General features: G+C 45.0%; 1 protein-coding gene across 1 annotated transcript; it reads left to right on the top strand.

Moving 5' to 3' along the window:
• The first annotated feature begins 8,042 nt into the window (after positions 1–8,042).
• LOC141153536 (methionine aminopeptidase 1) lies at positions 8,043–45,344 on the top strand. Its single transcript, XM_073638442.1, has 11 exons — positions 8,043–8,308; positions 19,913–19,964; positions 20,596–20,705; positions 27,457–27,517; positions 27,639–27,730; positions 30,976–31,059; positions 35,699–35,837; positions 36,014–36,145; positions 37,437–37,580; positions 40,089–40,154; positions 43,384–45,344. The coding sequence occupies exons 1-11, from the start codon at positions 8,192–8,194 to the stop codon at positions 43,542–43,544; spliced, it is 1,158 nt and encodes a 385-aa protein (XP_073494543.1). The 5' UTR covers positions 8,043–8,191; the 3' UTR covers positions 43,545–45,344.
• The last annotated feature ends 15,604 nt before the right edge of the window (positions 45,345–60,948 follow it).

Consider the following 60,948-nt stretch of genomic DNA (forward strand, 5'->3'; position numbering starts at 1 on the left):
GGGATTCCTTCCCCACATCTATAGGTCTCCGTACAGACTAGCTTAGGACTTTAGCAGGTCTGATCGCAGGATCAGGTCCCCTGTTACATCGTAGGGATAAAGCTGAGTTCTATCGTAGGGACAGATCTCCTCTCTTTCCTTAGCTCTGGTAGCAGAACATAACAGTAAGTCCAGCCTGCAAATTCTCTAAGGAAAGATTTTTCTGTTCCATCATGGTGTCGGTTCAGGATTTGGCTCATCGCCTGCAGGGACTCTCTCTGGAGGTGGCCGAGCTCCGTCAGCACGTGAGTAACTGTCCTGGAGCACATTTCTTGGAGCCTAAGGTATGTTTGCCGGATTTATTTTTTGGTGAACACCGAGAATTTTTTTCATTTAAAAATGCTTGCTTATTGTATTTTCGTTTGAGACCCAAGTCCTCTGGGGATGAATCCCAGCGCATAGGGTTCATAATGTCACTTTTGCGCAAAGAGCCTCAGGAGTGGGCCTTTTCTTTGCAACCTAGTGATACATGCTTCAGATCAGTGGATAGTTTTTTTTCTGCTTTGGGACTATTATATGATGATCCTGACCGTGTCGCATCAGCTGAGACTGAGTTGAGACGTTTGAAACAGGGATCAGGTAATGTGGAAAAATATTGTACTCATTTCCGTCGTTGGTTTACTCAAACAGGGTGGAACGATTCTGCTCTGAAAAGTCTATTTCTTGCTGGGCTCAATGAAAGGGTTAAAGACCTGCTAATTGCTTATCCTACACCTGAAGATTTGCAACAGGCTATGCAATTAGCTATACGGGTGGATAGGAGACTGCGTGCAAGGGTTAATGAGAGCAAATCCTCTGCTATGTCAGTTTCTGGTTATGAGAATGTGTGTACTAACAGTGGTGAACCGATGGAGATTGGATCGGTGGCACCTCGCTCTCAAGAAAAAGACCGTAGATTTTTTGAAGGCTTGTGTTTCTATTGCGGAAAATCTGGTCATTTGATTAAAGGCTGTGAGCTTCGTATGAAGAAAGAAAAAAAAAAATGGTCAGTCATGCCCGTATTGCCTGTTTAAATTCCAAGGGTGTATTTTTAGCTGCTTCCACGATTGCTCAGGAAAAATTAATGGAATTTCGGCTGTTTGTTGATTGTGGGTCTACTCTGAATGTAATTGATGGGGGATTCTTGGAAAGACTCAATTTAAAACCCGAACCTTTATCATCCCCCATTGCTGTGGTTTCTGTGGATGGTTCCCCTTTGAAGAATATTACTCTCAAGGTCTGTGAATTTCCTCTCACTATTAATGGTGTTCACCATGAGAAATTGGATTTGGTAGTTTTGAATAACTTGCCTTCTCCAGTAATATTGGGATTGCCCTGGTTAAAATTTCACAATCCTGTACTGGATTGGTCTACCAGTGAAATTAAATCCTGGAGCCATAAATGTTATGACAAGTGTTGTAACGGGCGTATTGCAGCTTTGGATAGGGGAGAATTGCCTGTTCCTATTCAGGATTTTTGGAGAGTTTTTTCTGAGAAGGAATCGCAGGTTTTGCCTCCCCATAGAGACTATGATTGTTCTATTGAATTTGTCCCTGGAGCGACTCTTCCTAAAAGTCGTTTATTTAACCTTACTATTCCTGAGAGGAAGGCTTTGGAGGAATACATACAGACAAGTTTGGCCGCCGGTCACATTAGGCCCTCTAAGTCTCCTGTGGCGGTTGGATTTTTTTTTGTAAAAAAAAAGGACGGCGGTTTACGTCCTTGTCTGGATTTTCGTGAGATTAACAAAATTACTGTACGCAAACCCTTACCCACTGCCATTGATTCCTGATCTGTTTAACCAGTTAATGGGGGCCAAGTGGTTCTCTAAAATTGACCTTAAGGGGGCATACAATCTGTTGCGCATGAAGGAGGGTGACGAATGGAAGACTGCTTTTAACACTCCTGTGGGTCATTTTGAGAATCTGGTTATGCCTTTTGGTCTTACTAATGCTCCTGCATTTTTTCAGAATCTTATTAATGACATCCTTAGACCTTTGATCGGCAAAAATGTGGTTGTGTATTTGGATGACATTTTGATTTATTCGCCGGATCTGGAGTCTCATTGGCGGAGCGTACGTGAGGTATTACAGTTGTTAATGGACAATTCGCTTTTTGCTAAGCTGGAGAAATGTGAGTTCGCTGTACAGAGAATTAGTTTTTTGGGTTACATTATCTCCAGCGAAGGTTTTGAGATGGACCCGGTTAAAGTTCAAGCTGTACAGGAATGGCCTAGGCCTATTGGTTTGAAATCGATACAGAGGTTTTTAGGTTTCGCCAATTATTACAGAAAATTCATAAAAAATTTTTCTAGTATTGTCAAACCTCTGACCGATCTCACCAGGAAAGGTGCTGATGCGGTTCAGTGGTCTTCTGAGGCTATTGAAGCTTTTGTGTATCTCAAGGAGAGGTTCACCTCTGCTCCCATCCTTATGCAGCCTGATGTGACTAAGCCGTTTTTGGTTGAGGTTGATGCTTCCTCTGTGGGGGTTGGCGCAGTATTGTCTCAGGATAACGGGGATGGATTACATCCCTGTGCCTTTTTTTCAAAAAAAATTTCGGAGACTGAACTGAATTACGATATTGGTAATCGGGAATTATTGGCTATTAAACTCGCATTTGAACACTGGCGCCACTTCTTGGAAGGTGCGGAATTTCTCGTTCAGGTTCTTACGGATCATAAAAATCTGATATATCTTGATGCTGCCAAGCGCCTGAATGCCCGTCAGGCTAGGTGGGCACTGTTTTTCTCGCGGTTTAATTTCTCCGTTACTTACATCCCTGGTACTAAGAATGTTAAGGCGGATGCCTTGTCTCGCAGTTTTTCTCCCATAGTCGGTGCTGAGAAAGAGGAGAACATTTTACAAGAATGTGTTGTGATAGCTGCTTTGGACTCCGTTTTGGAAGATGAGATTCTTAAAGCACTGGAGAATGCCCCATCTAACACTCCTCATGGGAGGTTGTTTGTGCCTGGGACCTTTAGGAGAGATTTGTTTGTTGAGTGTCACGAATCTCGGTTGGCAGGTCATCCCGGAATCTCTGAGACCAAGAGACTGGTGGGTCGCAGTTTTTGGTGGCCTGGATGGCAGAAGGAAGTCATTAACTGGGTGCGTCAATGTACTATATGTGCTAGATCTAAGTCCTCACATACTCCTGCTGCGGGGTTGCTTTGTCCTTTGGAGGTTCCCAGTGCTCCTTGGACACATTTGGCTATGGACTTTATAACTGACCTTCCCCCCTCTGAGGGTTTTACTGTCATCTGGGTGGTCGTGGACCGTTTTAGCAAGATGTGTCACTTGGTTCCCTTCGTCAAACTGCCCTGCGCTAAAACTCTCGCTAAGGCCTTTGTCAAGGAAATTGTCAGACTTCATGGCGTTCCTACTGACATTGTTTCTGATAGGGGTCCTCAGTTCGTGGCTCGTTTTTGGCGTGCCTTTTGTGACAGGTTGGGAGTTCATTTGTCGTTCTCGTCCGGATATCATCCTGAATCTAATGGCCAGACAGAAAGGAAAAACCAGGATGTTGAGCAGTTCTTGCGTTGTTTTGTGGCAGACAATCAAGAGGGGTGGTCTGAGTTTCTGCCACTTGCTGAATTTGCTCTGAACAATCATACATCTTCTTCTGCTAGTTGTTCGCCTTTTTTTTGTTGTTCTGGGAGACATCCGTCGTTTGGGTCGTTCTCCAAGTTGGGATCTGCCGTGCCTGAGGAGGAGAATTTTTCCGGTGATTTGGAGAGAGTTTGGACGGATGTGCGTGGTAATCTTCAGGAGGCCAACAGAAAATCTAAAGACTACTTTGATAGGAAACGACAGGAGGTTTTGTTCGCTGTTGGTGACATGGTTTGGTTGTCCTCTAGGAATCTGCGGTTGAGGATTCCTTCTAAGAAATTGGGTCCCAAGTTTGTAGGGCCCTTTAAGGTGCTTCAGGTTGTCAACCAATCTGCTGTTAGGTTGGAGGTTCCTACCTCCTGGAGAATTAATCCGGTATTTCATGTCTCTCTGTTAAAAAAAGCTGTTGTGTCGGATGGTGACGCCTCTGCCTCTGTTCCTCCGGTGGTGGAGGACGGGGAATATGAAATTTCTCGCATCCTTAACTCTAGACGGTATAGAGGTAGTTTGCAGTATCTTGTGGCCTGGAAAGGTTTCGGACCCGAGGATAACTCTTGGGTGAGGTCAGATGATGTTTCCGCGTCCAGACTTATCAGAGCGTTTCACAGGAGATTTCCTGATAAGCCTGGTCCTAGGGGATCCGGAGGATCCTCTTAGAAGGGGGGGTACTGTTAGAACCTTGCTCTTAGGTTTTTTCCTTTGCTGGTCACATGACCTTGTTGGCCTTTTTAATCCTGCTCCGCCCTTCTGGCTTTGCTGGACTTCATTGTATAACTACTTTCTAGCTAGCCTGTGCTCTGTATCTAACTCTGTTAGTTTGCTTGGTCTACGGACCTCAGTGTTCTATATATTTTGTTTGTTTGTCTGTCTGCTACTATTTCTGTTACGAGGTGTCCCATTTTCCTCCCAGTCCTTAGTACTTGTAGGGATTCCTTCCCCACATCTATAGGTCTCCGTACAGACTAGCTTAGGACTTTAGCAGGTCTGATCGCAGGATCAGGTCCCCTGTTACATCGTAGGGATAAAGCTGAGTTCTATCGTAGGGACAGATCTCCTCTCTTTCCTTAGCTCTGGTAGCAGAACATAACAATAAGATGCTTGAAACGCTAGGTCAAAGCGAATATATGGCCCAGGCCAGAGGATCGGGAGAGATTGTCCCCGGAAGGTGAAAAACTGCTGCGTCAATAGGATAAGCTGAAGATGGTGCAAGGTCTCTTATGTCGTTAGATTTACCTACCCTCAGAGTTGCAGCACCATCAACAGGTGGTGATTCCCATGGCGTTGGGTTTTGTTGCCGCTCGAGAAGCCCATGAGAGAGGGGCTCATTTCGGGAGCAAGAAGATGTACAAGTGGCTACAGAAAATGGTATATTGCCCAGACCTAGAGAAGATGGTAGTTGAGGCGTGTTGAAAATGCCGAATGTGTGGGCTGAGCAAAAGTCTGGAAGAACGAGCTCCCGTTCAGACCATCTGTACGGAGTTACTCATGATAGACTATGTACAAATAGGGTACTCCAGTTCCAGACACTCGTATTGTTTAGTGATGACGGATCATTTCACTAAATACGCAGTGGCGGTACCTACCAGAGACCAGACCGCAGAATTAGCCGCCAAGGCAGTATGTCGCCACTTCATCCAGGTGTTCGGGTGTCCCCGGCGGATTCATTCCAATCAGGGAGCGTGCTTCTAGGGCGCCTTAATGAAAGGACTTTATCGCCTTTATGGTATTGAACAATCAAGGACGACTCCCTATCATCCACAAGGCAACGGAGCATGTGAACCTTTTAACCGCACCCTCCTGCAAATGCTGCGGACCCTGAAGAATGATCAAAAAGCGTGCTGGCCTGAGTACTTAGCAGAACTGATGTGGGTCTATAACAATAGGGTCCACAACATGACAGGGTACTCGCCCCACATGCTGATGTTCGGGAGGGCAGGCACGAAGATTTAAGATCTACACATGCCTGATCCCATGGCGGAACCTCCTCGGTGTACTACCATCAGGCCCAGGAGCATCGGTGGTGCCTGAGAACGGTACACAGGGTGGTGGGTGAGTGGTTGATACAGGTGACCCATCATGACCAGAGACTGGTACAGCAGGAAGTGTTTGCCTCAGGGAAAAGAGTGCTGGTTCGAGTAAAACAACGGTCTGGAAAGTTAGATGATCGGTGGGAGGCGGTGCCATATGTGGTAAAAAGGAGAGTAGGCGTTGATATCCCTGTGTATGAGGTGGAACCGGTGGGAACTGGGGGGTCTACGAGAAATCTCCATCGCAACATGTTGCGACGGTGTCAGTTTGGGGAACCGACTACTGCGGCTGCGACTCCTGAACCTGAGCTGAGGGATGTGGGCCCGCTCATGGATGCTGATGGGTGGGTCGCATCCGCTCCCTTGCAAATGGGGGGGGCCTGCAGTTGTAATAATGCCCTCCAGAGAGATTGTTTCTCAACCTGTGGTTCACCCCAGAGACAACATGCAAAAAGATATGACTGCCCCCACTATTAGTGCACCAGGCGAGTCGGCAGCCCCAGTCATGCGAAGGACCACTCGGACTACCGCAGGTATTCCCCCACAACGCTATGTGCAAGACGACTTCATCTGGGAAGGTGTGTCGAGGACGCCAACCTCTAGTGGGGTGGCATGTAAGAGTGAGCTGTGTGGACATTGCTGCTTTATCAGCCTCCGGCCACCAGAGGTCCCTATTGCCTCTAAAAGACAGGAACTTTTTTGGTGGACTTGTTGGTGTGAGTCAGCAAAAAGAGGAGCTAGAGAAGAGAGAGGAGAGAGATGGTGGAGCGGCACTCCAAGAGCTTGGTGTGTGCAGCATGCAGAGATCGTGATAGAGCTTTGTCTGAAGGAGAAGCTTTTCCTGTGGCTCTGGCCAGAGAGAAGGAGATACCTTGAAGGGACAACTGTTATTGGATGCAGAGCTGGATTCTTCCCCCGGGCATCTGAGAGACGTGAAGGACCCTCTGCTAGCCTTACAGACTGAAACCGCGCTCCTGTGACAAGTGCAAGACCCTCTCCTCAGACTCCAGCTTCATCAGAGAGCAGTTACCAGCCGGTAAGATCTGAGCTCAGATATCACCAAAGGATCCTGTTAGTACATTCAAATAGCAGGAATAGTTTGGCGCCAAACACCAGTTCTCAAAGACATTGGTTGTGGGCAGGTCTTGGGCGAACCTTAGTTAGAGACTCCCCCCTGTGGTGAGATGGTGTATAGTTAGTATAACTGTATTGTAAACATAGAGATTGGTTACGTTTGTTAACTCTTGCGCTACACCACTGTACGGGCCGCCTTGTGCACCCATCCGTTTACATCATTCCTCTGGGTAACGCTCGGTTACTGCGGAACCACTGGGTGGGCAAATGATAGTTCTGTTGTCAGTACATCCTGGGTCTGCCGGTTGTGTAGCGCAGGGGTCCTAGCTATATTCAGCTAGGTGTGTGAGAGATTTATTGCTGTTCCTTATTTGCATTGCCGGGGCAACCCAGTTCCAGTCTTTAGTAAAAAGGTGTTACCCCCAACAAATTGACTCTAGTATCCTTTGTCCTCGTGCCGCTGTGCTCTGTGAGAGACCCCCTCGGTCTACAGTCTCTCTGTCACTAGACTTTGATGTCATGTGACCGCTGCTGCCAATCACGGAGCTCAGCAATCATTCTTATATAGAGGGCACACAGGTCAGGGGCAGCACTGGAGCGACTGAGGCGGATGTTCTTAAATTTCGATTAAGCAGGCCTGTCCAGTAAAAAAAAAAAAACTATCCTGGATAATCCCGTTAAGTTTTGGTTTCAAGCAGTTACAGAAGAAATGTAGCATGTGTTAGGTGAACTAATGCCTCGGCCCTCCGCGCCCTGTCACTGCTCCTCTGGTCATTCCTGTCACTGCTCCTCTGGTCATTCCTGTCACTGCTCCTCTGGACCTTCCTGTCACTGGTCATTCCTGTCACTGCTCCTCTGGTCCTTCCTGTCACTGGTCATTCCTGTCACTGCTCCTCTGGTCCTTCCTGTCACTGGTCATTCCTGTCACTGCTCCTCTGGTCCTTCCTGTCACTGCTCCTCTGGTCATTCCTGTCACTGGTCATTCCTGTCACTGCTCCTCTGGTCATTCCTGTCACTTGTGCCTCATGCACTCATCACCGTCCGTTTTCTAATCTTCCGCCGGTAACTCCTCCCATGTAAACCACGCCCATATAGAAGCCCCGCCCACCGCGTGCGGTCGCTGTCCGAACCTTCCAGTCTCGCTGCAGTGTACCATGCGTGCAAGAAATGTGTCGCCGCTTAGCCACGCCTACCAGCACAGCACACGCCCGGCTACCTGCTGCCTGCGGCTCCGCCCATAAGAGCTGCCACCTATAGGACGAGACGTCCTTGGCCTGTGCAAGGCAGCCGGCGTGCAGACATTGGAAGGTGCACGAGTGCTTCCCTTTCCTGTTGTCAGTGCTCGCCCCTCCCTGTTATCTCCCCAGACAGGCCGGTTACAGCGCCGCCCAGCAGTCTGTATCGACGGCACACGCCTTCCTCACGTCTCCTCCCCGCCGGCCTGTGGGTGCTGCCGGGTGAAGCATGGCGGCGGTGACGGCGAGAAGAGTCTGTGAGACAGAGCATTGCACCAGCGAGGCCAAGCTGCAGTGCCCGACATGTCTGAAGCTGGGCATCCACGGCTCGTACTTCTGCTCACAGGTACTGGTCATACACTGCGGCCTGTGCCAAGTGTGTCCTGCGTTACTGTGTACAGCCCGTGTAGTGAGAGCTGTGCCCTGCGTGTCTGTGTATAGCCAGTGCCCGTGTAGTGAGAGCTGTGCCCTGCGTGTCTGTGTATAGCCAGTGCCCGTGTAGTGAGAGCTGTGCCCTGCGTGTCTATGTATAGCCAGTGCCCGTGTAGTGAGAGCTGTGCCCTGCGTGTCTGTGTATAGCCAGTGCCCGTGTAGTGAGAGCTGTGCCCTGCGTGTCTGTGTATAGCCAGTGCCCGTGTAGTGAGAGCTGTGCCCTGCGTGTCTGTATAGCCCGTGTAGTGAGAGCTGTGCCCGTGTAGTGAGAGCTGTGCCCTGTGTCTGTATATCCAGTGCCCGTGTAGTGAGAGCTGTGCCCTGCATGTCTGTGTATAGCCAGTGCCCGTGTAGTGAGAGCTGTGCCCTGCGTGTCTGTGTATAGCCAGTGCCTGTGTAGTGAGAGCTGTGCCCTGTCTGTATAGCCAGTGCCTGTGTAGTGAGAGCTGTGCCCGGTGTCTGTATAGCCAGTGCCCGTGTAGTGAGAGCTGTGCCCTGTGTCTGTATAGCCAGTGCCCGTGTAGTGAGAGCTGTGCTCTGTGTATAGCCAGTGCCCGTGTAGTGAGAGCTGTGCCCTGCGTGTCTGTGTATAGCCAGTGCCCGTGTAGTGAGAGCTGTGCCCTGCGTGTCTGTATAGCTAGTGCCCGTGTAGTGAGAGCTGTGCCCTGCGTGTCTGTGTATAGCCAGTGCCCGTGTAGTGAGAGCTGTGCCCTGCGTGTCTGTGTATAGCCAGTGCCCGTGTAGTGAGAGCTGTGCCCTGCGTGTCTGTGTATAGCCAGTGCCCGTGTAGTGAGAGCTGTGCCCTGCGTGTCTGTGTATAGCCAGTGCCCGTGTAGTGAGAGCTGTGCCCTGCGTGTCTGTGTATAGCCAGTGCCCGTGTAGTGAGAGCTGTGCCCTGCGTGTCTGTGTATAGCCAGTGCCCGTGTAGTGAGAGCTGTGCCCTGCGTGTCTGTGTATAGCCAGTGCCCGTGTAGTGAGAGCTGTGCCCTGCGTGTCTGTGTATAGCCAGTGCCCGTGTAGTGAGAGCTGTGCCCTGCGTGTCTGTGTATAGCCAGTGCCCGTGTAGTGAGAGCTGTGCCCTGCGTGTCTGTGTATAGCCAGTGCCCGTGTAGTGAGAGCTGTGCCCTGCGTGTCTGTGTATAGCCAGTGCCCGTGTAGTGAGCTGTGCCCTGCGTGTCTGTGTATAGCCAGTGCCCGTGTAGTGAGAGCTGTGCCCTGCGTGTCTGTGTATAGCCAGTGCCCGTGTAGTGAGAGCTGTGCCCTGCGTGTCTGTGTATAGCCAGTGCCCGTGTAGTGAGAGCTGTGCCCTGCGTGTCTGTGTATAGCCAGTGCCCGTGTAGTGAGAGCTGTGCCCTGCGTGTCTGTGTATAGCCAGTGCCCGTGTAGCGAGAGCTGTGGCCTGCGTGTCTGTGTATAGCCAGTGCCCGTGTAGCGAGAGCTGTGCCCTGCGTGTCTGTGTATAGCCAGTGCCCGTGTAGCGAGAGCTGTGCCCTGCGTGTCTGTGTATAGCCAGTGCCCGTGTAGTGAGAGCTGTGCCCTGCGTGTCCGTGTATAGCCAGTGCCCGTGTAGTGAGAGCTGTGCCCTGCGTGTCTGTGTATAGCCAGTGCCCGTGTAGTGAGAGCTGTGCTCTGTGTATAGCCAGTGCCCGTGTAGTGAGAGCTGTGCTCTGTGTATAGCCAGTGCCCGTGTAGTGAGAGCTGTGCTCTGTGTATAGCCAGTGCCCGTGTAGTGAGAGCTGTGCTCTGTGTATAGCCAGTGCCCGTGTAGTGAGAGCTGTGCTCTGTGTATAGCCAGTGCCCGTGTAGTGAGAGCTGTGCTCTGTGTATAGCCAGTGCCCGTGTAGTGAGAGCTGTGCTCTGTGTATAGCCAGTGCCCGTGTAGTGAGAGCTGTGCTCTGTGTATAGCCAGTGCCCGTGTAGTGAGAGCTGTGCTCTGTGTATAGCCAGTGCCCGTGTAGTGAGAGCTGTGCTCTGTGTATAGCCAGTGCCCGTGTAGTGAGAGCTGTGCTCTGTGTATAGCCAGTGCCCGTGTAGTGAGAGCTGTGCTCTGTGTATAGCCAGTGCCCGTGTAGTGAGAGCTGTGCTCTGTGTATAGCCAGTGCCCGTGTAGTGAGAGCTGTGCTCTGTGTATAGCCAGTGCCCGTGTAGTGAGAGCTGTGCTCTGTGTATAGCCAGTGCCCGTGTAGTGAGAGCTGTGCTCTGTGTATAGCCAGTGCCCGTGTAGTGAGAGCTGTGCTCTGTGTATAGCCAGTGCCCGTGTAGTGAGAGCTGTGCTCTGTGTATAGCCAGTGCCCGTGTAGTGAGAGCTGTGCCCGTGTCTGTATAGCCAGTGCCCGTGTCTGTATAGCCAGTGCCCGTGTCGTGAGAGCTGTGCCCTGTGTCTGTATAGCCAGTGCCCGTGTCGTGAGAGCTGTGCCCTGTGTCTGTATAGCCAGTGCCCGTGTCGTGAGAGCTGTGCCCTGTGTCTGTATAGCCAGTGCCCGTGTCGTGAGAGCTGTGCCCGTGTAGTGAGAGCTGTGCCCTGTGTCTGTATAGCCAGTGCCCGTGTAGTGAGAGCTGTGCCCTGTGTCTGTATAGCCAGTGCCCGTGTCGTGAGAGCTGTGCCCTGTGTCTGTATAGCCAGTGCCCGTGTCGTGAGAGCTGTGCCCTGTGTCTGTATAGCCAGTGCCCGTGTAGTGAGAGCTGTGCCCGTGTAGTGAGAGCTGTGCCCGTGTAGTGAGAGCTGTGCCCTGTGTCTGTATAGCCAGTGCCCGTGTAGTGAGAGCTGTGCCCTGTGTCTGTATAGCCAGTGCCCGTGTAGTGAGAGCTGTGCCCTGCGTATCTGTATAGCCAGTGCCCGTGTAGTGAGAGCTGTGCCCTGCGTGTCTGTATAGCCAGTGCCCGTGTAGTGAGAGCTGTGCCCTGCGTGTCTGTATAGCCAGTGCCCGTGTAGTGAGAGCTGTGCCCTGCGTGTCTGTGTATAGCCAGTGCCCGTGTAGTGAGAGCTGTGCATAGCCAGTGCCCGTGTAGTGAGAGCTGTGCCCTGCGTGTCTGTGTATAGCCAGTGCCCGTGTAGTGAGAGCTGTGCCCTGTGTCCACATGGGGTCATGTGCCCAGGCTTGTAGGGTTTATGTACAGTACAGACCAAAAGTTTGGACACACCTTCTCATTTAAAGATTTTTCTGTATTTTCATGACTATGAAAATTGTACATTCACACTGAAGGCATCAAAACTATGAATTAACACATGTGGAATTATATACTTAACAAAAAAGTGTGAAACCACTGAAAATATGTCTTATATTCTAGGTTCTTCAAAGTAGCCACCTTTTGCTTTGATGACTGCTTTGCACACTCTTGGCATTATCTTGATGAGCTTCAAGAGGTAGTCACCGGAAGTGGTCTTCCAACAATCTTGAAGGAGTTCCCAGAGATGCTTAGCACTTGTTGGCCCTTTTGCCTTCACTCTGCGGTCCAGCTCACCCCAAACCATCTCGATTTGGGTTCAGGTCTGGTGACTGTGGAGGCCAGGTCATCTGGCGTAGCACCCCATCACACTCCTTCTTGGTCAAATGGCCCTTACACAGCCTGGAAGTGTGTTTGGGGTCATTGTCCTGTTGAAAAATAAATGATGGTCCAACTAAACGAAAACCGGATGTAATAGCATGCCACTGCAAGATGCTGTGTTAGCCATGCTGGTTCAGTATGCCTTCAATTTTGAATAAATCCCCAACAGTGTCACCAGCAAAGCACCCCCACACCATCACACCTCTTCCTCCATGCTTCACGGTGGGAACCAGGCATGTAGAGTCCATCCGTTCACCTTTTCTGCGTCGCACAAAGACACGGTGGTTGGAACCAAAGATCTCAAATTTGGACTCATCAGACCAAGATTCCACTGGTCCATTCCTTGTGTTCTTTAGCCCAAACAAGTCTCTTCTGCTTGTTGCCTGTCCTTAGCAGGGGTTTCCTAGCAGCTATTTTACCATGAAGGCCTGCTGCTAGAAGAGATGTCTGCTGCTAGAACTCTGTGTGGCATTGACCTGGTCTCTAATCTGAGCTGCTGTTAACCTACGAATTCTGAGGTTTGTGACTCGGATAAACTTATCCTCAGCAGCAGAGGTGACTCTTGGTCTTCCTTTCCTGGGGCGGTCCTCATGTGAGCCAGTTTCTTTGTAGCGCTTGATGTTTTTTTACAACTGCACTTGTGGACACTTTCAAAGTTTGCCCAATTTTTCGGACTGACTGACCTTCATTTCTTAAAGTAATGATGGCCACTCGTTTTTCTTTACTTGGCTGCTTTTTTCTTGCCATAATACAAATTCTAACAGTCTATTCAGTACGACTATCAGCTGTGTATCCACCTGACTTCTGCACAACACAACGATGGTCCCAACCCACTTTATAAGGCAAGAAATCCCACTTATTAAACCTGGCAGGGCACACCTGTGAAGTGAAAACCATTTCCGGTGACTACCTCTTGAAGCTCATCAAGAGAATGCCAAGAGGGTGCAAAGCAGTCATCAAAGCAAAAGGTGGCTACTTTGAAGAACCTAGAATATAAGACATATTTTCAGTTGTTTCACACTTTTGTGAAGTATATAATTCCACATGTGTTAATTCATAGTTTTGATGCCTTCAGTGTGAATGTACAATTTTCATAGTCATGAAAATACAGAAATTTCTTTAAATGAGGTGTGTCAAAACTTTTGGTCTGTACTGTATGAACCGTAGAAATATCAGTAGCCGCGATTTAAGATAATCTCCTGTCCTTTGGGGTTTAATAGCAGTAACTGAGGCAGGACTAGTCGGGGCTAGTAGACCCCTGGCTGGCATAAGACTAGCACTACTGTATAAGGCCCCATACACATTAGACTTACATTGGTCCTTACATCGGTCATACCTGCTGATGTTGACAAGTTTGGGTACGAGGACCTCTGACATATGAAGTTGGGGGAGATAAAGGTTCGGCATGTCTGATTTTTGCACTGCCGGTCACTTTGTTCTGTAGCGATAAGCCGCCGTCATACATATCTGGTAGCAGCGCTCTTGTAGAGAACATGGCAGCACTCGGCAGAGTGGGCGCTCCGGTGTGTGCGCGAGTTGGGCAAGATACCGGCTGAACCATGGCTCAGTGGCAGCTATCTAATATGCATGGGAAGGGGGCTTAACTTGTTTTTTTGACAGGATAATTGCATAGGACATCAATAACATGATGGTAATGGGGAAATACGGCCTTGCAGTGTTTTGGTGACACTTTAAATGCTTTGGGGAAACTAACAGGTTCCCTTCATTTGGTGCCGCTGATACATCGCAGTGCAATACAAGCGAATGGGAATGCATTGTGACCCCAGGGGTGCTGTGTCAAATTTGCAAAAAAATTGACGTTTTGTGACTTGTTTGCCCTTGGGGTTGCAATGTGTCCATATTCACCTATATTGCACTGCAGTATAGCAGTGGCACTGAGCGAACCATGTTTGTGTGACAAGTGTTGTCAAAGTTGCTGTGTAGCCCTAGTCTTAAGGGGTATTCCCAAAACTTTAAACGATAACCCCTATCCTGTAGAGAAGTGAACTTACAGATTGCTGGGGGTCTCTGACCACAGGGACCCCAGCAATCCTGAGGACAGGGCTCCTCTGATTACCGGACTGTCAGAAATAGATGAGCACTTAGGTGATCAGTGAGGTCCAGGACCCGACTTGGTTCTGGCCGCGAGCCGACGTCAGTAGTGTACAGAGTAGAACACTACATACCGGTTAGTGGCTGCTCCTAGTTTCCACAGATCATTTCCATAGGTTCCTCTCTGATCTAATCAATGACTTTTATCTACAGATGAATGTATAATCCCTGCGGGTTCAATCACTAGAACAATCACTACCACTAGACCACGGGTTCCAAAGACCACTTTGTGAAAGGAGTGGTAGTGAGCACTTTACTTGTCTCTGTTACTTATGGCGATGACAGCTGTCAGTCTCATGGAAGGGTGATGTATTTAGAATGACCCTTGGCGGGCTAGATCACCTTGTCTGCTACACTCTTACCCTGTGGGGAAGAAAAAACTCATTTGCAGCATCCGCTACCATCTGTTCTCTATTGTCTAATCAAATGTTAGAGGGAACAGGACCCAGGCTGACATGACATCCACTTTCTAGGACCCATCCTAAACTGCATAGACAGAGAGCTAGACAAACTCCTTTATCTTAGGTGATCTTTGGAAGAAAAAAAGGAAAGTTTAGCTGCGGATGATACTACACCCAGTGAACTGCTACAACTCTTATTGGGTGCTGCTAAAAAGCACATTCTGTACAGTGGTGACTGAGCGCCCATGTGCATTTGGCTGCACCCCTAGGTCTGTGTGAGGGTTTACACTGAAATCTATTAATCAATACGTGGACTTTGCATAAGTTGTCCATTCGCTCTGCACATGATCATTTGTTATGGATGGATTTTCTCTACAGTATTTCCCATAAAAATGTTCATTCCTATTTGTGAGAATTTAATTGTTGATGTCAGTTGTCCAAAAGATTGTAGACAGCTAAGCTCTAAGTGTGTGGGCATGATAGAGGGGTAAACCAAGCAGAATAATGTCTCATCTGTTCACTGAATAGGAGATGAATGCTAACTTATTGGGGGTCTGGCCTATTGAACACCTCTAAACAAAGTCTATGGCATTGATGGGAACAGCTGATTTTTTAAATGACTCTTTACTGGACCGTGGCTGTTTGTGTCATAGACTTTAGTTGCAAGGCTTATCTCGTCGGGGCGGTATTCCCTGTTGTGCCAATCGGTGTAGGTCCAATAACTTGATCCTCACTGTTTTACTATTTATCACTTTTTCCATTAGATAGGTGATATGTGATTCTTATTGAAATGCCCCTTTTAAGGAAGGAATTGCAATAAATAACTTTCTTCTGCATATTTGCCAGACACAATAAAGTGATGCCCCGGCCTCGCCATCAGTAGCGGAGGGTACAATGCCTAAATTTAGAAACACTGCTCATTTGTTTTATGGACCCTGTATAACATTAAATATCGCCAAAATGAATCAATTATTTTGCTAAGCCAGAGATTGCTGCAGCCATAGAAGAGTGAGCTCAGACTCTGTGGCTAGCTGTGCTGTCTCATCTCACTTTAGAATACTTTGTACCTTTTATAATTACTTTTGTGAACACTGCCGGCCCAGCCGTGCCTCGCCAACAACTATGGGGTGCCTCGCTAATTAGGCCAGCCTTTGAGAAGCAATTATGTAACGTATGAGGAGAAATTGAGACCTCTTTGCTGCCAATATTTTACCTACAGGGGTTATCTCAGCTGGAAAAACGCACCACTTCCCTGCCTTCTGGCTTCCTGCTTGCCCGGGAGCAGTGCGCTCCTGCTCAAATACCAATTCAGACAGATATCGTTGTTGCCCCACAGGCCCGAACTTTGCGCTCTCCTGTATTGCATGCGGGTGCAGCTTAGCCTCTGTACAATCAGGAGTGTAGTCGCACTGACGCTGGCTTTATTGGGAGTTTACATGTGCTTCATCGATCCGGACAGCTTTATAGCAGTGTTCAACTGGACTTTATTAACTGAACTTAAGTGCTCAACACTTTTCCTTTATACCCATTAAAGAACACGAAAGAAAGCCTTTAAGTTCCTTTTGCCTCTAGGGCTCAACATTATGTGTTATGCACTCACAAAAAACAAGCGAATCTTGAATTTAAAAATCTACCCATTGACTAATATACTTCACATAAGGGTTATGTAGTTCTGAGAACAGCTGTGTAGTGTGGTGACAACCATGTGTAGAGCTGATACTGTGACAGTGCTGAAGGGAATGGCCACTGCGCTTAGTCTCTGACGCAGACTATACAGAAGGGAACTGTGTTTTCATGGCTCTCTTAAAACACAATCAGAGTACGTTATGGCGCATGCGCAGTGTGATTGATTCCCTGCAAAACGTGATCTTGGAGGCTAGTCTAGTATCTGTTGGTGGGTAGTTAAATGAGTGAATGCGGAAGTGGAACATGGCAGGATTTGTAGTCTTTTAGCGTGAGCTGAAAGACCTAAGTGCCTCCTGATTACAGGAAGTGGAGGAGCTGGTCAGCAGGATTTTAAAAGGAGTCTGTCGGTGCAGAATGTTTGTTCAGACTAGGTGCCCTTCCCCCCCCCTCCCCTCTCAATTGTCAATTTCCAACCGCCCCATCTTCTTTTATAGACTGCTTTGGCTTGCTAGAGAAGGGTGGTAATAGAAGGAAAACAAGCAGTTGAGAGGGTGAATTTAAATGATTGGCAAAGCCATTAAGCACTGAATGCCTGTACTTGGTTAGAACAGTCATTCTGTGCGGAGTCCCTTTTTAAAGTGAACCTGTCATGACAATTTAGTATGTAAAAAAAAAAAAAAAAAAAAAAAAAAAAATATGGCCATATCAACGCTAATATACTGATTTTAATAAATACCTGTAGTGAAGACATCTGCATACTGGTTCTTATTTAATTCACATGAGAAGTTTTGGTGCAATATCCTATTTGTGCATTGGAGCAGCACAGCAGGCAGGTTTTTTGTCTCTCCCGCAGCCCCTCTGCATTTGTACGAGCCTCCTCTTTTAAAGTTTGCGCTAGCACCATCCCTGCTACGGGCGACGCTTATGCGCATTCATTTCCCCGCGATCTTCAGCACATGCGCAGATGGAGGTCTTTGGTCGTCATTGAGCCAAGGTTTGAATTGGCGCATTTGCTGCCATTGGTGCCATTTTGCTGAAGACCATCGGATGTCAGTCTGCGCATGTTCTACCATTTCCATGAAGACCCTGCCCACAGTCTCACCCCAGTGCACGAAAAAGATGACAGGTTGCCTTTCCCGAGTTTTAAATGTGATTTTGGAGTTATTTCCTCAAGTCTAATTATGTATATTTCTTATTATCAAAATAAAAAAGAACATGTTAAACAGAGCATTTATTTTAGACACTGTACACGAGCCTTTTGCCAGAAGTGACCATAGGCTGCATAGACTTTTCTGCTGCATCATACTGGGTTTGGGAGACTATTGAGCAATGTTTGTTATTTTGGCAGGAAGTCTGATCACTGATGTTATCAGATCCTGACAGCTGATGGCCTTGTAGAAGAAGGTAGAGACACCATGCACTAGAGATTCAGCCAATTGCAGCTGGATTACATTATCCTGTGAAATTCATTATGACTATTCCAATCAGTCTGAAACATCTCCTGAAAACTAGTATGTAAAACTAGGATGTTAAAATGCTAACCAGTGAGAAGATGTGCTCCTAACACAGAATTTACGACTTGACAATGGCCAGCATTTGTTGCCCTATAAGGTGACCACTCGCAAACATAGCAGCTGTCTCAAGTCTTCCAACCCTTATTGGTGTCTCCGGATGCTCAGCGCTTGTGAGTTTCTCCATTTCAGCATACTCTTCACATCAGACATTGCTAGAATGGAGGGGGACATGTCAGTCTGGGATAGCTTCTCAGTACTAGCCCTTCATCATTTGATTGCTGAGCTGCTTAGTCAGGTGAAAATCAGTGAATTAGCTTAAAGTTCTGGTATGGTGAAAGCACAAAAGTGAAAATGTGGAAAGTGTGAGCCAGGCAAATCTAGCTACAAGATTTTTTTTTGTAAATTTATTTCTTTTTTAAAGATCAAATTTTTAAAAAATGTCTACAATCCAAATTTTTCCTTATCAAATAGAACAATGAACCTTTTCATATGGAAACAAACTTAAAGGGGTTGTCTAACGAACAAAGTACATTTTAGTTAATAGATCTTAGAATAAAATATTGGAATAATGTTATGTAAGAGCAGTAAAAAGCATATGTCCCAATAGCCTAATTTAAATATGTAATAAAGGATACAAAACCTTTGAATAATGCAGCTAATAAAGTATGATGCTAACAAAAGTTCCCCCCAAACACAGTAATATACCCCCACAGTGAATTTCTCCACACGCACAGAATGATGACCCTTCTGTACCCCCAATCCCCTGCAAAGTATGGTGAGCCAATCACAGTATGATTCCCCAACTGTAATCCTCACAGTATAATGGGCCCCACATAGTCCTTCCAACGGTATAAATGGGCCCAACATAGCCCTCCAGAAGGTATAAATTGGCTCCACATAGTCCTCCATACGGTATAATGGGGCCCACATTAAAAAAATTAAATACCTCTCCCAGTTCACCTGCTGCTCTGGGCTCTTCATGGTGTCTTCTGATCCTATGGACAGCGGGCGCGTTGTAATGACGTCATCGTGCCCTCTACCCTGAGATGTTGGATACAGAGGGGGAATGATGGGAGAGAGAGCGTCAGCTGAATCTCCTTCCTCCATCTTTGCTTTCAACTATATTGGCATCCAGGATGCCAATGCAGTTGAAAGTGTGATGTTGGGTGGGAGACCGTCTCCACGTCATGGGCCAGAAGCTACCCGCTGGCCAGAGTTTGACAGATGTATAATAGAGGCTGCAATTCTCACTTTGTGTCCTTGATGCAGCTTTCACTGTTTTTTTTTTTTAAAAATTGTTAAACTTGCAGCAATAAAAAAGAAAAAGTCTTTGCCTCATTTCATTTAAATTGTGGCCAAAACTATGCAATTTTATGTCAATATTGAATATCGACTTCAGAGAAAACCGCCATATTACAGAGGTATGGTCTATGGCGTTGTAGATTTCCAGCTTTTCAACATAAGATGAAACCTCTTGATCTGAATTTGATATTCTCTTGCTTCTTACAGACACTGATTACATCCAAGAAAAGCACATTAAATAGCATGGCACACACAGATTAAAAATAGCTTCCAGAATATTAAGTATAATAACAGCACAAGTGCTGTACGTCATTCATCTTATGTGTTCTCCGGTCATCCATGTGTCCTGTTATCTAAGGTCACGGCCCAATGTGAACTTTATATTGGATCAGAAACTGAACTGTCATGTAGCGGCAATGCACGTGATCGACCTCCGCTCCTGATTGATAGGCCCAGGCTGAAGGGAAGTTATTCCTTGTCACATGGATAGGGAAATGACTTTCAAACTTTAGATTACATCTTTAAAGGGAATCTGTCAACAGGTTTTTGCCTCCTAATCTGAGAGCAGCACTGATTGCAGTGATGTGTCACTTACTGGACGGCTTGATGTAGTTTTGATCTCCTGCTCATAAAACAGTGATTTTTATCACTAGATTACTAATAAACCTGCTGCCAGGTAGTGGAGCATTTTCATGAGCTTTTTGTATAACCTGCACCAAGATCTTTCTCAAATGTCAGATCAATGCAGGTAAAGAATATCGCTTTGTCATTCGTTCACTTTCTGCCATGTGATTTTTCATTTGTACAGCCAATATAGTCTCCATGCACTAGGATGGAAAAAATATCAAAATATGTGCGGATCTTCGGAAACACAAAGCAGATGCCTCTAAAATCTTTGTTGCTGGTTCTTATATTTTTGTAAACAGTGCTGATATTATAAGTTACAGTGCCAGGCTTGTAGATAAAGAATAAAAAGTAGCCAAATTCCCTTTCTAAGCAGTTCTCTTTTTATCCTAGGAGTGTTTCAGGGGAAGCTGGCCATCTCACAAACTACTGCACAAAAGAGCAAGTAAGTGTTTATTTTCATGCAAATTTCCATGTACAAGCGGATGGAGGTTTCAACATGTAAATACATTCTAGCTTGACCTCTCAAAGTTCAGTGCAAAAATTTGTTTCAGAAGCAAGGTCTGTAACACAAGATCTGTGCTGCGTCAGCTGAAATAAGATGCATGCTAAGAGATTCTGAAGGGTTTTGGCAAGTGCAGAAGATAATTCAGAATGGCACCACCCGGCAACCACTGCCTTATATTCAGCACTAATGTCATCTTTGTCACAATGCCATGCAAGTCTCTGTTCATATCACCTTTCAGCTGTCTGAGGTATATGTTAGGATTTCATTGGAAGGCCCTGACAAATGCCACGGTATAAATATAATGTGGCATTTAACTCCCATAGACTCCAGTGTTTAAAAATTATCTATTCTAATTATTCCTACCTGATGGATGCCACTTTTGGTATCTACCAGGTGAATGGGGGCTTAAGATAGGTTTGCCAGGTATGCCAAGAAATTGCAGTGTGAGCATAGTCTAACTTGTGCAGTGTACTTAGAATTATGGAGGGTAGAGTGAAATAACTGTTAAATGTTATAAAATATTTTTGCAGTGTTTACTGTAATCAACACCTATTTTGTTTTCTGGAAGATGAAAAAATCAAAGCAGAGGTTTCCCCATGGACGATGGAAGGAGAAATCAACACAGATCCTTGGCTCGGCTATACTTATACTGGAAAACTCAGACCACACTATCCATTGGTAAGGGTGTCTTAAGTCCCTTAAAGGGAACCTCTCCCCTCCAGAAATGCTATTTACCTGCAGATATTGGGATAATCTTCAGGTAAATGGCTTTTAAAGGGAATCTGTCACATTTGACCTATCTACCGTATTTTTCGGACCATAAGACGCACTTTTTTCCCCCAAATTTGGGAGGAAAATGGGGGGTGCATCTTATGGTCCGAACCTTACCGGATACTTGCGGTGGTGGTGTAGCGGGATCGCAGGGCTGGTGCAGCTGTGAGGCAGAGCGGTGGTGGATGCACAGTGATCTACAAGAAAATGGCCGCCCGAGCTCCCAAACGGCCCTGCAGCATGTCACCTTGTCTGCTGCAGCCACCAGGATCCTGAGGGAGGGAATTGAGGGCCCTGCGATCCTGCTCCACCACAACTCCCTGCTGCTGGAGCACTGGCTTCTCGCATCCAGGGTCTGCAGCATTCATCGACTTCTGCCAGCTTCCTGAAGGACCCTGCCTCCTGTGACCCTCGCTCCACCAGCCCCCCAGGTAAGATACCTATTCAGACTATAAGACGGACCACCATCTTATAAAAAAATATTTTTTTTCCTATTTTCCACCCCAAAATTTGGGGTGCGTCTTGTGGTCCTTTGCATCTTATAGTCCAAAAAATACGGTAATCTATTAATATGGGCATACAGGTTATAGACCGCTGAAAAAAAAGTAAGACGGGCCATACATACGTGCTATTCTGCCTGCTGGTAGCAAAGATTGTTGTCGCATTGCCATGGTGATGACTACGTCCTCCGTCCCATCATTCTCGGGCCGACCTGCGTCATCACTGAGGTGGAGCATCATGATGGGGAGCGCTCTGACTCACTGTGGAATGCATTCCAACCATTTAATTAGTGCCCATCTTTTACCTTTAACCATGCCTCCTGACAAAGCCCAATGTGTGCCCTCTTCTGTTCTCTTCCTATCTCTAGCCATACATCATGTCTATCTTCATTTGACCTTCATTCCCAGTATTACTGCTGAGATCACTTTTACAGTGTGTATGGTGTTTAGCATGAGCTCTAATGGGTTGTCTACATGCTAGATGTGTGTTTTGATGTTTCTCTTGCATGCTCTGCTGCACTGATTTTAATCCAGCATACTATTTAATTATATTACAGAGAATCATGAATATACAGTACAGACCAAAAGTTTGGACACACCTTCTCATTTAAAGATTTTTCTGTATTTTCATGACTTTGAAAATTGTACATTCACACTGAAGGCATCAAAACTATGAATTAACACATGTGGAATTATATACTTCACAAAAGTGTGAAACAACTGAAAATATGTCTTATATTCTAGGTTCTTCAAAGTAGCCACCTTTTTGCTTTGATTGCTTTGCACACTCTTGGCATTCTCTTGATGAGCTTCAAGAGGTAGTCACTGGAAATGGTCTTCCAACAATCTTGAAGGAGTTCCCAGAGATGCTTAGCACTTGTTGGCCCTTTTGCCTTCACTCTGCGGTCCAGCTCACCCCAAACCATCTCGATTGGGTTCAGGTCTGGTGGCTGTGGAGGCCAGGTCATCTGGCATAGCACCCCATCACTCTCCTTCTTGGTCAAATAGCCCTTACACAGCCTGGAGGTGTGTTTGGGGTCATTGTCCTGTTGAAAAATAAATGATGGTTCAACTAAACGCAAACCGGATGGAATATCATACCGCTCTAAGATGCTGTGGTAGCCATGCTGGTTCAGTATGCCTTCAATTTTGAATAAATCCCCAACAGTGTCACCAGCAAAGCACCCCCACACCATCACACCTCTTCCTCCATGCTTCACGGTGGGAAACAGGCATGTAGAGTCCATCCGTTCACCTTTTCTGCGTCGCACAAAGACACGGTGGCTGGAACCAAAGATCTCAAATTTGGACTCATCAGACCAAAGCACAGATTTCCACTGGTCTAATGTCCATTCCTTGTGTTCTTTATCACAAACAAGTCTCTTCTGCTTGTTGCCTGTCCTTAGCAGTGGTTTCCTAGCAGCTATTTTACAATGAAGGCCTGCTGCACAAAGTCTCCTCTTAACAGTTGTTGTAGAGATGTGTCTGCTGCTAGAACTCTGTGTGGCACTGACCTGGTCTCTAATCTGAGCTGCTGTTAACCTTCGATTTCTGAGGCTGGTGACTCTGATAAACTTAGCCTCAGAAGCAGAGGTGACTCTTGGTCTTCCTTTCCTGGGGCGGTCCTCATGTGAGCCAGTTTCTTTGTAGCGCTTGATGGCTTTTGCAACTTTCAAAGTTTGCCCAATTTTTCGCACTGACTGATCTTCATTTCTTAAAGTAATGATGGCCACTCGTTTTTTTTTTTACTTGGCTGCTTTTTTTCTTGCCATAATACAAATTCTAACAGTCTATTCAGCAGGACTATCAGCTGTGTATCCACCTGACTTCTGCACAACACAACTGATGGTCCCAACCCCATTTATAAGGCATGAAATCCCACTTATTAAACCTGACAGGGCACACCTGTGAAGTGAAAACCATTTCCGGTGACTACTTCTTGAAGCTCATCAAGAGAATACCAAGAGTGTGCAAAGCAAAAGGTGGCTACTTTTAAGAACCTAGAATATAAGGCTGTGTGCCCACGATGCTTTTTTTAAGGCCACACACAATACTGAGCCTCATTTTGACTTGATTTAAGGACATTATATAAAAGTTGGATCAGTCTGTAGTATGTTTTTCCACTTTAATTTTGGGGGTGACTCAAAATCCAGGCCTCCATTGGTTAATAAATTTGATTTCCATTGATTTTTGTGTGATTTTGTTGTCAGTACATTCAACTTTGTACAGAAGAAAGTATTCAATGAGAATATTTCATTCATTCAGATCTAGGATGAATTTGAGTGTTCCCTTTATTTTTTTGAGCAGTGTACATGAAACCAATGTCCAGCCCAAGGAAAAGGAGGTCACACCGTTATTTGCAAAACATGCAAAAAGCCTGAAACAAAAACCTAAAGGGATGAACTGGAATATAAGTTGGTATTCATGCAGCGTGTAGGCACATGTTCACTGGCCACTAAACAGACAAAAACTCAAGATGAAAACAAAATAAGCAAATATCCTGCATTAAATAAATAAATGGCATTAATGCATGAAAAGGGTACTTGGTTAACATAATTTTGATGAACGTAAAAGCCATCCCACCACCTCAAATGACCATATGTCAAGTGACGTAATGTGAATAAGGGCTGAGCAGGATTGAGACTTGGCTAATGGACACCCAGCCATGGGGAACTACACTGTGTGCCGAATTATTAGGCAAATGAGTATTTTGCTCACATCATACTTTTTATACATATTGTCCTACTCCAAGCTGCATAGGCTTGAGAGCCAACTACCAATTAAGTAAATCTGGTGATGTGCATCTCTGTAATGAGGAGGGGTGTTGACTAATGACCTCAACACCCTATATAAGGTGTGCTTAATTATTAGGCAACTTCCTTTCCTTTGGCAAAATGGGTCAGAAGAGAGATTTGACTGGCTCTGAGAAGTCCAAAATTGTGAGATGTCTTGCAGAGGGATGCAGCAGTCTTGAAATTTCCAAACTTTTGAAGCGTGATCACCGAGCAATCAAGCGTTTCATGGCAGATAGCCAACAGGGTCGCAAGAAGCGTGTTGGCCAAAAAAAGGCACAAAATAACTGCCCATGAATTGAGGAAAATCAAGCGTGAAGCTGCCAAGATGCTATTCTCCACCAGTTTTGCCATATTTCAGAGCTGCAACATTACTGGAGCATCAAAAAGCACAATGTGTTCGATACTCAGGGACATGGCCAAGGTAAGGAAGGCTGAAAAACGACCACTTTTGAACAAGAAACATAAGATAAAACGTCAAGAATGGGCCAAGAAATATCTTAAGACTGATTTTTCAAAGGTTTTATGGACTGATGAAATGAGAGTGACTCTTGATGGGCCAGATGGATGGGCTAGAGGCTGGATCAATAAAGGGCAGCGAGCTCCACTCCGACTCAGACGCCAGCAAGGTGGAGGTGGGGTACTGGTATGAGATGGTATCATCAAAGATGAACTTGTGGGACCTTTTCGGGTTGAGGATGGAGTGAAGCTCAACTCCCAGACCTACTGCCAGTTTCTAGAAGACAACTTCTTCAAGCAGTGGTACAGGAAGAAGTCTGTATCGTTCAAGAAAAACATGATTTTCATGCAGGACAATGCTCCATCACATGCATTCAACTACTCCACAGCGTGGCTGGCCAGTAAAGGTCTAAAAGAAGAAAAAATAATGACATGGCCCCCTTGTTCACCTGATCTGAACCCCATAGAGAACCTGTGGTCCATCATAAAATGTGAGATCTACAGGGAGGGAAAACAGTACACCTCTCGGAACAGTGTCTGGGAGGCTGTGGTGGCTGCTGCACACAATGTTGATGGAAAACAGATCAAGCAACTGACAGAATCTATGGATGGAAGACTGAGTGTCATCATAAAGAAAGGTGGCTATATTGATCACAAATTTTTTTGTTTTTGTATGTCAGAAATGTTTATTTCTAAACTTTGTGCACTGATATTGGTTTACCTGGTGAAAATAAACAAGCGAGATGGGATTATTTGTTTTTTATTAAGTTGCCTAATAATTCTGCACAGTAATAGTTACCTGCACAAACGGATATCCTCCTAAGAGAGCCAAATCTAAAAAAAAAAAAAAAAAAAAAAAAACACTCCAACTTCCAAAAATATTAAGCTTGGATATTTGAGTCTTTTGGGTTGATTGAGAACATAGTTGTTGATCAATAATAAAAATAATCCTCTAAAATACAACTTGCCTAATAATTCTGCACACAGTGTATATGAATGTAATGTCCAGCCCAAAGAAAAGGAAGGTCATGCCCTTATTTGCAGAAAGCGCAAAAAAACTTAAAAACCTAAAGAAATAAGCGACCCCAGTTCAGGTGGTCTCCACTTTACAATATGGGTAAGCAGCAACAGTATTTGACATGTCTTTCCCTTTTCATTATGAGCAACTTTGCTGGATAGGTGCTTGGTGACGAGATATACCGTATTTTCCGGATTATAAGACTCGCTTTTTTGCCCCAAAATTTGGGGGGTGGGGGAGAATAGGGGTGCGTCTTATAATCCAAATTATAGCTTACCGGCTGCAGTGGAGCAGGGTCTCAAGGTCGCTGCTGCTGGAAGCTTCTGGCGGTGGCAGGAGTGGGGCGATGCTGCGGGTCCAAGGCTGGTAGATGGGGCTGTTCGGCGGTGCGGGGGATCTGCCAACATTTTGCAAAAGGCCGGAGACCCCACACTTTCAATGCTTTTCAATGTGGTGGACTCTGTGGAAAATGGCCACCGGAGGCAGTGCATGTGCAGATGCAGATCTCTGCTCCCGAGATCTCAATTGTGCATGCGCTGCTTCCGGCGGCCATTTTCCTGGAGTCTACCGTATTGAGAAGTGCGGGGACTCCAGGCTTTCACGAAAATGTCGTCGGAGCCCCCGCACCGCTGGACACCACCTCCTACCTGACTCAGCATTGCGCCACTTCTACCTCCACCGAGCTGCATCTCCTTCCAGCCTGGGGCCCGCGGCATCTCCTGCTTCCGCCAGCTTCCTGCAGCAGCGATCCTGCCGCCTGGGACCCCGCTGTGGCGCGCCCTGGCTAAGCAACCGTAAAAGATTATAAGACGCACCACCATTTTATTAAAAAAAATAATAATTTTCCTCACCAAAATTTGTGGTGCGTCTTACCGCAAAATATGGTAATTGTAACATATGTAAACTGCTAGTCTTGCCCTTTAATGGATGTACCTCTTGCATTACTTGATGGTTCTTCTTTTTGTAGAAACCTTTTTTAAATGTATTCCTGTGATCCTGTATATATTATTTTTTAAAATTGTGTAAAAATAAAAAACTTGTGTATGTGGGAGTGGTTTGTGTATAACTTTTGGTATTTTGATATGTAAGTATTTAAATTCAATAGCCTGGTCCATATATTGAAGCGGACTAGCTCATGATGAATTTTTTTTTTTTTATTTACACACAGAACTATGTGAAAAATGACCCATATTCACAAACATATAGGATAACACTGACAAATGTGCATGTGTGAACCTAGCCTTAGGTGAAAACTGGACCAAACTGCTGTTTTTGACAGGCTAATATGTCTAGGGATGACCCATTTTTCTCCAGTTGCAAATGTTGGTTGAAAGACAGACTGATTATGTTGGATTTTGGTTCTCATGGTGGATAAGCAGCAGAGCGATTCTGGATTCTGCTGATTTCTCATCTTGCTATTGAGAGCAGATGCTGGAAAAGCTAAGAGTACATGTGTATGGGAGGGTCAGGAGGAATAATCCTGTATGGCATACCTAAAGTGTTTGCGGTTTACTGGTCCAAGGGATACTGTTGGGGGCATACCCCCATGAATTCCATGAGCGGTCTCAGAAATGTCCCATCACTCTATTCATTCTCTGTGGGATGGCTGGAGATGACCCTTTAAAGTTGGTTACAGAAATTAGATATTTGCGTGCAGATAATTAGCAGACCAGCCACCTTTATGGTTTGACCACTACAGGCATCAATTGTCATTGGATCTCAAAAAAATTTAACTAGATCCTGCAGTGGTCTGCAGATAAATCTAATGTCTGTGGCCAGGATACAAGTACTCCACAGAAAAACTCGCTGCCAACACATGGAAGCTATACGACGAGGAGCTTTGACATGTAACCAGCTATTTGTATATTGTATGTGCATTTATCTTGCAGATGCCAATGAGACCGGTGCCAAGCTACATACAAAGGCCAGATTATGCAGATCACCCATTAGGTAATGTGAAGCATGTTAAATGGCCACCAAGTGCATCATCTTATGTCAAGGTGTATGTACATTTTTGATTTGTGAGATAAGTAAGCATCATTTTATCTCAAAATGGGCATCTGTCTTTTAGGAATGTCACAATCTGAACAAGCCTTGAAGGGAACCTCCCAAATTAAAGTGCTTTCTCCAGAAGAAATTGAGGGCATGCGCATTGTATGTAAGGTAAGATTTCATTCAGATGCTGCATTTATATGGTCTTTACTAGAGAGAAATCTTTGCACAAGCTATTCACAAAGTGCAGGTTGGCCTGCCCCCTGGCTGCCATCTTGGTTCTCCTGTGACTGACAACCACAGGTTGACATGTGTGGGCGAAGTTTCAGCCTTGTTGCAATCCTTGCGTTTGGTTTCACCCCAAGTGTTCAGTTGCCCTGCAGCACCAATGCAGGGAAAATGTAAGTAGTTACATTACTCATTCAAGTCAATGAGTTGTCTGTGTATTACAGGACAGGTCACCCAGAGCAAGAGTTGCTCTTTGTTTCCCTTCTCTTCAGGTTCCTCATTTCACCAGTGACTCCTTCTGTTTTCTGAAACTTGTACAACAGGGTTCAAGAAAATGGGTTTTCCAAACTAGACATCTCTTTTAAAGCACCACATTTTTTTTTTTTTTTTTTTTTTTTTTTTTCAGCGCTGAAGTGGTGCTTTAAACATAAGACCTCTGCCCCGGTCATATACTCGCCTTCCGGCATCTTCACCGGTTTTTGGCACTGCTGCAGTTCCGCGGCGCCATTTTGAGAGCTCTGCTTCTGACTGGCCGGAAGTCAGAAGCTACGTCCCAAACTCTCAATGCAAGTCTGAGAGCCAGAACCAGGCTTTCACAGAGCTGTGCTGAAAAGTGACCTCTGCGCTGCTCCATGAAACACACGAGCTGTAGGAAGGTCACTTATCGCTGGAGACCGACTGGAGGGACTCTGGAAAACGATGAAGGTGACACGCCCCCTAGGACCGTGGGGTACTTGCCACGAGTCGGTCAGTTCCTTGGGATAGTCACGGGGGCGTGACCCGGTCCGGGGCCCTAAGCGGTCAATAAACAGGACAGTTTATTTAGGGGAAAAGTTTAGTGACTCCACCAGTGGTATGCGGCTATAGGTGGCCGCCGCTGATAGAACGCTGGGGCCATTGGTGACGCAGCTGGGATGGATTTACTCCCCACTGGTAGAGCGGGGCCCCAGGGCTACCGGTACGGTTAATGTAGGGGATTGTGGATGTTGGGGTGCAGGACTGAGGGTGCAGATAATGACCAGATGACACAGGAATGGCGGTTTCCTCTACCTTCACTTGATGTTTGACGGTGCAGACTGGGGCACTGGTAACAGAAGATAATGGAGATCCGAGCAGCCTAGAAGCAATTTGGGATCCAGCTCGCCAGGTGGGGTTGTATGCCTTCCTTCTGCACTGTCCTCTTTGGCCCTACTGCCTAAAGCTATGCTGCGGCCCTCTTTCCTGAGTGATCGTTAAATCCTCGCCCTTATGGCAGGCTGCTTGAGCCTTTTACAGGTGTCGCTCCTTTGTGGCGGCTCTGGGCTCTAGTATGCTGCTGAGCCGCCGGGTGTTTGGTGGGGCCAGGAGACCTGCAGTCTCCTGCCCTCTGGATTTAGCTGCCAGGACTTCAGTACCCGAGCAACCATGGACTCCGGTGTCTGGTTTCTGGCGCTTTTCTCTGGGGCGAGCTTGGTCACAGCTCCCCTTCCCAGGTTCTCTCTCGTCTCTGTCTCCAACTGACGTTTCTAACCCCGCCTCCAGGCTCCAATTTAAAGGGGAAGCTCCCCTTAAACTGGGTTAGAACTCCCCCTTCTGGTCTTGAGCCAGGAAATGTGTTGGATGCTGGTGTTACCTGATAAGGGGACCCCCTGTGAGGGAGGCAATGCCAGACTCCTGGGGTGCCAAAAAGGCAGTGGAATTGCATTTAAAGCCCCACTCCAGTGGTGCAATAGAAGGGAAAAAAAAATGATGGAAGTGGTGTTGTAACCACTTCATGACCGATCTTCTAGTTTTTTTGTTTTGTTTTTTTTTTTTTCTCTTTTCTTTCATCCACTTCTTTTAAGAGTCATAACTTTTTTATTTTTTTTTATTTTTCTGTAAGTATAGCTGTATGAGGGCTTGTTTTTTGCGGAACGAGTTGTACTTTTGAATGACAGCAATAATTTTGCCACATAATGTGTACTGGAAAACGGGGAAAAAATCCAAGCGAGGTGAAATTGCCCCAAAAAAAGTGCAATTCCACAATTGATTTTTGGCCATCTTATTTACCATGTTTACTATATGGTAAAACTGATCTGGCAACATGATTCCCCAGGTCAGTATGAGTACGCAGATACCAGACATATATAGGTTTTTTTTTTTTTTTTTTTTTTTTTGAGTGGTGAAAAAAAAATCAGAAATTTTGTAAGAAGAAAGTTTGTTGCCATTTTTCAGGATCTGGAGATGGGTCAAGGCTTTTTTTTTTTTTTTTTTTTTTTTTTTTCCTGAGCTGACATTTTTAAAGATACCATTTTGGGGTAGATACAATGTTTTGATCATCTTTAATTGCAATGTTGCAGTGACCCCAAAAAACTTAATCCTGGCATTTTGATTAAACTTTCTCATTACGGTGTTTACCAGTCATATTAATAGTTTTTATATTTTGAAAGATCAGACATTTCTGAACGCAGCGACACCAAATGTGGTTTTTTTTTTTTTTTTTGTTGTTTTTTTTCCCGTATTTTAAACTTTTTCTTTCACTTTTTATTGTCTTCCATAGTCTCCTTAGGAGACTTGAAGCTGCGCTCAACCAATTGCCTGGGCTATACAAAGCAGGACATTAGCCCTGCTATGTATAGCAGAAATCACAATCTCCTATGAACGCCGCCCATGAGCCAGCGTTCACAGGAGATCCACAATGACAGGCATGGGGGGGGTCTTTCTTCTGTGGTCTCCCTGCCATCCCCTGACGGGCGCCAATTGAAGGGATAAATTACTTGCTTCCTTCCTGTGCATGTTATATCCTGCTGTCAGTGATTTTTTTTAACAGTGGGATTTAACAGGTTAACAGCCGGGGGAGGGGCGGGGGCCGAGCACTACTCCACCCATTACTATTAAAGGGACTTGAGGGGAGAAGGGGGGGGAATGTGTGAGGGGAGAAGGGGGGGGGAATGTGGGCTTGGCTTGCAAGCCCACATCAAAGGTAGGGATATGACCTTTAACGTAAATATACGTCAAAGGTTGTGAAGGGGTTAAAGGGGTATGCAGATGACTGCTCTTAACACGCGTCCTTATGAATGAAGCCTAAAAATATTTAAAAAGAGGAAATCTTCTACGAAGTACTAGGTTTAAAATGCTAATGTTTTCCAGTCTATGTGGCTAATGGCCTTTCATGTGTAATGTCTGATTTCTGCACACTAAATAATGCTCTTACCTTTTTCACTTTATAGCTGGCTAGAGAAGTCCTGGATGTAGCTGCAATGATGGTGAGGGCTGGAGTCACTACTGAAGAGATAGACCATGCAGTACATTTGGTAAGCACCTTATATGTAATCTAGTTTCTTTTGCCCTTTGTTTCTCCTCTACAAACCACTTGTTATCACTTGCCCCTTCTTATTTGTGCTTGTCATTCTACTTCCTATTTTCTATATAAAGTAGTATAACCTTAATATGTAGATATGATATTCCCCCTCCCAATGACTAACCCTAGGTCCAGTCAACTCATGTCTCTAACACAAACCTTATTATTTCCTAACGACTTCCTAACATACAATGTAGTGTGTTTTATCCCGCTTGGGTGCGAATGACTGCAGCATCTAAGGATTGAAATTGATGATGTTCCAACATGTATAATTTCACCAGGGCGAGAGAGAAGGGTGTGCTACCCTGTAAAGTGTTACATATGCACATAGAATATGGATAACGGTGTGCAACTGCCCCATCTTTGTAACTAGTATGCAGAAAAGTAGAGGAATCTTTGGAGCCTAATGAAGATCTCGGGATTGAAAATATGTTTGGTACATAACATAGAAGTTTTATTGTTTTTAAGTAAATGAATATAACATTTTTATAGATTTTTTTTATGAAGCATTCAGACTTTTTATAGTCTCAGGTAAAGAAACGCCAAAGACCCCTCCACATTTTCTGTAAACTTGTTGTAACAGGTGACAAACCTACACATGACTTGTCGGGGAAAGTGTTAAAGATGACCTGTGACCGCACCTGACAGTTCTTATTAAATTCGCCATGCGTGTTTTTTTTTATAAATATATAAAGAGCTGCCAATTCACATTTCATTGAAGTGTCCCAATCTGACACTGTTGAATCAGGAAATTGGCAACACCCAGGTGTCAGTTTATTGAGAAATTTGTAGGCAGACTGTTGGGAACAGCATAATCAGAGGCTTAATGGAGTTCTATGGGGAATAAAAAAAAATGTATTTTTTAATATATTTAGTAACAAATTAATAACTTTTTGTTATTTTACGTACGCTTGTCTTCTCTACAAGGCAATTGTAAGGTTTTTCAAAATGGCTGCCCAGATATTACTTAACACAAAACTTGTCCTAAACAAGACTGGATGTGCGAGTAGAGAACGCTCTCCTGCCTTCTCTGGCCATTAGCTATGAAGAGAGATTGGAGGGAATGTGTCTATATCAAAGCAGAGACAGCATCTCAACTGAAGCACAGTCAGCAAGGTTGTGATGAGGAGAGGAGATGCAGGCTGACCTTTTCTAACAGTATGAGTGCTGCTTCTCCTATACACTGTTAGGCCGGTTTCACACGTCCGGATATATCCGTATTGCAGCCATGTGTCACATCAGGATCACACGGACAGGTGCCTGGGAGTCAGTGTACAGTTAGTGCAGCTCAGGAGCAGTGTCCTGTCACTCACTGAGCACCGCTTTGGAGCGGCTCATTCTCCCCTGCTCCTCGGCTTCAGCTAGGAGAGGTGAGTATAAGGATTTTATTTTATTCTTACAGGTGGGTACACTGCGGGAGCAGACACTACTACCCTCATCAATTGTCCCTGCTGGTGCTGATGGTAGCGCCGGCAGTGAACCATGATGAGGGCAGTGTTTAGCACCTGGCGCTTGGGAACAGTACTACCTGTAGCGCTGATTCCCAGGCGCGTACGTGTTACACTGATGACACATGGATGTCATCCGTGTGTGTTCAGCGTGAGGCTGACCGTGTATCTCCAAAAAAACAGGCATGTCAGTGTGTGGAGCACATGGTCCGTGGAAACAGTGACATGTGCGCAGACCTGTAGATTTGAATGGGTCTGCATGTGTCAGTGTCTCCAGTACATGTGGAAACTGTCACCACTCTTACCGGAGATACTGATTTGTGAAAGAGCCCTTTTAGAAGACAATGTCTTCCACAGCTTTCATCCAGTTTTGTCCCCATGCCTCATATTTTCCGAGCGAGTTACCTGTGCTTTAGCGGAGTTCTTTCTGCTGTGATATGCAGACATCCCCTCTCTCCTCTCCTCATAGGAACCGTATTTTTCGGACTATAAGTCGCACCTAGATTTTAGAGTAGGAAAAAAAAATTAAGGAAAAAATGTGGTCACAATGCACTGTTAAGGGGGAGGGGGGTTTGCTGCTGACACTGGTATAAGGGTAATGTCCCCCATCCTGGTATATATGCCCCCCCCCATCTCTCCATCTCCGGGTATGCGTTGCCCCCCATCTCTCCATCATGCTGCACATAAAAAAAAAAAAAAAAACACTTCTACTCACCTTTCTTCTCTCTCCTCCAGCTCTGCGTCCTGTCTGCCCGCACTGATCTCGCCATGTGAGCCACGCATGACGTCACTGCCATGTGCAGCTCACAAGGAGAGATCAGCTGCCGAAAGTCACTGCTCCCCACGCCGGGATTGTGTGCGCGGGGAGCAGTGACTTCATGCTCCTTAATAGCCGGCACACAGCGTAGTGCATCCCCTCCCATGGGCATGGAGAGGGGATGAATATTCATGCTCTTTAACAGCGGGCACATGCGATCCCCCGGCAGCAGCAGAAGCCGCGCTGCGGATACACTGTGTGCCGCTGTTAAGGAGCATGAATGTTCAGTGCTCCCCACGCCCATTGGTGAATATTCCCGCTGCTAAAGAAAATGGACAGTGTAGGCTGCAGCAGGCGGCTGCTGCCTCCTGTGCCCCGCTCTTCCACTGCTCCCCCCCCCACATAGTGTGTGCATGTATGTATTATATACACCCCCCAACACTCGGACTATAAGACGCACCCCCCATTTTCCTCCAAAATTTTGGAAGAATAAGTGCGTCTTATAGTTCGAAAAATATGGTAAGCGCCGGGGAAAGGCTCCTCTGCTCAAATACATCCCCCTCCGTGTTCATTAATGTTATGGCAGCTATTATGAAAAATCTTTGGATTGCCCCTTGCACAAGATAATTTAAATATTTTAGAAATGTAGTTTTTATGAAGAATACAAAAACGTAATAAAACGGCCAGTCCTCTTCCATAATAAACATACACAGCCAAAAACATAATGACGGGCAGAATTTAGAATTAGTGGCACATAATACTTATAATCGTATATTTACAGAAGTGCACAATAACTACCTAAAGAGGCTATGCAGTTCAGTGCGCTGCATTCCCTTTCACTACATACAATGCTTGGTATACTTCTCTAGGTTAGAAGAGCCCTCTAGACATGTGGGATATGTCCATGTATGCTCTCTCCTTACAATCCTTTCAAGTATTCATGTAACATCGCCCATCTTCATGTAGCCCTGCTGCCCTTTTTTTCTTCTTACTTCTCCTATTCCTGATCTTCACCAAAGTACCTGAGCCGCTGCATATTCCACTAATGGAGAAAACCAGTAAAAGCATTACCTTTCCTTACATTACTTTTAGATGTGAGCAACTTCTCTGATTTTGAGTTGCCACAATGAAAAATAAATGTTTTTTTCACTGGGCTTCATGATTTGTTGGTGTGGTGACTATCTGTGGACTACTGACTCGGGTGAAATAATTTGCTCATATCCGTTATGTTCTGGACCATGATTTTTTTTCCTGGGCTTATTCTGATGTGCAATGACATTTTCTCTAAAGCATAGGTTAGAGAACCTGTTACCGTGTTTTTGCCTGCTAATTTGAAACCAACATTCAATTGCAGCAAATATCCCTTAAGTGATATATCCCTGGAATCAGGGTCTCTTCTCCTATATCATGCTGCTCTCAGATGGGGTAGCAAAAGCCTGGTGACGCATTCCTTTCTGGCAGTTTGGCACTTAAAATGGAACTGTGCTTTCAAAATACTTTGCATAAAACAGAAGTACAGGCAAATATACACAACTTTAACTTTTTATCAGAGAAATCTGCTTCCTTCGCCTCTTATCAGACACTTCTTCTCTCCTCTTTGCCTCCTGAATTTGTCATCCACTCCTGCTCAGATTTGTCTAAAGAAAGACAGCAGGTGTCTTGTGACACTGCACATTATACTCTATGGAGAGGGGAGGAATGGAGGGCAAAGGGAGACAAACATCATGCATGCTTTCTAATAAGTGTTTGACCTCACATTAGAGCTTAATTCAGATTTGGATCAAGACACCTCAGCTCTGCTATATAATGTCCTTTGTGCTGCTGCACCTCATCCATGAACGTTAAAGGGAGTGAAGAGCAGGAATCCCTCTCCATGTGCTGTGTATGGCAGAGACCACTGCAGCTCTTCTGCTCCCACCAGCTGCCAGTAGGTTGCAAATTAGAGCTAATGTCTGTAGGTGAAACCTGGTGAAAAAGCGCCAACGTTGTCAGACCTGGGGTGAGAATGGTGTGGACACACTGAAAGTTACTTTTATTTTTTGTAAACTTATGGTAACACAAAGAAATGCAAATTTTCAAAGCTTTTTTTTTTTTGCCAGTTATCCGTCAAAAGCTTTCATTCACTGAGGCTGCTATAAAAAGCACACTCCTTTCAGTACTTGCTATATAGACCACATGGGAAAAAATGTCTCCAATATGGCCAATCCCCCTCCTAGAGAAACTTCTAAGAATCTAAATAAAAACCTACCACATTAGAAGAAATTTTTTTTTTTTTTTTTTTAAAGACTTGTATCTAATGAATGAAACTAAAAATGGCAGCACTTTCTTTGTAGCCTTTTACAATTCTACCTGTCTTATAAAGCTCCTTACAGAAGTGTGTGTTACAGGCCTGTATTTCAAGAAATTGCTACCCTTCTCCACTGAACTACTACAACTTCCCAAAGTCGTGTTGTACATCAGTGAATGAAGTGATCTGCCATGGGATTCCAGACCGGAGACCACTGCAAGATGGTGATATTGTGAATGGTGGGCAACATCGTTATACTTTCATTTTACTGTTAATGGATTAAGAGTTGCTCAAGTGGATATTTGACTTCCCTGTGATCCTAATTTCATTGCTTACCATGTCTAGCTTACTCTACAGTATAAGTATGTAAAACTACAGAAAAAGTGTATTCATTTTTTTTTTTTTTACATTTTAGTGGACATTACCGTTTATCACAACGGATGTCACGGGGATCTCAATGAAACCTTTTATGTTGGAGAAGTTGAAGAGGGAGCAAAGCGACTTGTTCAGACAACTTTTGAGTGCCTAATGCAAGCAATTGATGAAGGTGATAAACTAAATGCATGAGAATTTCTACACGTCATTGGGATACGTCTTGCTTGAGGTTTGGGAGAGTCGTACATTTCTTATACTGGTGTTACCACAGGTCTGACTCCTGGGGACCATGAAACATGTGGGAAGTCTTATAGCATGGAAATTGCAAAGAGTCAGTCTGGCTCACTGGAGGAATAGCATGAGCGGCTGTACACCAGTTTACAAAAAAACGATGGTGACTACTTCTCGGGTTCTGATAAAGCTGCGTCACACTCCTTGATGACTGATCTGGTGTACTGTTCCGCTTTCTTTTTGATACGCACAAGATTTAATCCGGGAAAGTGATGTCTGACAAGTGGTCTGTAAATGTTGGGCGCATATGTGTGATTTAGTGGGAGTCTTTTATAGATATTTTATCTTAACCTTTGTAGGTGACTTATTCTTTTTTATTTTTTTTTTTATATATACTGTACCTCAAAACTAGATTAAAACACTTTTTTAAGTGATTTATTTTTAGAGCACCATTGATTCCATGGTGCTGTACATGAGGAGGGGTTACATACAAAATACAAATGTAAAGTGCAGCCTGGTATCTAATCCCAGCCTGTGCGATACTCCGCAGCCCCATATGGTATGTAGATATGTGTAGTCTATCATGTGCTGTGAATAATCCCAGTGTGTAGCACTCCGCGTACTTGGCCCCAGTTTATGATACAGCGAGCAGCACCATCTAACATAATTGGTGCCTCCGGCCATCCTCGGTGTCATTGTACTAGTCAGTATCACTGGTAGTCACCAACAAAATGTCTCCGCACTGTGATCCTAAACATCATCTTTTATCCTGTTACATACACTCAGAAGGGGAGGAGAGGAGCACAGCACACATGTGAGCAGATCCAGCCCACATTTACTGCAGTCGTAATGTGAGCTAGTTGTACACTAGGTTTTCATGGCAAATTTCAGCAGCTGCTCCCCCTAGTGTTTTAAAAGTGGAAATATCAAACATTTTTAAATAATTGTTCATATTTTACTTTATTAAAAACAAATTATATTTAAAAAAAAAAAAATCAAAACATTAATACTTTACATTTTTTCAATTGTTGCAAAAAAACATTTTTTTTGATGGCACCTTCCCTTTAACAATGACAGACAGGTACATAGGGGAGAGGGCCCTGCCCTTGCTGGCTTACAGTCTATACAATAATGGGGATATGCTATCCTCACCATAGTGGGACTGTACAATACATAGGTAACAAACTTTGCATTGTCTATAGACTTACCTCTTTTTCTACTCCTCTCTTCAGTGAAGCCTGGTGTGCGGTATAGAGAGCTGGGAAACGTTATTCAGAAACATGCTCAAGCCAATGGATTCTCAGTTGTACGAAGCTACTGTGGACATGGCATTCACAGATTATTTCATACTGCTCCCAATGTGCCACACTATGCCAGTAAGTTTTAGTGGATTAGAATCTTTGTCAAACCGTCTTTATAGATTTTCAACCACATGTCCTAAACATATTATGAATATTATAATACAATATATGTATTATAAGTCAGGAATTAACTTAATGCTCCCTAGGCTGTGACTTGTATTTCCGGCCTGCAATACTCAGATATCCAATACTTCTATTGACCTGTGCTTCAATTTCCATAGAAATCTATGGCTTTCAAAGTCCGGTTCAGTAGAACAGTGGGGGTTCAAGTGTTTGATATTTACACTAAAATATGTCAGTGTGAAATCCACCTTTTAAAAAGGACCTTTCAGCAAATTTTTCATGTTGAACAGGACAAAGGATATTATCATGGCTGCCAAGCGGGAAAAAATGTGTTTTTTTTTTTTTTTTTTTTTTTTAAGTTTTGTTTTATTTCGCCATGTAGGTTTGTCTCTGAAATGCTGCGGCGTTTCAGAGAAATCATACGTTTAATAGCTGCCAGGGAAGAAGCCCTAGCTGTCAGCAGCTCTTCTTCCCGCCTGCTGACAGTGACTGGCAAGCTTCTGCTTATACGCACAAGGAGGCAGAGGTTTGCCAGTCATTGTCAGCGGGCGGGGATGAGCCACCAGGGACCCGCCTGTACGACTAGTCAATAGTGTGGCCAGTCCTTGGCTGCTATTAAACGTCTGTTTTCTCTGAAACGCCGCAGCATTTCAGAGAAATCATACATGGCTGTGATCATACAGCCAGGGGCTGATACTTGCTGACCGCGGTTTGGGCAGCATGTATCAGCGAACATGTTCCCTTTTAAGTACGAAAAAAAATAGTGACGTTGTGTTTTCCAACTAAAAGCTAGAAACCTGTCGCATTGTTTAAGGCGTATGCTAAACACCATAAAATTAATTAATAAAAAGGCAAAAAATTTACCTTTTTCAACCTACACAAAAAATGAAATCCGTGTCACTCAAATGTCACTTTGTCACTCACAAGACAAAACGTCACACGACTGTCAGTGGGAAAAATAAGTTATAGCTCTCAGAATATGGCAATGCAATCAAATGTTTTCTAAAATACATTTTAGTTATCACCTTTACTATACTGGCATGGGAAAATAAATGGAAGCAATTTATTAATTAATGATTTTTATTCACTCACCCCACCCAAAAGTATGAAAAAACGGTTCCAATTACAACTTTATTCTACGAAAACAAGCCCTCATACTTCTTTCCACTGAAAAATAAAGGTTCCATATAGAAAAACTATATATCCCTGGCGTCTGTACAATCGTATTGAGCCAAATGGTAGTCTTGTCTATTTTTTGCACTAAAAGTGATAGTTTCTGAGTTTTGTTTCCCAAAAATCGAAATAAAGCGACCAAAAAATGTTGTGCTAAAAGACTCCGAAATAAACTTCAACTCCTACTGCAAAAACAACAAAACCTTACTCGTCTCTTGATCTGTCAACAGAAAAAATGGAGGTTTTCCAGGTAATTTAGTAGATGAAAGATGTTTTAAAAGCAACATAGCTCCCAAAAACCAATTCAGTAAAATTCACACTCCCATAGCCAAATAGGCTCCTGTTCGGAGGCTCTCAGTATGCCAAAACCACCGTTAACATTGACACATATGGCACTGCTGCAGAAGGGAGAACCAATTCAAACCCACTTTTCCCTTACTTAATGATTTATGTGAGATTTTAAAGTAAATGTTGTTTTTTTTTTTGTTTTTTTTTTTATAAATTTCACATCAAAATGGTTAAATTCTTTTGGGTTTGAAATGCTCACAATAAGATGCTTCTTTACACAGTTCCTTCTTTCTTGCCCAAGGAGGTTTCCTTCTTCCACTTAAAGGGGTTTTCCCACGAACAAAAGTTCTAGCTGCGTTTTTTTATGCAAATTTTAAGTTGCGTCTTCCAGTTACAGCAAAAGCTGAGATTTCAGATTTCTCATAGTTTTTTTTTTTTTTTCCCTGACTGAATTGGAAAACTTCTGCGCTTTTACAAACTGCAGCATGTCACTTTTCTTTCAGCAATTTTGTAGTGTTTTTTCACCCCTAGAAAGCGATGAGTAAGTGCAAAAACGCAGGTATCAGGTTTTGCTGCCTTTTTGGTGCAATAACCTAAGGAAGTTTTATCATTTTTTGGGGGGGCACTAAACTTTATCAGCATGCACAAGAGACAAGAAAAACGCAGCAAAACCTGCTTTTTGTGAACAACTTCTTTACTGCCAAGAGAGCAGGTTTTGCCTGTAGAAAAAAAGCAGCAAAAATGCAACGTGTGAACATAGCCTAAGTCTGCATCCCCCCCCCAATACATACCAATTTCAAGATTTCAACTCCTTTCCTGCAGGAAGGGTATAGTCTGATAGGCTGCTGCCACTAACCTCTAAAGTGTGTTCCTCCTATCACTAAGGTACCAGTGTCCCCCATTGAACAATGAGAAAAGTGCTTCAATATTTAACTGTCTTATGTAATTTTAATAATGCTCAAAAGCGCTGAGAAATGTGTTTTTTCTTTTGTTTTCAAGAAAACAAGGCTGTCGGTGTGATGAAACCAGGGCATGTGTTCACAATCGAACCAATGATCTGTGAAGGTAAGTATGACAGCCTGTCCGCCTGCCATGTAAGGTTTATGCCCTCATCTGTATGTGAGAGTTGTTTTCCTCCATGACATTTCAAGAAGAGTCAAATGCACAGAATATGCAAAAGGAATACCAAGTAGACACGGCTGTTCCCATTTTAATAGAAGGTTGAAAAGGTGGTTGTGTGCATTTCGTATATTATATAAATGGGTCCATTTTGTAATTTTAATAATTTTCTACCTCCTTTCTCACCATTTCACCATGGCCCATAAGGTGCTTGCTCCTAAAATGACTTCTGTGTTTTTCATTCCTTTGACCCACATTCGTGCTTTCTAATTTTCCATCTACTTCTGTTTGTAGTGTACTGCTGCTTCACCTCACTACGCCATCCTACGAGTTTTTGTTGTATCAGATGTAACAATAGCTTTTTTTTCTCTTATTTTGTATCTGTTGAACAGGCCAAAACTGTAGGAACATTTCATTAGATTTGTTCTATGTGAACCATGGGCCGCGAGGTTGCTGCCAAGTATGTTTACTCTGAAACACTCAGAGAAATTCTAGTTTGAAAAGCCAGTTGGTGATTATAGAATATAGTGAGAGACGTGACTAGTCGTGCTTCTCCCAGCCCCTCTGCAGTGGATTGGTGGTTCTCTCCCATAAGTGTGTCTATAGGAAGAGACTTGTCAGCTGGGGCGAAGAGGAGCCACCTGGGGAACTTCATTGACTAGTCAGGATTTTCAAGCTAATTTTTTTGCAAGGTCGCAGCAATCATGCAGGCCCTGATTCATGTTGCCTGTCATTCAGGCACCATGACTCTAATGACCGGTGGTCCCTTTAACTATCAAAATATGCTTTATTTCCTCTTTTTTTTTTTTTCTTGTTTTATAATGCTTTAAAATTCATAAATTAATGATTGATTTATAGGGTTGGTGAGAGTTGATTCCCGGGACCCTGTCCATCGGCCATGCCATTGGTCTGGCTACTGGATGGGAAGCCCTGAGAACAACCTCTTATCTGACTGCATCCTTGATATCACATGTTTCTCGTCAAATGTGTGTGACGCTGCCAGTGCTGTGGAGTCTGTAAGCCAAACCTCCAACTCCCGACTCCTCAATTTCCATGACTCCAACTCCCTCATACATGGCTCATGTTTAAGTGATAAATTTACTGTAGCACAGATTCATCTCCGCTAAAAGTCTGGACCCTTAGAGCAGGAAAAGGACAGACATTTATAGGAAATTTCATAACTTTCACAAATTCTTATGAAAAATATTCCCCACAAACTGCATTGAACTACTGTACCCAATTTATTGTATATTTTAGGAGTTGGAGTTGGTCCATTTTATTCGGACTCCACAGCCCTGGACGCCACAATGACTGTCACACCAAGGTAGCTATGTACAGTGGGTACGGAAAGTATTCAGACCCCTTTAAATTTTTCACTTTGTTTCATTGCAGACATTTGGTAAATTTCTAAAAATTTCATTTTTTTCTCATTAAGTACACTCTGCACTCCATCTTGACTGAAAAAAAACCCAGAAATGTAGAAATTTTTGCAAATTTATTAAAAAAGAAATACTGAAATATCACATGGTCATTTAGACCCTTTGCTCAATATTGAGTAGAAGCACCCTTTTGAGCTAGTACAGCCAAGAGTCGTCTTGGGAATGATGCCACAAGTTTTTCACACCTGGATTTGGGGATCCTCTGCCATTCTTCCTTGCAGATCCTCTCCAGTTCCGTCAGGTTGGATGGTGAATGTTGGTGGACAGCCATTTTCAGGTCTCTCCAGAGATGCTCAATTGGGTTTAGGTCTGGGCTATAGCTGGGCCAGTCAAGAATGGTCACAGAGTTGTTCTCAAGCCACTACTTTGTTATTTTAGCTGTGTGCTTAAGGTCATTGTCTTGTTGGAAGGTGAACCTTTGGCCAAATCTGAGGTCCAGAGTACTCTGGAAGAGGTTTTCATCCAGGAGATCTCTGTACTTGGCCACATTCATATTTCCTTCAATTGCAACCAGTCGTCATGTCCCTGCAGCTGAAAAACACCCCGAAAGCATGATACTGCAACCACCATGTTTCACTGTTGGGATTGTATTGGGCAGGTGATGAGCAGTGCCTGGTTTTCTCCACACATACCGCTTAGAACTTTTTGGTGATAATTCTATCTTCGTCTCCTCAGACCAGAGAATCTTATTTCTCAGTCTAGGAGTCCTTCATGTGTTTTTGAGCAAACTCTATGTGGGCTTTCATATGTCTTGCACTGAGGAGAGGATTCCGTCGGGCCACTCTGCCATAAAGGCCTGACTGGTGGAGGGCTGCAGTGATAGTTGACTTTGTGGAACATTCTCCCACCTCCCTACTGCATCTCTGGAGCTCAGCCACAGTGATCTTGGGGTTCTTCTTTACCTCTCTCACGAAGGCTCTTCTCCCACGAGTTCTCAGTTTGGCTGGACTGCCAGGACTAGGAAGACTTCTGGTGGTCCCAAACTTCTTCCATTTAAGGATTATGGAGGCCACTGTGCTCTTAGGAGCCTTGAGTAATGCAGAAATTCTTCTGTAACCTTGGCCAGATCTGTGCCTTGCCACAATTCTGTATTTGAGCTCATGATTCTCATTTGGTCTGACATGCACTGTGAGCTGTGAGGTCTTGTATAGACAGGTGTGTGCCTTTCCAAATCAAGTCCTATCAGTTTAATTAAACACAGCTGGACTCCAATGAAGGAGTAGAACCATCTCAAGGAGGATCACAAGGAAATGGACAGCATGTGCCTTAAATATGAGTGTCTGAGCAAAGGGTCTGAATACTTATGACCATGTGATATTTCAGTTTCTTTTTTAATAAGCAAAAATGTCTACATTTCAGTTTTTTCAGTCAAGATGGGGTGCAGAGTGTACTTTAATGAGAAAAAAAAATGAACTTTTTAGAATTTACCAAATGGCTGCAATGAAACAAAGAGTGAAAAATTTAAAGGGGTCTGAACACTTTTTTTTCCGTACCCACTGTAAGTGTTGGTTCTCAGGACTCCTGTCCAACAACCACATATTACTGATGTGGCTGATGGACTGAGTCCTGTGACTTGATTCCCACCAATTCTAGAGCTTGTTCTTCCTGAAAAGACGAGGCTTGTTATTAATCCTCCCAAGGATTTTAGTATTTTTTTTATTCTTTTAGTGTTTGTGTTTTTCATTTTGAATGCTGTTTTTTCTTGCCTTTTACAACACCTGCTTTTCTTTTGATAGGGGGATGGCAAGATGAGACCTGGCCAGATGGTTGGACTGCAGTGACCAGAGATGGAAAGCGTTCAGCTCAGTTTGAGCATACCCTTTTAGTCACAGAGACTGGATGTGAAATATTGACACGGAGATTGGAAGACAATGGACGTCCTCATTTTATGTTTTAGCATCCCCTTTGTTGTCTTAACTAGTTGATAGAAATGGTGTGTCGACTACTTTACACCATACGTTTTTACATGACAAGTACCTGAAGAAATTGTGGGGTTTTATCACCTCTTTACATATCTGTGATAGAGGAAAACTCCATATGGCTTGAAATATAGTGTGTTTGGCAAATTTTGAAACCAGGAGAAAACTGTTCTTTATGTATATTTTTCCTGCCTTTTTATTGCGGTTTGTTTTATGAACCTTTTCCCCTAAAATTCTGTTCCTTGCCTTCTAATTTTCCATGAACAGAAACTCACTTTGCCTCCACAATGACTCTTAATACTGACTGGTTGTATTTTACAGTGTGGGTGTTGGGGTGCTTCATTTTTTTTTTTCAGTATGTTCTAGCTATGCATTTGTGTTGACATGTGCGACAATGGGCTGCTTTTCAATTCTGGCTGTCTTTATGCTGCTGCAGACACGTAGTGAGAGCAAATACATGTCTGGACTCGTGGAGTCAAATATGTAGATTCTGCAACATTTTTTCTACTGGTTTTTAATGCTCCATACTTGGGTGCTGATGAAGACCTTTTTTGCTTTACCAGAGTTGGCAGGTTTGTTTTTAGCATACAAGCTCATTGTTGCTCAATCTCTGAAACTACCCGACAGTGAAGTAACTTTGGCTGATTGTTCTCATCTCTTGGTAATCTTGGTGCCTTTATGCTTGGAAAGCTGATTTTGTTCCTAACCAGTTCTTTACCATACGAGCCTGGGTGGGTTTACTCTGACTGTTGTACTAGTTTGTCCCCATATTCAGGCTCTTAACACATTATGTACAATTTGCTCTAATATTGATATTTAAGTGACTTTACATATTAAGGAATCTTGCAAATCAGATGCATGTATACATTTTTACAGGATAAAAACTAACCACGCTTTAGTTTTCAACAAGTTTTTTGTTCTTTCAATTTAATTGTTTGCCAAACAATGTGAAAAATTCGATTTGGGCATCTTTTGTTTCTCTATTTTCCTTTGCTTGTCCAACTTTAAGGAGTAGCTACACTTTTTTTTTATTGTTGTTCAACTATGGCAAAATTTTTGAATCTTTGCAGTTTACTTTATTACCATATTCTGCTTCCTTTATCACTTAAACTCCTTGCTGAAAGTGCTGTTTTAACTGCCTAGTTGCTCTTTTACAAGCTGCTTTGAGCTGCTGCTATAGCAAGAATTCCTACTCACAATTTACTCTTCCTAGATTAGCTTCTGTATTCCTCTCCCTCATTCTTAGTGTTTGCAAATAGTGTTTGAGTATGGTTTCTTGCTAGAGCAGCAGTTCAAAGCTGCTTGTAAAAGCACATCAGTTAAGCAGTTAAAACAGCACTTTCAGCAAGCTTTTTAAGAAATAAGGAAGCATGAAAGTGTATAAAGTAGGCAGTTAAAACAACTTTTCAGCATGGGGTTTGTGAGGGAAGGAGCAAAATACGATAATGGATATTTATAACTTTGCAAAGGCTGATCAAGAAAAAAAAGTTTTTAATTACTCGTTAAATATTTTCTTTCTACAAGGTATTCTTGGTGTCTCTACCCACTAGAATCACATGGAGTGTAACATTCTTTGTAAGGAAAAGGCTTTATATGCAAGTGTCCAGTCCTAATCCATGCTGATGTTTTCCCATTATAACAACCTTACTGAAATAACAAAAAAATTGTGGTTTATTCATTGAACCCATGAGAAATTTCATAAAGACTGTCTGCCCAAAGTTTTGATATGCTTTTCAACCAAATATTCTTGTTAAATTAAAATATGTTGACAAATTAAAGCATTTGCCTGACTTGCTATTTTTGGTGGTGAGAGAGGATGGGTTGCTGAAATTGTAATTTTCTTTTTCCGCATTGTGATTTCCTTACGTACAATGTGGCTTCATTTTCTGTCTTTTTTACTCTACATTAAAGGTGTGTTTCTTTCTAGATTTGACAAAGAACCTGTCTGCTCGATGTAGAAATGGAGCAGTTTTACAAATGCTTTCTACAATTACCAACTCTTCTGCAATGAAAAGCAAAAATAGGGGCAAAAATCAAACTGCAGGCACCTCAGTGACAAGCTGCTTACAAAGTGGTACATTTCATAAACTTTTTCAAAAATCTAGATAATAACCTAAATGCTTTGTCTTCATTTTACAACTGTTTTTTCTTGCCCACAATCCTCTTCCTTTGCCCCTTTTTCTGTAGTGGACTGGGGCTTACATATCACCTGCGGAATAAATGCTAGATTGGTCACAGTTTCCCTTTTATGTGTTTTTAGACCTGTATTCTTGAATTTCAAGCAACCTAACATCAACTTAGTATGACCCATAAAACTACAGCTTTTGATTGGGGGTTGTGGCCAAATTTAATTTAATGTGATATATTAGAACTACTGTGTAATGACTTTATAAAGTATGATAATTATTGATAGGGCTTAGGACCATGCCCCAGTGGGGTTATGACAAATGCTCATAATAAAATCCGATTACAGAATGCATGTCTTGGAGAGATGAGAACTACTGAAGTGTTTAGGATGGGGAGAATAACTTTTAACAATCTGTCGCAAGACTTATTTTCTACCAGGTGAAAACTTCCAAGTTGTAAAGTATCCCCAGAAGGAACATTTTAAAAAGTTACTCAGTGCTTGGTAGTGTGTAGATACCATTAGCCCATAAAAATATCAAGGACCGGAGCATGTCACACTGCTTACATGGACAGTATGGAAATTTCTGAAGGAACATAATGGGTGTAGGGGGAGAGTAGGCACTGGTGAACGAGAGGTACAAAAGGCTGGGATTCAGTGTAGTAGTTCGGTTATCATGGCCCAAAGAATGCACCTAGCAGTGTGTGCCCACTTTTCCATATTTGTGAAATGGTCAATCCACCGGACTAGGGGAGAGTTTGTGTGCTTAAAACACTGCTTTTAGACACATCTTAGAGTCCTTGTAGCACATTAGTTAATGGGAAGCAATCATCAGAAAATGACCACAATTCATATTAAAAATTAGAAATGTTGCAATTTTCACATTGGCCACTGGGGCTTTTTTAGACTCCTGTTTAAGGAAATCCACATACACATTAGTCATGGCTCTGCTGTCACTCACCCTGCTTCTGTCGCCCTCCCTGCCAGATGACATCTCATTTCATTGAATGAGTCAGTGGAGACAGAAGCCATGTGGACTGAAGATGCGGGTCTGTGGGAACAGAAGTGTAGTGGCATGAGAGAAGATGCAGTCACTTCAACGCTAATGCTACTGAAACAGTATGTCATTAGGGGACGGCAGTGACAGAAATTGTAGTAAGTATCTTCAGCAAGGTCCCATGATGACTCTGTTTTGGAGCAGACAAGGAAGCAGTGGGAGTGGCAACAGCCCCAGTACACCTATGACTATCCATTTGAGTCTCCTAGCATGTACTGGGGATTCTGAAACAAATCTTATGGAAGGGTAGGGAATTTTTAATTTAAGAACAATAGAAAAGTGGTTAGATTATTAAATCAAATAGTTAAACATAAAGTATGAAATTCATTTAGTTTTGAGCCACCCCCTTTAATGATTTTCTGAGTAATGCACTTGAGCACTCAAATCAATAAGTTCTGCTGCTGGCAGCTCCCTTTGCAATTACCAACCAATGACATCCAGATGTACTTGATGGGTGTAGAGGGGAGCACACTGGCCGCTACCATCACGTTGTGTGCCGGAACTATCGTTTGTTCGCCCGATGTCCCCTCTACTATTAAGGACTGAGACCGGAGTGTGTTACATTGGAGGATTTGCTGTACTGACTATTACACCGTTCATAGAACGACTCCGACTTCAAGCAAGACAGGAGATCATACATCCGGGTTAACAGGTTCTTTTTTACTGTGCAATTCTTCCATGCACGGCTGCAGTATACAGATCAAGACAAGTTCTTTAGTTAGTGAAGTACCCTTGGTAATGTGCCTTTCCAGTGTTTGCTCTCATCCCTTCCTGAGACCCAACATAATTCACTTCTTCTGCCACCCAGCTGAGAATCTCCCCTCTAGGGATATAGAGGCCTCGCATTGAGCACCTCTGACAGGCTGTGAGCCTAGGACTGTGCTGGTGTCCAGATTTCGTCTCAAATGTGTCCTCATTCTGTTCTGATAACTTGCACTAGTAGAACACTTCTTCACTGCTGCTACTGCTGTTAGTCTGTTTTCCTGTCTGCTCAGTCATCCTCCCCACTCCGTCTCTCTCTGTACATGGGACAGAACCTACACTGGTTCTGTGCAATCAGGTCCTGAACCCAGGGATGAGGTGGCCTGACACAGGCCTCCCCTAACGGCAGGCGCACTCTGCCTACTGCTCCTCACTACTCACTCTCTTCCAACTGTCTGCAACATGGAAATAATTTTCTATAGAATAACTCTAAACCCCTCCCAGCTAATGATGTAACCCCCTGTATTAACTACCTAGTGTCTAAGCGGTGCCCTGTACTAAATCCCGATCTCTATTATATGCTTCCCCCTTCTGCGCAGGCCTCCCACATTCCAGGGACGGCCTTAGGTAAAGCCTATAGGAGAACCGGCATACAATAATCGGCCATAGGGATTTCACACAAGGCACACTTTTATTACATAAATAACCATGAACACATATAACAATTATTAACCCCATCTTCAACTCGACGTCTTCATCACCCAGTCACCCCCTACATGGGCAACAAGTCCAGAGATTCTGCAGGCTATTGTAGCATGTTTGGACCACACAGGCTGCTCACAGTAGCATGAGCAACATGCAGCATAGCATTGTAGTGTTGGGGAAAAAAAAAAAAAAAACAGCTCCTGGGACCTTTTGGAGATAAGGCCGTACCACTGGTTCCACATCCAATTCAATGCAACACCAAGCTTTAAGTGTAACTGAAGTGAAGACTAGAGGGTTCTGGCAACTGTACATTATGCCTGCCCACACTACAATGCCGGGAGTAGGACATGGGTGGCATTCCTTTGTAAGGCATTTTCATGGTGTTGCTCGTGGGTTCTTGGCAGACTTGAAGGATGGTGTGTAGTGTTTCATTCTGTACTGCAAATGAAATTATACGTCACATGCCAAGCTTAAGGCCACGACTCCACTATCCGTATTTGGTCAGTATTTTTTCTCAGGAGTGGGAGCCAAAACCAGGTGAGGAACAATCAGAGAAAAGGTATAATAGAAACAAGTCACCAATTTTGCATTTATCACCCACTCTTGGTTTTGGCTCCCACTCGAGAAAAAATACTGACCGAATACTGACTAAATACTGATTGTGGGGCCATGGCCTTAAGGCGACAAACAGTATCTACACAATCCATGAGAAGGCGTTTCCATGACATTGGACTACGAGCTAGATGTCCAATTACAGATGTTCTATTGATCTAACGCCACCGCTCTAATGCTATTGTGGTGCAGGGCAAGATGACAATGGAGGCTGAATTGGAGGTCTATCCTCTTCAGTGAGGAGTCTCGCTTTTGTCTTGGGCAAAATAATAGCCAAAGATTGGAGACCAACTGGGCAATGCCATGGAGAGGCCTTCATGAGGGAACTCAGCAGTGCAGTACATGACAGGAAGATTTATTAAAAGTGGAATACTTTACACTGGTATTAAAAAAGCATGCAAGATACACCTAATCTTTCAGGAGGTGCATTGCATGCTGTGTGTACAACAGAAATACAAATGTAACCCAGCAATAGACTAGTAAAGACTTGCAATATAGTTTACACTACTTTCTGGCATCTATAGTGAATGTAGCATCGGCGTCTCTGCCCCGTTCTAGGCAGAGACGCCGTCCCTCTCACCTCCCCGCTCCTGGCGCGGCGTCCTCCAGCGCTTCTCTCCCCGCTGCTTCCGGCACGCGCTCCTTCCCCGGCAGTGTGCTTAGGGCGCGCGCGCTCCCCCTCTCTTAAATGGACCGCGCGCGCCGTCCTAAGGAGTCCCCGGCCAATTGCCGGAGGACCTCCCATATAAAAGGCACCTCCTCCAAAATGGAGGTGCCCGAGCAATGTTGTAGCACTGTTCACTACTCTGCTTCAGCCCTCAGGTCCCGTTGCCAGTTACCTGCCAGATACCTGCCAGATTCCTGCCAGTCTGCTGTCTAATTCCTGCCTGATATCCTGCTACCTGCCTGCTAGCCTGAGGTCCGACGGTCTGCCTTCCAACTTCTGTCAGTCTGTCTAAGGACCAGCTTGCCCGCTCACCTGGGAGCGCTCATCTGCTGCCTGTCTGCTAGCCTACCAGGAGGCTCTGCCGTCACGTGCTGTGACCACCCGCCTGTCCAGAGACTCCTGCCCGCTCACCTGGGAGCGCTCATCTGCTACCGGTCTGTTGGTCTTCCTGGAGGCTCCGCCGTTACATGCTGTGACCACCCGATTATCCAGAGACTCTCGCCTGCTCACCTGGGAACTCACGTCTATCATCTGCCGCCACAGGTCGTACCAATCCTTTACCCAGAGACTGCCCTGGTCACTTGCCGTGACCTCCTGCCCGTTCATCCAGAGACTGCCCCGGTCACTTGCCGTGACCTCCTGCCCGTTCATCCAGAGACTGCCCCGGTCACTTGCCATGACCTCCTGCACGTTCATCCAGAGACTGCCCCGGTCACTTGCCGTGACCTCCTGCCCGTTCATCCAGAGACTGCCCCGGTCACTTGCCGTGACCTCCTGCCCGTTCATTCAGAGACTGTCCCAGTCACCTGCTGTGACTGCCTGCCCGTCTACCCTGGTCGCCACCCGCTCCCTTACAAGGACCGCCCCCTTGTATAGTAGCTCAGAGGTTCCGCCTCCCAGACCCGTTACAGTTTGCTCGGGCCCATGGAACCCGGTGGCACCCAAGCTCCCTCGCTCTCGGACCTGTGTCATGAACTGTCCCGTCAGAGGTCCCAACAGGAGTCCATCCTGGGTCACCTGCGGAATGTCAATTCTCGCCTGGACACTCTGACTGCTCTGCCTGCAACCACCGCCAGTGCCATGACTCGCAATCCGGCAGCTCCACTGCCCACTAATAACATGGTATCCTATCCCGGACCCCGGCTTTCTGCACCTCCTCGTTTCGGAGGCGACTCCGCCCAGGCTCGGGGCTTCATAAATCAGTGCACCCTGCACTTTGAACTCCTGTCTCACCAGTTTAACTCCGACCGGGCCAAAATTGCCTTCATCATGTCCCATCTCACCGGAGAGGCCCTGGCCTGGCTAAATCCTCTATGGGAGAGAGGAGACCCCCTGGTGTCCGACTTGCCTGCCTTTCTCACGGCTTTCCGGAAAGTCTTCGACGAACCCGGACGGAAGACCTCATCCGCATCATCTCTGCTACGCCTCCGTCAGGGAAGTCTCACCGTGGGCCAATATGCCATACGGTTCCGTACCCTTGCCTCGGAGCTGGCCTGGGATAATGACGCTCTGGTTTCCGTCTTCTGGGAGGGTCTGTCCGGCCGTATTAAAGATGAACTTGCCGGTCGGGACATTCCTACCACTCTCGATGACCTAATAACTCTTGCCACCCGGATTGACCTGCAGTTCCAGGAGCGTGCCAAAGAGGTCACCCGTGAGAGGAGGTTTCCACGTCTAGCTCCTACTTTTCAGAAACCCGTCACTCCCTCCGTCTCTCCTCAGCTACACTCTCCTGAGCCTATGCAGGTCGACCAGACCAAGATGGTCGGTTCTCGCCAAGAATCTCGCCGAGCCGAGGGAAGCTGTTTCTATTGTGGCAGTATGAAGCACTTCATCCGTTCCTGCCCGGAAAAGCCGGGAAACGCCAGTGTCTAGGACCACTCGGAGAGGTCGTCCTAGACAAAAGTAAGCCCTCTCCGTCTCTGACCTTACCGGTCTCTATTGCTTGGGGAGAAAACCGTCTCTTTGAACTCGCCCATCTGGATTCTGGAGCTGCTGGAAACCTCATCTCCCAGTCTCTGGTAGAGAGATACCATATTCCCACCAAGTCCCTGGCTGAACCATTGTCAGTCGCCTCCGTGGATGGAAGACTTCTCTCGGAGACCATCCTGCTCGTCACCGAACCCATAACCCTGCAGGTGGGAATGCTGCACTCTGAGGAGATCTCATTCCATGTGCTGTCCGGACTTTCTCACTCCCTGTTGCTAGGTCTACCTTGGCTCCAGACACATGAACCCGTATTGAACTGGCGGTCCGGTGAAGTACTCCGATGGGGTCCTGACTGCCATAGGACCTGCCTGGTCCCGGTCCGTCCACTTCGCCCTCAGCCTACTCCAGCTAACTTACCTGGTCTCCCGGCTCCCTACTGGCCCTATGCGGACGTCTTCGGTAAGAAGGAAGCTGAGACGTTGCCACCCCATAGGCCATACGATTGCCCGATCGACCTGGTACCTGGCACCACTCCTCCCCGTGGGCGTATCTACCCGTTGTCTGCAGCCGAGACCCGAGCCATGTCTGAGTACATTGAAGAGAATCTGGCTAGGGGATTTATCCGGAAATCTACCTCCCCGGCTGGAGCCGGATTCTTCTTTGTCAAAAAGAAAGACGGCTCGCTACGTCCCTGTATTGACTACAGAGGACTCAATCTCATCACGGTAAAAAACAAATATCCCCTGCCACTCATCTCCGAATTGTTTGACCGTCTCAAGGGCGCCAGGATCTTCTCCAAGCTGGATCTACGAGGAGCGTATAATCTGGTCCGTATCCGTCAAGGAGACGAGTGGAAGACGGCATTCAATACCCGGGACGGTCACTACGAGTACCTTGTGATGCCCTTCGGTCTCTGTAATGCTCCCGCGGTCTTTCAGGAACTAGTCAACGACATCTTCCGTGACCTCCTGTACTCCTGCGTAGTGGTATACCTGGACGATATCTTGGTCTTCTCTCCGGATCTCCCTACACACCGGAGGGATGTTCGTCAGGTCCTGCTTAGGCTTCGGCAGAACCACCTTTACGCCAAATACGAGAAGTGCCTCTTCGATCAGACCTCCCTTCCGTTCTTGGGCTATGTCATCTCCCAAACAGGTCTGCAAATGGATCCCGAGAAGCTCTCTTCCGTTCTAAAATGGCCTCGTCCTGAAGGTTTGAAGGCGATACAGCGATTCCTGGGCTTCGCTAATTATTATCGTCTTTTCATCCCACACTTCTCGTCTCGGACTGCTCCCATATCTGCACTTACCCGTAAGGGGGCTAACCCCAGGACATGGTCGCCTGAAGCCGAGGAGGCCTTCCTTTCCCTAAAGAAAGGCTTCGCCTCTGCTCCCGTCCTGCACCGTCCGGACTGTAATAAACAATTCTACCTGGAGGTTGATGCCTCCTCCTCCGGAGCCGGAGCGGTGCTCACCCAGAAGTCTTCTACCGGGAGAATGGTAATGTGCGGCTTCTTCTCCAAAATCTTCTCCTCGTCGGAGCGCAACTACTCCATTGGAGACCGGGAATTGCTAGCCATCAAATTGGCACTGGGAGAGTGGCGCTATCTGCTTGAAGGGGCTCTCTACCCGGTAATTATCTACACGGATCACAAAAACCTGGCATATCTCCAAAATGCCCAGAGACTCAATCCTCGCCAGGCCCGGTGGTCGTTGTTTTTTGCCCGCTTCGACTTCATTCTTCATTTCCGTCCGGCGGACAAGAACGTCAAAGCTGATGCCTTGTCCCGGTCCTTCCTGTCCTCCGATCAAGAGGAGGAACCTACGCACATCATCGACTCCTCCAAGGTGATGAATGTGGCCCCCTTGGATCTGACTCGTCTTCCACCCGGTAAGACGTTCGTAGCTGTGCCAGATCGGGAGAGGGTTCTTCGCTGGGGACATTCTTCTAAACTAGCTGGCCATGCTGGCCAAAAGAAGACCTTCCAACTTATTACCCGGCATTACTGGTGGCCTACCCTGCGTAAGGACGTGGTAGACTTCGTCGCGGCCTGTTCATCCTGTGCCCGTAACAAAGTTCCCCGACATCTACCTGCCGGCCATCTCCTGCCCCTTCCCGTACCTGCTGCTCCTTGGCAACACATCGCTATGGACTTTATCACCGACCTTCCAGTTTCTGCCGGTTGTACGGTCATTTGGGTTGTCGCTGACCGTTTTTCTAAGATGACCCACTTCATTCCCCTGCCTGGTCTTCCGTCTGCACCCGAGCTGGCTAAAGACTTTATCCGCCACATCTTCCGTCTCCATGGTCTGCCCCTCCACATCGTGTCGGATCGTGGGGTTCAGTTCACCTCTCGCTTCTGGAGAGCCACATGTAAGCTGCTGGACATTACCCTGGATTTCTCCTCCGCTTACCACCCTCAGTCCAATGGTCAAGTGGAGCGGATCAATCAGATCTTGTCCAGCTACCTCCGGCACTTCGTTGATGCACACCACTCGGACTGGGTGGATCTCCTTCCATGGGCCGAGTTCTCTTATAACAACCATGAGAGCGAGTCCTCTTCCAAATCCCCGTTCTTTATAGTTGGTGGCCAACATCCCCGGATTCCACTTCCTGTCTCCGTTTCTGTGGACAACCCTGCTGCGGAGTCTCTTGTCAGCGAATTTTCTACTATTTGGGAGAGCACCAGGTCCGCTCTTCTTCTCTCCTCTGAGCGGATGAAGAGATATGCTGATAAGAGACGTCTGGATCCGCCCCAATTCCGTCCGGGAGACAAGGTTTGGCTCTCATCCAAACATGTGCGGCTCAAAGTACCCTCCTACAAGTTGGGTCCTCGATTCATCGGCCCCTTCGAAGTCCTCAGGCAAATTAACCCTGTGGCCTACAAATTAAAACTCCCGGCCACCCTACGGATCCCCAACTCCTTCCACGTATCTCTCCTCAAACCCGTTGTCTTTAACTTTTTTTCCAAAAATCCAGGTGCCCCTCCTGCTCCGGTTTCCGCTGATGACATCTTTGAGGTAGAGAGTATTCTGGCCTCCAAGAGGGTAAGAGGAAAAACCTTTTTTCTGGTAGATTGGAAGGGGTTTGGTCCTGAGGAGAGAACTTGGGAACCCAGGGAGAACATCAACGCCCCGCTTCTCCTTGAGAAATTTCTTTCTGGCCAAAAAAAGAGGGGGCCTAAAGGGGGGGGGTACTGTAGCATCGGCGTCTCTGCCCCGTTCTAGGCAGAGACGCCGTCCCTCTCACCTCCCCGCTCCTGGCGCGGCGTCCTCCAGCGCTTCTCTCCCCGCTGCTTCCGGCACGCGCTCCTTCCCCGGCAGTGTGCTTAGGGCGCGCGCGCGCTCCCCCTCTCTTAAAGGGACCGCGCGCGCCGTCCTAAGGAGTCCCCGGCCAATTGCCGGAGGACCTCCCATATAAAAGGCACCTCCTCCAAAATGGAGGTGCCCGAGCAATGTTGTAGCACTGTTCACTACTCTGCTTCAGCCCTCAGGTCCCGTTGCCAGTTACCTGCCAGATACCTGCCAGATTCCTGCCAGTCTGCTGTCTAATTCCTGCCTGATATCCTGCTACCTGCCTGCTAGCCTGAGGTCCGACGGTCTGCCTTCCAACTTCTGTCAGTCTGTCTAAGGACCAGCTTGCCCGCTCACCTGGGAGCGCACATCTTCTACCTGCCTGCTTGCCTGAGGTCCGACGGTCTGCCTTCCAACTCCTGTCAGTCTGTCTAAGGACCAGCTTGCCCGCTCACCTGGGAGCGCTCATCTGCTGCCTGTCTGCTAGCCTACCAGGAGGCTCTGCCGTCACGTGCTGTGACCACCCGCCTGTCCAGAGACTCCTGCCCGCTCACCTGGGAGCGCTCATCTGCTACCTGTCTGTTGGTCTTCCTGGAGGCTCCGCCGTCACATGCTGTGACCACCCGATTATCCAGAGACTCTCGCCTGCTCACCTGGGAACTCACGTCTATCATCTGCCGCCACAGGTCGTACCAATCCTTTACCCAGAGACTGCCCCGGTCACTTGCCGTGACCTCCTGCGCGTTCATCCAGAGACTGCCCCGGTCACTTGCCGTGACCTCCTGCCCGTTCATTCAGAGACTGCCCCGGTCACTTGCCGTGACCTCCTGTCCGTTCATTCAGAGACTGTCCCAGTCACCTGCTGTGACTGCCTGCCCGTCTACCCTGGTCGCCACCCGCTCCCTTACAAGGACCGCCCCCTTGTATAGTAGCTCAGAGGTTCCGCCTCCCAGACCCGTTACAGTGAATATGTTGGGTCATGTATGACCTTGCTCTACAGGCTAGACAGTTTAATTTTTTTTTGCTGGACAGCTTAAAATCATTTTTACAGACACGGTAGAAAGCCTTAATAAATCATTAAATTGTTGATAGATCAAGTGATACATGTTTACGACCCATAATTCTGATATGAAGAAATTAGCTGGGTTCACGAAGATCTGTAAAATTGTGATACTTTTTTATAGTCACAATAACTTGTATAAGTTTCTCCAAACATCACGGACGCATCAATTTTTTTTCATAGGGTAAAAAAAGTGCCCTATTTTTACGGACTCTCTTGGCTTCACCCACTTAAAATGAGTTGTAGTCAAAGCTTAAAAAGTAGCACAGCGTACAAACTGTATGTGCAATAATTTGCACCATTTTGGTAAAGAGCAGGGCTGGTTCTAGCTGGCAAACATTGAAATGGCATACCTCCCTGCTGAGCCATATAAACCTGCAGTGAATTAATGCAATTCTGTCATTGTTTTGAGGTTTTTCTTTTAAGGCATTTATTCTTTAAATGACCTGTAAACCTGATTCTCCAGGTCAGTGCAATTACAGTGATGCCAAACTTTCATATATGATTATTTTTTTTTGTAATCATTTTTATTGCTTAGTCCATGGAGCTTGATTTTTGCATGGTTAGCTAATGTTTTTATTAAAGGGGTTGTCCACTACTATTCAAAATAGCCCAATGTGTTTTTATGCTGAATAGAAGCTTCATTCTAATTACCTCCCTCTGCTGTTTCTGCCTGTGAGCGGCGCTATCCTTGACCGCTCACAGGCATCACTTGACCCCCGGCTGTAGCCGACTCTGACATCCGCTGATGTCACGTCATGGTTCCGGATTCATGTTCCCTCTTCTGTGTTCCACTGTGAATGCTGGGCTGCGGGCGGGGTTACCCCGCGCGTCACACCCGGCATCCACCGCGCGCTTTCCCAATGAATGGGGAGAGGGAGAGCGCGCGGTGGATGCCGGGTGTGATGCGCGGGGTAACCGCAGCGATTGGCTGCAGTGATCAAGTATGCTGTTGTCGTGACTTCACAACTGCAGCCTATAATCAAAACTGGGCGTGGGCGGAGAGACTTTGTCTAAAAGCTTTAGAAACGACCTTTTTCTTGAAAAACTTTTTTTTTTTTTTTTTTTTTTTTCAATTTTTATTGGGTTTATTTTTTAATCAACGTGTAGGAAAAAGGAAAAGGGAAAGATGAGGTAAAGGGGGAAGGGGAATCTAGGTGAGGATAAGAAAAAAGGGAGGAATGAAAGGGAGAACCCGATTATACAGTCTGATAAATCAAGAGTGACAAAATAAATATGATACCAACATTGAGATAATATTAATCGATCTTTCACGGCAATAAAACGAAAATATACTATAAGCATTTATGATAATGGTGAACCAAATAACAATGGTGATATACCAAAGCAAACAAACAAGTTTACTAAATTTCTGTGAGAACCTATTAAGGGAAAAACTGAGACCAAATTTTCTAATTATTTTTGTATTTTTTTTGTATATGTTATTTGCTATGGTGTATTTATATTAACCGCTTCCAAACCGCCCACTGTACATAAACGTCGGCGCTGCCTGGGCTCTGTGCATGAACGGTCGGTGGTCCCGCAGCCCTCAGGACCCCCAGGGTCCTGCAAGTGCTACGGGTGCGGTGCAGAGCGACAGCTCTGACAGGGGACATCATCGGGACCTGATTGGATCAGGTCCCAATGATGTTAACCCTTTTCTATCTTCTATATGCCGCGATCTATAGTGATTGAGAAGATAGTGAGAGGAGAGGGGGTTGTCCACTTACCTCTCCGACGGTCCTCTGATGTCTTACAGGACCTGCCGTTGTCATGGCAGCCGGAGGTCACATGACCGCCTCCGGATCTGCCATATATGGTGTCCTGCTAGACTCAGCCTGCAGCTGAAGTCTAGCAGGAGACAGTGTAAAACTGTCAGCAGAGCTCTCATGCAATGCAATACATGTCTATTGCATTGCATGAGAACAGTGATTGGAAAAATAAAAATTAATGTCCCATACAGGGACTAAGTAAAAATGTAAGAAAAAAGTCTAAAAAATGTTTTCAAACTGTTAAAAAAAAAATCACAAAATAAATAAATAAAATATTAAACCAATAAATCCGTATATTTATACAAAAACAAAAAAAGTACACATATTTGGTATCGCCGCGTCCGAAACAACCCGATCTATAAAACTGTCACACTAACTCCTTCTGTGCACACCGTAATAAAAATAAACGGAGCAAAAAACTATGCTTTTTCATCATATCACCAAACAAAAAGTGGAAAAAAATGCGATCAAAAAGCAAAATGGAAATAAAAATGGTACCGCTGAAAACGTCATCTTGTTCCCCCAAAAAAAAAAAGTTGCCGTACAGCTCCATCAGCCGAAAAATAAAAGTTCTAGCTCTCAGAATAAAGCGATGCAAAAATTTTTTTTCTATAAAATTGTTTTATTGTGTAAAAGTGCCAAAACATAAAAAAATATACAGTAAGTGTTGTATCGCTGTAAACGTACTGACCCGAAGAATAATGCTGCCTTATCACTTTTTCCACACGCAGAACGGCATAAAAAAAAACCTCAAAAAACAATTCCTGAATTGTTGGTTTTTGTTAATTTTACCTCCCAAAAAACGGAATAGAAAGCGATCAAAAAATGTCACGTGCCCAAAAATGGTACCAATAAAAATGTCAACTCGTCCCGCAAAAAAAAAGCCGTCACATGACTGTCGGCCGAAATATGGAAAAATTATAGCTCTCAAAATATGGCGATGCAAAAACTAGATTTTGCAAAAAAAGCGTCTTTTAGTGTGTGACAGCTGTCAGTCATAAAAACCCGATATAAATCTGGTATCTCTGTAATCGCACCGACCCGAAGAATAAAGTAATCTCATCACTTATACCGCACGAGGAACGGCGTAAAAAAATAAATAAAACCAATTCTTCACCTGCTACTGATTTGTTTATTATGTCTCCCAAAGATCGCAGTAAGGCTCTGCTCACATTTATCCTGCACTCTGCGCTGAGCACTTACACCAGAGTTTCCGTGTAAATCTCTGAAATACGTGCTTCAGACGGAACCCATGACTGAAGATTCCCTGGAATGAGGCAGATATAGGCCATTGTGGATGCCGTCTGGCCTGTGATCCCACGGTGTCAGTTTTGGTGTCAGGTTGGCCACAGTTTTGTGCACTTCTGAAAAAAAGGACACCGCTAAACAGAGGCCAGATGGAGTCCAGAGTAACTCTGCTGCCTCATTACAGTGAATGGATCCCCCAGGGGTTTCATCTGAATTACATCACTTGGAAATTTAGATGGAAACCCCGATGTAATTGCTCAGCCTAGAGCGCTGGATAAATGTTACGTAAAATGTTCCCAATAAAAGCTTCAACTCAGTCCTCAAAAAAAGCTAGTCCCCACTCAGGTCCGTTATCTGTTAAAAATGTAAGGGACTTCCAAGTTACTGGTAGCAGAAAGGCTCTGGAAAAGCGAAATGGCCCTTGCCCCCCAAAAGAAATTCAGAAAATTTTGTGCTCCCAAATCCAAATGCCTATTCTACAATAATTTGTTCTCCAATTGTCAAATAACGCTCCGTCCCTCCCAGATTTCGCCGTATGGCTAAGCGGTACGATACAGCCACGTATGGGGTATTGCCACTTTTAGAAGAAATTGTGTGACACATTTCGGCACCATTTTTACCCATTGCCCTGTGTGAAAATGTAAAATCTGAGGGTAAAACATTTTTTTGTGGTAAAAATATAATTTATATTTTCTTCACTGCCCAATGGTATAAATTAAAAAATACTCACTACTTCCCTAGATGAATTACTTGAGAGGTGTAGTTTACAAAATGGGGTCACTTGTGGGGGTTTCTGCTGTTTCAGCATGTCAGCGACTCTTCAAATGTGACATGGTGTCTGCAACCTATCCCAGCCAACATAGCGCTCCTTTCTCTTCCGAACCCTGCCGTTCACCAAAGCAGTGGTTTTCCCCCACATATGGGGTATCGGCGTACTCAGGAGAAATTGTACAACAAATTTCATGGTGCAATTTCTCCTGTTATCCTTATGATAATGCAAAATTAGGGGATGAAAAACATTTTTTTGGGGAAAAATGTGAAAATTTTATTTTTACGGCTCAATATTATAAACTTCTGTGAAGCACCTGGGGGTGCAAGGTGCTCACCACACATCTAGATAAGTTCCCTAAGGGGTTTAGTTTCCAAAATGGTGTCACTTGTGCCTAAACAGTGGAAACCCCCCACATCAGGAGCTCTCCAAACGCAACATGGCGTCCGCAAATATTCAAGCAAATTTTACATTCAAAAAGTCAAATGGCGCTCCTTCCCTTCCGAACCCTGCAGTACGCCCAAACAGTGGTTTTCCCTCACATATGGGGTATCAGCGCGCTCATGAGAAATTGCACTACAAATTGTGTAGTCCATTTTTTCCTGTTACCCTTGTGAAAATAAAAAAATTGGGTCTAAAATAACATTTTTGTGAAAAAAAGTTAAATGTTCATTGTTTTCTTCCACATTCCAAAAATTCCAGTGAAACACCTGAAGGGTTAATAAACTTCTTGAATGTGGTTTTGAGCACCTTGAGGGGTGCAGTTTTTAGAGTGGTGTCACTTTTGGGTATTTTCTGTAATAAAGGCCTTCAAAGTGACTTCAAATAAGATGTTGTCCCTAAAAAAAAGTTTTTGTAAATTTTGTTGGAAAAATGAGAAATCGCTGGTCAACTTTTAACCCCTTATAGCTTCCTAACAAAAAAAATATTTTGGTTCCAAAATTGTGCTGATGTAAAGTAGACATGTGGGAAATGTTATTTATTAACTATTTTGTGTGACATATCTCTCTGATTTAAGGGCATGAAAATTCAAATTTTCTAAATTTTTGCCAAATTTCCGATTTTTTTCACAAATAAAAGCAAGTGATATCGAAGAAATTTTACCACTATCATGAAGTACAATATGTCACGAAAAAACAATCTCAGAATCAGGGGAATACGTTGAAGCGTTCCAGAGTAATTACTTCATAAAGTGACTGTGGTCAGAATTGAAAAAATTGGCCCTGTCACGAAGGCAAAAACAGGCTCTGGCGCAAAGTTGTTAAAAAAAATAATTGTGGGATGAAATGGTTGTAATAATGTCTGGGAGTTTAGGAGCGTACATTTTTTTTCAACAAGTCATCTATCGTGTTTTTAACTACAAGGAGTATTAAGTATTGGTCTCATTGATCCTAAGTTGTTTTATGTCTAGAGAAAGGAAAACCCTTTTAAACTTTGGTATCT

The sequence above is a fragment of the Phyllobates terribilis genome, unplaced genomic scaffold, assembly GCF_046119375.1.
Source record: "Phyllobates terribilis strain yellow unplaced genomic scaffold, ASM4611937v1 Scaffold_1__5_contigs__length_1240528914, whole genome shotgun sequence".
In the NCBI taxonomy this organism is placed as follows: Eukaryota; Metazoa; Chordata; class Amphibia; order Anura; family Dendrobatidae; genus Phyllobates; species Phyllobates terribilis.

Coding starts and splice junctions, on each gene's coding strand:
- LOC141153536 (XM_073638442.1), top strand. CDS start 8,192: ATGGCGGCGGTGACGGCGAGAAGAGTCTGTGAGACAGAGCATTGCACC. Junction 27,518..27,638: donor TTATGCAGATCACCCATTAG/GTAATGTGAAGC, acceptor TCTGTCTTTTAG/GAATGTCACAATCTGAACAA. Junction 36,146..37,436: donor AATGCAAGCAATTGATGAAG/GTGATAAACTAA, acceptor TCCTCTCTTCAG/TGAAGCCTGGTGTGCGGTAT.